At 43.4% G+C, this 72,089-nt stretch overlaps 3 protein-coding genes across 5 annotated transcripts; 1 reads left to right on the top strand and 2 right to left on the bottom strand.

Annotated features, from left to right (window-relative positions):
* The first annotated feature begins 5,706 nt into the window (after positions 1–5,706).
* Positions 5,707–34,944, top strand: rab4b (RAB4B, member RAS oncogene family). 3 transcript variants are annotated; one of them, XR_014569777.1, is made up of 9 exons: positions 5,707–5,940; positions 17,368–17,448; positions 22,142–22,256; positions 24,394–24,456; positions 27,207–27,361; positions 28,414–28,509; positions 29,948–30,133; positions 31,580–31,717; positions 31,838–31,854. XR_014569777.1 is itself a non-coding variant. In XM_083773787.1 (8 exons), exons 1-7 carry the CDS (start codon positions 5,925–5,927, stop codon positions 30,061–30,063), a joined length of 642 nt encoding a protein of 213 aa, XP_083629913.1. In that variant the 5' UTR covers positions 5,707–5,924; the 3' UTR covers positions 30,064–30,093; positions 30,583–30,614. The 3 variants fall into 3 exon arrangements, 1 of the variants encoding a protein (XP_083629913.1); XR_014569776.1 differs by having other exon boundaries at positions 31,580–34,944; XM_083773787.1 differs by lacking the exons at positions 31,580–31,717; positions 31,838–31,854 and adding an exon at positions 30,583–30,614 and having other exon boundaries at positions 29,948–30,093.
* A 7,523-nt stretch (positions 34,945–42,467) lies between these two features.
* LOC310863948 (uncharacterized protein) lies at positions 42,468–48,946 on the bottom strand (the record flags this gene model as incomplete). Its single annotated transcript, XM_083772483.1, has 5 exons — positions 48,739–48,946; positions 48,063–48,143; positions 45,535–45,717; positions 43,440–43,685; positions 42,468–42,508 (listed from the first exon to the last, which is right to left on the bottom strand). Exons 1-5 carry the CDS (start codon positions 48,923–48,925, stop codon positions 42,468–42,470), a joined length of 738 nt encoding a protein of 245 aa, XP_083628609.1. The 5' UTR covers positions 48,926–48,946.
* Positions 48,947–50,854: 1,908 nt separating this feature from the next.
* On the bottom strand, positions 50,855–63,313 carry ap2s1 (adaptor related protein complex 2 subunit sigma 1). Its single transcript, XM_083773393.1, has 5 exons — positions 63,146–63,313; positions 60,821–60,970; positions 59,847–59,960; positions 58,200–58,259; positions 50,855–52,357 (listed from the first exon to the last, which is right to left on the bottom strand). The coding sequence occupies exons 1-5, from the start codon at positions 63,146–63,148 to the stop codon at positions 52,256–52,258; spliced, it is 429 nt and encodes a 142-aa protein (XP_083629519.1). The 5' UTR covers positions 63,149–63,313; the 3' UTR covers positions 50,855–52,255.
* Positions 63,314–72,089: the final 8,776 nt, after the last annotated feature.

Raw genomic sequence — 72,089 nt, forward strand, 5'->3', positions numbered from 1 at the left:
ACATTGGGCCAACTATAATTGGCTCAAGTTCGGTTGTGAGCTTGTATAGATCGGTCATTTGGATGCACAGGTTTTAAGGGGTTAAATGCAGTGGTTCTATGGCTGCGTATACGTTTCCATCCAGTCAGTGCAGTCGTTGGCAGGATAGCACCACCTCCAAGGAACAGCTTTCAACGTTTTCTCAAATTCATTAGTGCAAACCCTTTGATAGCATTTGCTGCACTCTCATATTGGACAGGAGGAGGGCCTGGCCTAGTGCATATACATAACATATATAATATGTATATAAAACAGCGGGGAAGCACTCAGGAATCCCTTTGTTTAGCGGTCCCAGTGACTCATGATGAAACGAACACCTTCGTGTTTATGGTATAGTGTCTGTTTGGCGGTCCAGTGACTCATGATGAAACGAACACCTCCGTGTTTATGGTATAGTGTCTGCCAAACACAGAGGATCACCTGCACTGAATGAAGCAGGGGTGATGATTCACCCCTATAATTGGTCCCATGGAAAATGACTCATTGTTTTGTTATAAACAGCACGGTCGGACACTGTGATTGTCAAAGGGGTGCTGACGGGGGGTCTTTCCCACCCGTGTGTTCATACTACATGAATAAGTGTGGTTAAAGAAACTGTCTGGTGGTGTGGCACATGAAAGAGGCTGATATATGTGTCTAACTATGTGAGCAACCACCCGTCCCCGTCCCCTCCCCAGCAGTGGTTCTCAAACATTTTCATGTTACGGTTACAACCGTAACCGTTACGGTTAGGATGCCTCTCGGGCGCCTCCCTAGGGAGGTCCTCGACGCACGTCCCACTGGGAGGAGACCCCAAAGCAGACCAAGGCGCAGTTGGAGGAAACACATCGACTCACTGGCCTTGGAACTGGTCTCGGAATCCCCCAGGAGGAAGTCACTATTAATGTTGCTCTGGAGAGGGAAGTCTGGAGCTCTCTGGTGGAGCTGTTGCCCCCGCGACCCGACTACGGATAAGCGGTTGAAGATGGGTGGATGGATGGTTACAGCCCCCCCTGGGCGGCGGTAGTTCAGGGGTAGAGTGCCCGGATGTTTAACTTTGAACCCTGTGGGCTCCCCCAGAGTTAGTGTCGAAGTGTCCTTGTGCGAAAGACTCTGAACCCCTAATTGCGCCTCCTGGTGTGCTGGTTGGTGCCTTGCAGGGTTTCCGCCGCCATTGGTGTGTGAATGTAATGCACAATCTATATGTAAAGTTCCTTCATGGATAAAGGTGCTATATAAGCATAAAATAGGGTCAAAGTGGTTTAACTGTTCCTCATTTTGATGGGGACCCTCTGGAAGGCCCCTCTAGGACCCCTGGGGGTCCTCGGACACGTGAGTCAAGTACACGTGAGTCCAAAAGAACACAGGGCCCTTATTTTGAACCGGTTTGTGTTTGACAAGCTATAAGAGTCCAAGGTTAAAATCGCCAACCCCCTTAAACACACACACACGCACACATGCACACGCACACACACACACACACACACACACACACACACACGTGTCACACACACGCACGCACACACACACACACACACACACACACACACACACACACACACAGACACACACGCACACCCACACACATGCACCAGCATGAAAGAGTGAAACATGAAACACATGTGGACTAACACACAAACGTATTTAGTTGGTAAAACCTAAATAAACATGGCGTTTCCTGTCAGGTATATTATATATGGCTGGCTGGGTTTGCGGTGTGTCTGCATTCTTCTATATCCTTAACATGTGCTGCTACAGTCCAAACAAAAAAAAACCTGCTCTGATGACGACAACTATACAATGGATGGATGGGACAGGACAGCATCGAGGCAGGCTCGAGTGCAACAAAACGCCCCAACAAAAGGTAAAACGGAAACCGTGAGCCAGGAAGAAAAAAAACCCACACACACACCCTTCTTTCTTTTTTTGTTCCACCTTCCATGACATGAGGCACCTTTCATTTCAGACGAGCCTTTCTTGTAGCCCACCTTAAGAAAACATCCGTGTGTGTGTGTGTGTGTGTGTGTGTGTGTGTGTGTGTGTGTGTGTGTGTGTGTGTGTGCCCCCCCACGCAGCCGGCGATGATTCCTTCTGTCTTTAATCTCAGTGAAAAGAGCTTTTTAACGTAGGCTGAGGAGGATGAAGGGATCTGCCAGGAGCAGAACAAAGGTTGGGAGGAACTGGGTGAGATAGCATAGCAGAGTGGAAAGGCTCTGTAATTTATCACCTGTTTGCCCTTGGGGGGGGGGGGGGGGGGGGGGGGGGCAGCACACTCCTCCACACCGGGGGCTTTCTCTGTGCGTGTGCGTGTGTGTGTGCGCGCGTGTGCGTGTTGAGGGCCAAATGTCCCCACGACACAAGTACTGTATAGAATTCGAGAGATATATTATTATATAGACATTACATGAAGACAACTTATTTCCTTGTCCTCGGTCGATTGGTTGGTTGAGGTATTGTTAAAAACAATAGAGTTAGAAAAGAAAAGATTGCGGTTGGGATTAGGATTTGGATTAAAAGCTTTAGGGGTTATAGCGTTGGAGTCATGTCTATACTGTATAGGCTACTTATTGTTGCAACTGTAAAATAGCAGATCTACAACACTATATCTGTAACACTATCCAACGTAGTAGGTACATCGTTCTCATCCACTGTTATCACCAACACAGGAGCCCCTCAAGGTTGTGTCCTCTGTCCTTTCCTCTACACACTATACACAAATGACTGTATTAGCCCTTCACCCACTAACATCCATCCATCCATCCATCCATCGTCAACCGCTTATCCGTAGACGGGTCGCGGGGGCAACAGCTCCACTAAGAGAGCTCCAGACTTCCCTCTCCAGAGCAACTTTAGTGACTTCCTCCTGGGGGGATCCCGAGACGTTCCAAGGCCAGTGAGTCGATGTAATCCCTCCATCTGCGCCTTGATCTGCCCCGGGGTCTCCTCCCAGTGGGACGTGCGTCGAGGACCTCCCTATAGGGAGACGCAGCTAACATCACATACTTTAAATACTCTGATGACACTGCAATTCTCTGACTGCTCCATGACTATAACTCTATTACGGTCTATCAGAACACCATTTATCATTTTACACAGTGGTGCACGGACAACTATCTAGAGCTGAATGTGGACAAAACAAAAGAACTGGCCATTGAAACAACCCACATACTGGACTTAACCCACTCCTCATTAATGGTGAAACAGTTGACAGTTTCACATATCTTGGACTCACACTGGACAATAAACAGTTATAAACTTAGGTATGATCAACACATTACATCTATCCCAGTCACGTTTTCAGCAAAGATTCCATGTAATTCGTAAGTTAAGATCATTATCTGTTGCTCCTCATCTTCTGTTATTAACTGTAGGCTACAAAAGCATTATCCAACCTGTTCTGTTGTACTGTTCGGCATGTTTCTACCAGGGGGGCAGTCAGCCAGATATTTCGTGAAGCCTCATTTGAAATCGGTAGTTCATATAATGGCCTGTTGTGGCGCTGGACTGGACCCAAATAGCCCCATAGAGGCCCATGTATTTTGGCCCAACTTCACCTAGACTGTATTACCTTAATAAACATGGTCATGAATACTTTCTTCTTCCAGTCACTAGTTTAAAGTCTCATTTCTAATGTCATAATATTCTTTTTGGAAAATTATGGTCCCATTAATTAAAATAATGACCATAAAGTCGCGTATGTTCTGAGGGGCGTGGCTACCGTTACCGTCTATGATCGGGATTCCCCTCCCACTCAAGAGTCTTCTCCTCCCACTCGAGTCAAAATAAAAACCAACGGAGAAGAAGGGGGGAAGTCCCGCCTCGTTGTCTGGGCAGCCAATGGCCAGCTGGACCCAAACGGAGCCAGCCAATGGCCAGCTGGTCCAAAACGGATCTAGAAAGATGGCGATTTACAGTGCATGGATTTCAGGCTTCATTTTACGTTCATGTTAGACCCGGGGAACGCTTTGTCCATATTTTTTACAGTCTATGGTTTCTACACTATACTGCCCATGCCTGTGTGTGTGTGTGTGTGTGTGTGTGTGTGTGTGTGTGTGTGTGTGTGTGTGTGTGTGTGTGTGTGTGTGGGTGTGTGTGTGTGTGTGTGTGTGTGTGTTTCATCAAGGAGGCATACATTACCTCACGCAAACATCAAAACACAAAGCTATGTGCAATTCCTTAAAAAAATGAAATTGCATACATCCCCTTGTGGTTCTTTCCTAATATCCCTTTTCTATTTGGGTATTTGGCAAGTAACCTGACTCATATAATTGGATTTAAGATTATTTTAGGCGTAGTTCTAGACAGCAGAATAAACTATGGGGCAACAAAGAAAGAGCATAGATAAACAAGTCAAGTTCATGTTTTGAAGTAAGGGAAGGTCCCTGAAGTTTAGTATGGTAGAAAGAGTAGGATTTGCTTTATCAGTGCCTGCCATCTTGTGGCTAACTGTTGCAACTACGTTTTTTTTTATGTTCATGATTTAATCTCGCCAACGAGCACCTGTATTCAGTTCAACAAACAAAGGACCACGGCAGCGCTACCTTCCTCTATTCTAAGTTTTTTTGTGTTCGGGGGTGAGCTGTCTTCACTTTCGGGGTAAGCTGTCTTCACTTTCGGGGTAAGCTGTCTTCACTTTCGGGGTGAGCTGTCTTCACTTTCGGGGGTGAGCTGTCTTCACTTTCGGGGTAAGCTGTCTTCACTTTCGGGGTGAGCTGTCTTCACTTTCGGGATGAGTTGTCTCTGGGTGAGAGTTAAGTGTTTGGCTGTTTGCACAAAGAGTGTCTGAGCTCTTTTTTTAATAGTTGACTGAATATGTACCCTTTGAGTTATACACAAGAGTCAAATTGTTTACTCAGGTGGCAGAGTGGTTATTTACGGTCACTTGTAATTTCTCACATGCTAATGTATAACTATGATGAAAGGGGGGGTCAATATTGGTCAATATTGCTTTGCTATTCAGATGTAATTCAGTAAGTAGGCCTATTAGAACTGTGATTGATTGATCATAAATGTTATTTATGTTGAGAATACGAGTGACAATAAATAACACATTTGACAATAACAAAATAAAGCCTATCTGACTGAGGAGCACTAGATCTGCCACACACACACACACACACACACACACACACACACACACACACACACACACACACACACACACACACACACACACACACACACACACACACACACACACACTTATATCATTGGCCTATATTTGCTGTATATGTGCGAGTGTAGAGTACAATTCAAACTGTAAGGTTGGTTATTGTCACGGACAGAAGTGATTCTTTACTTTTCCATGTCACGGACACTGCATGATTCGTTCCGTTGGGAGTGCAGTCTTAATTAGCAACTTTGTACAGCCGTGAGACTCTGCCTTTGAAGCGCAAACATTATCCCCAAACGATCCCCCCACCCCCCACATCCCCCTCAATGCTGCATAGAGAGAGAGAGTGAGAGATACGCTCTACTCCTTACTTTACAACAGTGTTTCACCGGATTTTGCTGTTGAATTAACTTCACTTTCTGAAATTCCGGGGCGACCGTCCTTCACTTTTCGCGGGGGCGAGATGCGAGATGGGAGATGGAAAAGGGGCGACCGTACCTGTTTGACCCCACACGATCATCCATTACGTGTTTGACTGACGTCACGTCGTGGTGACGTCATGGTTTGCACAGAGAGCAGGAAACCAGCAGTGAGTCAGTCAGACAGACAGAGTGCGGAGGGAGGCAACACACATCCATCTGTCTGTCAGCCAGCCAAACCTCACAGACAGACAGCAGAACAAAAACATCAACTATTATATCAAGGGAAATATTACAGTAACAACAACAACAACAACAAAGCCTGTCGTGTCGGGTCGAGTGAGTCCTCCTTCGATACCTCGAGACGAGCCGACATGTCTGAGACATACGGTATGTGTAGTCTGTCTGTCAACATTCATATTTTTATGTATTTATATACGCTCCAGCATATCGCTCGAGGCGGGTGTGTGTCGCTTGGCCATGAAAACAACAACAACGCACAGATCTACAAGCTGACAGCTGGTGGCGGCGCGACACATTGTTAAGCTTGTAGATCTGTGCTTTTGGTTTGGCAACCGACACACTATAGGCTGTCTCTTTAGCAGTTACTGCTAACTAGCTCTCTCTCTCTCTCTCTCTCTCTCTCTCTCTCTCCAGCTAGCTGTTTGTTGCTAATGTTAGCTTCAACTTGCTAAATGACGTTGTAACGTTGTAGCGGCAATGAACCTTCTTAGTTCTCCATCTGCCACATTGTTATCAGAGTGTCGTGTTTCCCCCACTACAGTGTGTGGTATAAACGTGATACCTTCATCTTATCTTCTATCAACAACAGGGACTGTAAATATAACAGATGGTGGTGTGGTGACATGTTTGTTGTCGCCAACTAAAAAGTTAGATCGACTGTTTTACATCAGATATCGCGTTATTATTATATGTAGTTTGCTGCTTTATCATAATTAAATCATGTCATGCATGTCTGTTTTTTTTTAAATATATATATAGAAGTGTATATTTGTTCGTCTCTAAATGTTCTGATGAATTGAAAAAGGTGGACCCTGTTGTAAACAAGTGTAATGCTTTAGGGGAGGCATAGCCCTAGAACGGCTCTTGTTGTTACATACAGTATGTACAGTATTTCACATACAAGAGCCATAGAACACAGCCATATATTTGTGGTAGACCGTTACCATGTGCGGCATGAATGTGATAAATGCTCCGTTTGTACTCACCCATTAAATTATTCCAAAGACGTGGAGTGAAAAATGGTCCTCTAGTTTTATATCCATGTGAAAGTTCTGGCACAAAACGCGTATTTAGTGAATTATCTCCACTTTTTCAAGAGATGCACACGGACGCCTTTCTCTCCAGCGAGGGGACGATTTTAGATACTTCCTGTTGTCATCACAAATTGACCGGAGAAACACAAAAGTTTGCGGTCACACAATTGGCAGGTGGTGTGATTAATTACCCAGCACCTATCGCAAAGCACCTGCCAATTGTGTGACCCAAACTTTTGTGTTTCTCCGGTGAATTTGTGATGACAACAGGAAGTATCTAAAATCGGTTCATCGATATTCCAGTGCCCCCCCTCGCGCGGAGAGAAAGATGTCCGTGTGCATCTCTTGAAAAAGTGGAGATAATTCACTAAATACGCGTTTTGTGCCAGAACTTTCACATGGATATAAAACTAGAGGACCATTTTTCACTCCACGTCTTTGGAATAATTTAATGGGTGAGTACAAACGGAGCATTTATCACATTTATGCCGCACATGCAACGGTCTACCACAAATATATGGCTGTGTTCTATGGCTCTTGTATGTGAAATACTGTACATACTGTATGTAACAACAAGAGCCGTTCTAGGGCTAGGGGAGGCATACTATCATCCGACAGAGCATTGCTCCGACGTGCTTTCATGTGAAATGTACCCATTCTGCAAACTGTTATATACTTCAATCAATCAATCAGGGATGTAGAAGTAGCTATAGCTACTGCAGATTATGGTGTGAATTGAACCGACACTCCTGTCATCAATGCATGCGTGGCGTGGCGTGTGTGTACACTGCAAGCATACGGTATATGCACCATGATGCTTTTTTCAGTGAAAACATTTTGGGTTTCTTTTACAAATTATACCCTTTTCGTTTCGTAGATGATTAACGTGACCTGTTTTGGGTCTGTATCAGTAAAGTCACTCACTGGTTGTTATACTGGGAGGGAGCAACACCTGCTTCCAGCCAGTATTGAGTTTCTCATTAACTTCTCAGTGGAGGTCACTCAGCAGTCAGCAGTGCATTGCATCCACTGTTGCACCAATAGCCATTCATTCATAGGGATATAATATGCATGCTCTGGCTTCTTACATTATACAATTTACTGTTGGTATGACTTATGCATGATAACTCAGTCAGACATTGCAGAGAGACCGACAGCTATGGTGGTGCCTAAATCAAGGCTGAAGCTCAGAGGGAACCGGGCTTTTGCAGTCGCAGCTCCCAAGCTCTGGAATGAGCTGCCTCTTGCACATAAGACAGGCCCCCACTCTTCAGGTGTTTAAATCACGCCTCAAGACATATTTTTATTCTTTGGCTTTTCCTAGCATAGTATGAGCTTTTTGATGTTGAAAGTGACACTGTGTACTGTATGTTGTTTGTTTTTTAAATGAAGCTGTGATTTTTATTATTTTATTGTAAAGCACTTTGGTACAACTTGTTGTTATTTAAATGTGCTATAGAAATAAAGATGGTATGGTATGGTATGGTCAGTCCCGAGTGGAATAGTAAGAGAGTGGCGGCGACACGCTTTGATCTCGCCTGCAAAGCGGGTGCCTTTTATGGGCTATATAGTTCCAAACATTGGAACTATCCCATTGAGGTAGAATGAGCACTTCCGCATTATATTGTTACAGTGGGAGTCAACGCTAGTGTTGCTAGTGTCCCTACGCTCATGAGCGTAGGGACTGAGGGAACTATCGGGGCCTATGGTCAGACAGACTTGGCCCCCTTCAGAACCCTGTTCCCTCAGTCCCTACGCTCATGAGCGTAGGGACTGAGGCGACGTATCGGGCCTATGGTCAGACAGACTTGGCCCCTTTCAGAACCCTGTGCAATGTGCATACCCTTTTAGAGGGATGCTAGTAGGGCTGACCCAAAAAAATCGATTAATCGATGTTCAATCGATACGCACGGGAATCGATTTTTAAATTTTGAATCGAATAGTCATTAAAAAAAAAGCGGACGCTTTTGGTCCGCGAGACGGCCCCATTTGGTCCGCGAGCCATGCTCGCGCCTCGCAGCACCGCAACGCCTCCTCCCCTCTCCCCCTCACTACTCGTGGTAACAACAAGGAAGTCAACACACACACACACACACACACACACACACAGCAGCCTGCACTCATGCTGCCACAAAATAAATCTAAAGTGTGGTTGCATTTTAGAATATGCAAGGAGAACAAAGAACAAGTGGTGTACAGTGTCAAATGTCACGCATGGGACAGGGGGAAAAGCCCCTGACCTCCTGGGCTCCAGGCGCGCTAATTTGAGCTGCGGTCATCCACACTTTTCTACCCCAAGAAAGAGCCTCGTCGGAAGGGTCTGAGAGTGGCGTAGACCGCGGCGCAAATTAGCGCGCCTGGAGCTCCAGGACTGGTGCTTTTTTTTAGTTGAGTTTCAATCGGAAGAGAAGCTTTGATTATAGGCTATATATTTTTTTTTTTGAGAGGTAATGCCTGCGTCAGGCAGTTGACTTGTTACGGTCAGATGTTTTATTAAGCCTAATTATTTGTGCGTCACTGCTTTCATGAAGGCTGCAACAGTTGTTGCTTCAATGCTTATCGTTTTAAATAAATGAGACCAATCCAAGCATGCCTTTCTCTCCGCTATTGTTTAAGGTGCGCGCCTCGCATCGCGCACCTCGTATCAACCTCTTTGCCTTTGTGCCCCCTCAAAAATCTCAATTGCCCTCTCAGTCATTTCATCCTGGCGCCGGGCCTGCTCTCAGACTCAAGCCCAGCCCCATACGCGTAATCTGCTTCACGGACTGTCCATGAGAATACGTAGACATACAAATCACCAATGCACCGCTCATGGCGTGTCGACAGTTTACATACATATCTGTTCTTTTGGATTTAGACACATGACGATGGGCTACAACAGAGCATGTGAGCGCGAGCGGAGCGTGTGGATTTTGAAGTGAGCGCGGAGCGAGCGTAGAGCGGCGTGGGGGGAGATGAACGTGAGCGCGGAGCGAGCGTAACAAAAGCCGTCGAGAGCGAAATTATCGGCCGCTCCGCTCACATGCTCTGCTTTAAACACAAACATTAGACGAAGGTAAGGACGCAAATTGTGATTGGCCAGAATAAGATGATGTATAGAGCGCCCCTCACTTCACACAGGTGTGATTTTATTTGTATTTGGGATGGACGTCAAACCAAAATACAAAATTTGATATACCGGAATGCTCGCGCCTCGCCCTCATTTTTGAGAGAGTTATACAAACGACAAGTTTCTGCAAACATAAACTATAAGTAAATTGAAAAGCACCACCAACGTTACAGTACAGTGCTGCCGAGTACAGTAGTGCGTCCATGGGACCCCCAGAAAGGTCCACGGATGGGTCCATTATCAATAATCTGTGTTTTGGGATGCAAAATGCACCCTATTAGCATCACTGACTGGGTATACATACATAAAGGGGGAGTATTAACCCATTCTGACCTGAGATCAGATTCATACGAGGTTTCCGCTGGACACACACTGGTCTGATGAACCCATTCTGACCTGAGATCAGATTCTAAAAATGTCAGTCGTTCTCCGATTTTTCAAAAAATAGCAGACCTACAAGCTCGTATCGCGCCACTCGGTGGCGCGATATGAGCTTGTAGATCTGCTATTTTTCAATAGCTAAAGCATAACATGATGCTGACACCAAAATGGGTTCCCGTTCAGAATGGTTTAATCAATCATACTACCCCTCTACCTGTACGCTGTACCTAGCCTGTGTGTTTTAGTTTCACACTTACAACTTACTGTCGCTGCAACGACACCTGAATTCCCCCACATGGTTTAATAACAAAGGTCTGTCCATCTATGCATCGCACACTGTCAGACTTGATGGAAGCAACAAAACAAGCTGCAGCCTTGTCTGTGTGGACTTGTCACTCGTCTATAATTATGTGTAGGCCGCTGTACTATTAGGATCAATTGGTTGTTTAACTACATAATGTGTTCATATAATACGTCTTCACCCTCTGCAACGATATCCGTGAACGACGTAGGACAATGGAGCGGATATTCAAAACCCTGCTGTTTTGAAATGTCACACCTTCACCCTCTTTTCATTGCTCTCTCTCTTTCTCTCTCTCTCTCTCTCTCTCTCTCATACTGTATATAGTACACACACTATTCATGTCTTCCATCCTGAAACCCTAGGAGACATACTACGCTAGCGTGCCGGATTTATGCGGTTAAGTGCCGCGGCACTAATGCTACTGTGATATCCCTATTGATCTGGACTGGGTTCTCTCTTCAGAGGAGCCAGCAGGAGTATAAGATTATGAGGAAGCACGAGGGTGGTTCAACTTGTTCTAACAGAAGCCGCTCATTCTTTCATTTTCAGTGCAGTGTTTTTAGTATAGTCATTGTGAAACCATTTCCGTGTATTACACACGCAATGGACCGTAATTGATGGAGACACACAGGCAGTTCTCATTTATGTTCATCCCATTTAGGCCTGACGTTGAAATAAAAGAAAATCTTCTAAATGCTGACAGTTTTCTGACATGTTTCTGTATTAGTGGTGCTCAATTTTTCAAAAATAGCAGACCTGCTATGAGCTTGTAGATCTGATATTTTTCAATAGCTACATTATAGCATGATGTTTAAAACACAAAAAGGGGTTCCCGCCCAAAATGGGTTGTACTAAATGGAGTCTGACTGGAAGAGAAGGTGATGTTGAGTGACTCATGTTTGGATTAGGGCTGTCACGATCACGAGACGATTAAATGTCTATACAAATAATTGAGATTAACGGTTAGTTTTTGGCGTGGAAGAACATTTCCATCGTCTTCCAGGGAATCTAGAAGCTCACAACGCGATGCACTGAGAGCTTGTGGATCTGCTATTTCCACTATTTTATTAAACATTTATGGAGACGTCTCGACGTTATGCAAATATTATAGCCATTATGCAAAGTTATTGCGATTATTTTCTCAACTAATTGCGATTTATATAATTTTAGGTTACAACGTTTAGGACTACCGGTAAACTACTAAACTAAAACTATACTTAAAGAGAAGAACTACGTAGACGAGCTTTAGCCTTGAGTGACTGACTGTCTGGACTCAAATGATTATTTATAAGGTTGGTATAACCTGTTCTGCTTCATTATGTCATGGTTGACATCATTCTGTGTGTCACAAGGCTGAAGGCTGACAGATCCACAGCACGTGACACATTTAACTGTATGTGTAGTTTGCTATAATAGTAGTCCTAGGGAAATCAGGCTATATCTCCTCTCTCTCTCACTCACACACACACACACGCATGCACGCACGCACGCACACACTCGCACACATACACACACACACTTTGTATAATTGTGTGAATATCTGACCCCAGACTTGGAATCTGAAAGACAGGCAAGGCAACCCAGTATAATTTAACCCATTTGGGGGGCGGGAACCCCTTTTGGTGTTTTAAACATTTCTGTTATAATTTAGCTATTGAAAAATAGCAGATCTACAAGCTCGGTGGCGCGCTACGACGAGCTTGTAGGTCTGCTATTTTTGAAAAATCGTGAATGTGGCGCAAATGTTTGAATATATATTCTTTCAGTCTCAGAGCCAACGTTTTTGACTCAAATCTTTGCTCAGGCCTAAATGGGTTAAGGTTACCTGCATTGAAAGGGAGAACAAAGGAGTTTAGACTAGAGACTGGATACTATGTTTCTTTCAATGTTTTCTATTGATACATTTATGCTTGTAATAACTGTGCATAATAATAATAATAGAGTGCAAAAGAGCACGTTTCAGTCCATGTTGGAGGACTTTCCTCATTGCAAAAGTACGGCATAATATTTCAATACCAGGGAAATGAAGCTCTATCATGTCACAACTCCATTATCTGTATCTATTCAATCTCTCTGACGGCAGTATATCTGTGCATCGCCGATCTGAAGGACCAGCAACCCAGTAGGAAAATAAATGAGTTTGTTTCTTGTTGATTGTGTTAGTTAGCCTCCACGCTATCCTGCAGTCTCCATGGGGACTGCACTAGTCTGTGACTATGTATCTTCCCAAGCGTACCAACCAAGAGGTCACTGTGTACTGGAACAGTAGTGATGTGTTTGTAGTAAAAGCTCAGATGGTATTTGAGATTTATTTTTGCTCAGACCTGAGCACAGAAAGTTCAAGAAGAAGGTTGTCGACAGCATTGTGGTGTAACAAGTGTGTACTTGTGTGGCAAGCAGCAACTGGTCCCTTACATATAATTGGTCCTCACTATGATGATAATTACGGTACCATTTTATTTTTTTTGTAATTTATCATTTTTATTGATTTCTTTTAGGGATGCACCGAAAGGGAAATTCTTGGCCAAAACCGAATATAGGAAACAGTTAGTTGGCCGAAAACAGAATACCAAATATCTGAATATGATTCATATTATATATATTTTTTTCCTACCATTAAAGCTACCTGATTTATGGCAAAATAAATGGTTATGGCAAAACTTAACTTAACATAATAATCACTATTATGGGTCCATAAAACATTTATTTATTTATAATTTATGATATATTTTCTGCCTATTCGGGCCGAAAGCGAATAGGCCGAAAATGCTTTTTTTTTTGCCATTTTCTGCCGAATATTGTCTGTGGCCGAATATTCGGTGCATCACTAATTTCTTTACATTTTGACAGCATAGTGTACTACGTTGTGCATAAACCAAGTGTCTTCTGTCCCAACATAACGGCAGCATTTCTATCTACTTGGTCTGTGTCTCAGAGGAGGGCTGTGGACAGTTCAGTACCACTGTCTGCTACCAGTGACATCATCCCAAGTTTATAGAAACTGCAGCCTTTCTATTTTGATTGTTTATTTATTTCCGTGTCCTGCACACAATGTGCCCAAACCCTCATGGGTTTATAAGACAGCATGTTTACATTACATAATTCATGCATTTACAGCATGTTTACATTACATAATTAATTATATTACAACTCAGATTTATACAAAGTACTCTGTCTTCTTTCCCAAGCCTGACAAATATAAAATCTGCCACAACAAAAGACCCTTTGGCAAAACATATCTCCATTTTTACATAGTCATTTGAATCTAGGAAATTCCCTCGGATAGAATACATCTTATTAACCCAAATATCCCTCAAGTCGTCATATTTAGAGCATTAAAACAAAAAGTGAGCTTCGTTTTCAATTTCATCAAGATCACAGAACAGGCAAATTATACTTCGCATATTCCTATTCTATTCCTATCCTATTCCTGGAGAATTAGCATGCTATATTGGAGGCCATTGTTCCCAGTTTCCAAAAATAAAGCCACATTTGTCCAGTATAAACACTGATTCAAAAGGTGAAAAAACAATACCAGCCCACACTGTGTGCCGAGGCTGGTAACACTAACGTTAGTCTAAACACAGGCTGGCATGGCATGGCGGGTGGATGGCAGCGCTGCTGTCCTGTCTCCTCCACTGTCTTCATACCATTGGTTAACCCATTCTGACCTGAGATCAGATTCTAAAAATGTCTTCTACATCCTGACAGTTTTCTGAAAAAGCTATGTTTCTATGTCAGTCGTTCTTCAATTTAAAAAAAATAGCAGACCTACAAGCTCAAGTGGCGCGCTATGAGCTTGTAGATCTGCTATTTTTCAATAGCTAAAGCATAGCATAATGCTAACACCAAAAAAGGTTCCCGCCCAAAATGGATTAACCCATTCTGAACGGGCACCCATTTTGGTGTTAGCATCATGTCATGCTTTAGCTATTGAAAAATAGCTAAAGCGAGTGGCGCGATACGAGCTTGTAGGTCTGCTATTTTTGAAAAATCGAAGAACGACTGACATAGTAACATAGCTTTATCAGAAAACTGTCAGGATGTAGAAGACATTTATAGAATCTGATCTCAGGTCAGAATGGGTTAACTTGTGCTTGGGTGATGTCTGGGATTAATCTCAACTGAACTGAACTGAGGCAAGCTTTGTAAACGGAGTGTGTGTGTTAGTTGTGTTGCCGTCACGTTCTGTTGAAAGCCAGTGTGGGTGACGTACTGTTAACTTGTACTACAAAAGCACTTCCTGTGCTTATTGTGGCAGTTCTGTTGGAGCATGAATTTGATCTCAAGGTTATGTTACTTGAGAAAACAGCCATGTTTACACACTCACACACACGCACGCGCACACACAATTTGTTTGCGTCAAGGAAGGGAATGTGGCTCAAGAGCACCTCCTGCATAATGACGTGTTTAAATGTCACAGAGGAACAAAAGATCAATTTTCATCCCCTGTCCTGTCCTCTGGGGACTCTTTGACTCTCAGTGCTGTGTTGACCTTGTGTGAAGCTGAATATTCATGGCCATGATGGGGCGTTTACCTGGTTTGTAATCTCACCAGAGTAATCCTGGTATAATCATTTACCAGGCGGGCAGTTCTGGATATGCTACTTAAACCGTGGCATGTCATTATAGCTGAAGCATTGTCAAAGTAGGGCTGAATTGGGGCTCCCGCTAGAAGTCTTGAGAGTATTGTAGTTTTGTTAACAAACGAGGAAATTCTGCACAGAAATCTGACAACGTTTGTTGTCAAGAATACAGCCAAGATATGTAATGTCTTTGCTGGAGATTACTATCGTCAACTCTGACGTTGAAATCATTTCCATTTACTTTACTGAGAGCATGTTTGGACCCAAAAATAATGGATTCTGTTTTTTCCGAGATGTAGTGAGAGTTTGTTATCGGTAAGCCAAGTTTGTATTTTGGTGAGTTCCGAACTGAGAGCCTCCTCAACCTGCATTTTGTCGCTCAGACCTGTCACAAAACGGGAACAATTAGCTTCCTTGGTGAAACCCACAGTTCACTGGGAGGGGAGAGAACATGGTTCCTTTGATGTCAACCAATCGTTCTCCTCCCTCCTGGGTAGGATTTCATCCAGTTTAATGATGCACAACATCAAAAACACCTTTTGGAGGTCCAGCATGACCATGCCACAGTATTAGCCCCGAGTCTACCTCACGTTTAATAGTCGTTCAAATACAGTAGGCATGTGTCAGTGGAGTGGGATGTTCTGAAGCATGTGTCAGTGGAGTGGGATGTTCTGAAGCATGTGTCAGTGGAGTGGGATGTTCTGAAGCATGTGTCAGTGGAGTGGGATGTTCTGAAGCATGTGTCAGTGGAGTGGGATGTTCTGAAGCATGTGTCAGTGGATGTGGGATGTTGGAGGAGGCCAGGGGGAGGCAGTATAGAGACCAGTTCCTTTCCCCTCCATCAGGCGCCCCGGGCTGGCCAGGGGGAGGCAGTATAGAGACCAGTTCCTTTCCCCTCCATCAGGCGCCCCAGGCTGGCCAGGGGGAGGCAGTATAGAGACCAGTTCCTTTCCCCTCCATCAGGCGCCCCAGGCTGGCCAGGGGGAGGCAGTTCAGAGACCAGGATTAGTTTGTTTCCTTTTATGTATAGAGGGATTACTGACGCCTCAGGCTCTGTTTTCTATTGACCTCTAGGTTTAAATCCTAAGCACTAGTTGTCTGTCTGTTATTGTTTTTCACGCCCTTACCCCACGCACACACACACAGTACACACACACTATACCGTACCTCTCAGTCCTCAATCCCCATATTGTTTTATTTGTTCATTATCATACAGTATATCTCATGGATGTACAGTATGGCCCTGCCTACGCATGCAGATGTCCCTTGTCCTCTCTGGTCACTGCACACAAAGCCAGCCTTTGGACGGAAACCGTAGTGCCGCTTGCTTGTGGAGAGGACTCCATGTCTCTTTGACCTCGGGGGGGGTCGTGTGGGTTGTGGGCGGTGGGTTGTATTCTCCTAAAGACTCAAAGAAGAAGCCACTCTCTTCTCCTCACACGCGACATCTGTAAGAAGCAGCTGGAGAATTCCTGTGAGTTCCCAAGATAGCCGCGATGTACATGACACTCCTCTGAAAGCTGCAGCAATGGACTCATTCTGACGCTCCTCCTTTCTCTGTTCCCACTGAGTCTCCCCCACTGCCCCAAAGTCCATAGACTTTGGCTGCTGTCTCCCCACTGCCCCAAAGTCCATAGACGTGGCTGCCGATCTGTTTGTTAAACCCATTCTGGACGGGAAGGAACCCCTTTTGGGACGGGAACCCGTTTTGGCGTTTTAACTAAGCATCATGTTATACTTTAGCTATTGAAAAATAGCAGATCTACAAGCTCATAGCGCGCCACTGAGTGGCGCGCTATGAGCTTGTAGGTCTGCTATTTTTTGAAAAACCGTGAAAATGTTGCACAAATCTTTGAATATAATATTCTTTCAGAAGACTTTTTTTATTTATTTCGACGTCAGGCCTAAATGGATTAAGCATTATGTTATACTGTACTTTATTAGCCTTTGAAACATAGCAGATGTACAAGTTTGTAGCGCGGCACTCGGTGCCACGCTATGAGCTTGTAGATCTTCTATTTTTCAACAGCTAAAGCATAACATAATGATGCTTTAATAAAGCACCAAAAGGGAAATGTAAGGCGTGGCCCCTGAGGATGCCAGACGGGACCATGGCATGGTTTATATTATTCTGAAACTCTTCTTTGCTTTTTTTTCCAGACTTCCTGTTCAAGTTCCTTGTGATCGGCAGTGCTGGGGCCGGGAAGTCCTGCCTCCTCCACCAGTTCATTGAGAGCAAGTGTAAGTTTACAGTTTTACACACATCAATAGAATTATGAATGCTAATAACACTCTATTAAAACCCTCTTATGGCCACCCTAATTATCCCATTCTGACCCGAGATCAGATTCTAAAAATGTCTTCTACATCCTGACAGTTTTCAGAAAAAGCCATGTTTCTATGTCAGTCGCTCTTTGATATTTCAAATTTCAAGCTCGTAGCTTGAGCTTGTAGATCTGCTATTTTTAAATGGCTATCTGTATGAATTCATCTTTTGAGAAATGGCAACAAAAGAAATGCCGATCTACAAGCATAGCGCCTCGTTATGAACTTTATAATATTTTTCAAAAACAAAAAATATATTAACGTAAAAATACACACATCGTATCCACACATACTGTGTTTAGACCACTGGTTCCCAAAGTGGGGTCTGGGGACCCCCCCCAGGGGTCATTGAGGGAGTTACAGGGGGTCCCCAGCTAAATGATAGTTAGGAACCAAATGGACCCTTATTATGGGTCTGAGTACAAGCACCCCCAGTTCATGTTAAAGGAGAATGCCATGCTAGAAGGCTTTCTTACCTTTCTTTGTAGTCGTTACGTTCCCACCAAAGAGGTCCAGGTGTTATTTTGTGCAAAAACTCCTTATTGGCTATTTCCCCTACCATAAGCCCTAAATGAATTGCATTGAATTGAATGGGGCTATGGGGTGTTGTGCTAATTCGCTTATTTCCATCTAAATAAGTAGTAAATTGTGCCGCTTGGGATATTATTTACATTATGAAGGAAAACAAAATTGAGCGATGGAAATAAGCGAATTAGCACAACACCCCATAGCCCCATTCAATTCCCATTCAATTCAATTCAATGCAATTAATTTAGGGCTTATGGTAGGGGAAATAGCCAATAAGGAGTTTTTGCACAAAATAACGCTTGAAATGAAAATGGTTGAGAATCACTGCTGGAACCGTAATACAAATCTTCTCTTATGGGGGTCCCTCGCACATCATTTCAAATGGGGGTCCGCAGGCTAATTGGTGTCAATTCGGGGGTCCTTGACATGAAAAAGTTTGGGAACCGCTGCTGTAGAGAAACCTAACTTGACTTACTTTGATAATTTATTGTAACAGCCGTTATTACACTTATTAGTTTCATTATTATTTATGTCATATCTGCCCTGTACAACTTTTGTTTACAAAGGCTTTAACAATGTTCAATGCCAAAAGCATCATTAAATTCTCAAGTGCAATTATTTATTTGTACGATAATTAATCATGAACTAAAATGTCAGCCCTAACTATTAAACGCACACACACACAGCTGTCAGGGATGTTTTAAATGAGATTTTATAGCCGTGAGATTTCCAAATAATGTAACACACACACACACACACACACACACACACACACACACACACACACACACACACACACACACACACAGTGTATACGTGAGAGGTTTTCACATAATAAAACCCTTGCCAGTAAGGGTGGCAATTTGTCATAACATCTGTCGAGCTGGCATTAAAATGTTGACATGTTATTGCTTATACTTATAGCAGCTTTAATGATGATAATGATGTTTAGAATGCTGTCCAAAGGGAAGCATGGTAAAAATGACAGGCGCTGGTGGACAACAATACATATGTACAGTACACTGGGAGAAGAAAAACAAGTCTGCAAACTATGTGTCACCACCCAGGAGAATACGTTATTAAAACGACAACGTTTGGACCTTTTATCAGGTCTGACTTGATGAGGTCGTGGTGGACACATTGTCACAGGCTTTAATTAATAATAATAAGGCATTATTCTCCTGGGAGCTGACAACACTTATTTTAGTCTTCTGTGTCAATCATGCTAGAACAGTGGGTTCCCAAAGTGGGGGTCCGGGGACCCCCAGGGGGGTCCTTGAGGGAGTTCCAGGGGGTCCCCAGCTAAATGATGGCTAGGAACCAAATGGACCCTTATGGGACTGTAACTCTGAGAGTGTACAAATGGAACCAAATGTCCATTTGTACACTCTCAGATATACAATATAAATTGGGGGTCCGTGGGAGTAATTTTGGGGGTCCTTGACATGAAAAAGTTTGGGAACCATTAACCAACCACTATGCTAATAAGATGAGCCATAAAACTGTCACTTCCTCTAATGTGGACGTGCTTTACAGCAGGTTCCTCTTGCAGACGGACTGTGTTCATAAGACTGTATTCATAAGCACAGTACAGACTGTATTCATAACAACATTATGAGAAGACCGGTCAGTCACAGAAACCTGACCGTGTTGTAGACTGCTGACATAAACCCATTTCGACCTGAGGACGGTTCTACAAATGTCTTCTAAAGTTTTCTGAAAAACCCCATGTTTCTGTGTCAGTGGTTCTCAAACATTTTCATGTCAAGGACCCCCAAATATATATGTAATCGGCCGCTGACCACCATATGAAAATGTTGATCCCCCCCCCGTTAAAAACGTTCGCTCTGGCCCAGGCCGTAGCGTAACGGTCTGGGCACCGGACTGGTGATCCAGTCGCGGTGTGCCGCGGGTTCGACTCCCGGACCCGACACAGCCTTTACCGCATGTCATCCCCCCATCTCTCTCCCGTTTCCTGTCAGCCTACTTTCTATCCCTTAAAAAATCAATAAAGGCGTAAGCCGCAAAAAAATATCTTAATAAAAAAAAAAAAAAAAAAACGTTCGCTCTGAAAGAATAGATATTCAAAGATTTGCGCCACTTTTTCGTGATTTTTCAAAAATAGCAGATCTACAATCTCGTAGCGCGGCACTCGGTGCCACGCTATGAGCTTGTAGATCTGCTATTTTTCAATAGATAAAGCATAACATAATGCTTAGTTAAAACACCAAACAGGGGTTTCCACCCAGAATGGGTGAACAGTTGGCCAGCATTGTGTAAGCAGTGCAGTGCTGTGCTGTTCAAAGTTGTCGGGGCATGAAATCTGACGGAGACTTGAAGTTGAAACGCCACCTGGATGGATTGAAGGTTGTTGTACTGTCTGCAGCGCAGCACCGTTTGGAAACGCTACATCGGAGACGACACGTGCTAATGTGAGAGAGAGAGACCCGCTAAAGCACACAGAGATTAAACACTGTGTGCTTTAGTAGTTTAGTTTTAAGCTCTCGGGTGCCACTACTTTTGGCCAAGGCCACAGTTCTGCACGTGAACACTGACTGACCTGGTGATTTGTGTACTGTAAAGAGTGTACATTATGTACATTATTAATATTCTGAATAAGTGCTTGGGCTAAACATGACATTGTAAACACATGTCAAAATCGTACATTGCGCTATTAACACAATATCCCATATTATAACTAGTCTAGTAAACTCAGAATGGATTCAAAGTACAATTGTCTTTCTGCTGCAGTGGAGAATCTCAGGCCTAGCACAAAGAAGTCTTTCATTTCATTGAAATTGCGCAGATACTATTAAACCACACGAGCATTAAAGGGATAACTCATGGATATTTTAGTTTTTTGTCGCATTCCTAAGACGATAATTTGATGGCCAGCCAAAGTGTCCTTATCTGTGTCTCCATAGGGAACCACTGCTGGTCATCACATCAAATTACTCTAATAGATTCGATACATTTCGCTTTGGTGAATAATATTTTAACCCATGTTGGTGTTTTAAACATTATGTTATAATTTAGCTATTGAAAAATAGCAGATCTACAAGCTCATAGCGCGCCACCGAGTGGCGCGCTACGAGCTTGTAGGTCTGCTATTTTTGAAAAATCGTGAAAATGTGGATTTATTTTCTATTTTTATTTTGACGTCAGGTCTAAATGGGTTAAATCTAATAATGCCAACGCAATCACATATAGATGCATGTCCTCCAGTCTTAGTGAAAAGACTTGTGGAGTTCCAGTACTGTCAGTGGATAGAGGGAGGGAGGGAGAGACAGAGGGAGAGAGACAGAGGGAGGGAGAGAGAGGGAGGGAGGGAGGGAGGGAGGGAGAGAGAGGGAGAGGGAGGGAGGGAGAGACAGAGGGAGAGAGACAGAGGGAGGGAGAGGGAGGGAGAGGGAGGGAGGGAGAGACAGAGGGAGAGAGACAGAGGGAGGGAGAGGGAGGGAGGGAGGGAGGGAGGGAGAGAGAGGGAGAGGGAGGGAGGGAGAGACAGAGGGAGAGAGACAGAGGGAGGGAGAGGGAGGGAGAGGGAGGGAGGGAGAGACAGAGGGAGAGAGACAGAGGGAGGGAGAGACAGAGGGAGGGAGGGAGAGGGAGGGAGGGAGGGAGAGAGAGGGGTGGTGGTGGTGTTGGTTGGTGTTAATCTCTCAGGGACTCCCTCCAGCCCTCTGATATGGATATGAGCTGTTTGAAGAGAAGCGCTCATGTCTTTAAAATAAGCACCAACACATTATAGATCACAGCTCCGTCTCTGGGAGCCAGAACTTGAAAGCGATGGACTGTGGCTTTTTCTCTGGGCTTTTTTTACTGTATGACTTTACGTCGAACTCCCACAGCTCACAAGTCTGTTTGTTCTGAGTCTCCCCACAAACGACCCCCATATCATTTTTTTTTTCGATTTCCGCAACAAAAAAAAAAGAGGATCAGATCTCTCGCTAAGACGAGTCGATCGAGTCTCGGAAGGTCATAAGAGTTTTGTTGAGGCCGAGGCGCAAGTAAGTAACTTTGACAATGCTCTCTCTCTCTCCCTCTCTGTCCTTCCTTCCTTCCTTCCGGCCTGCTGCAGTCAAGCAGGACTCCAACCACACCATAGGAGTAGAGTTTGGTTCCAGGGTGGTCAACGTCGGAGGCAAGACGGTCAAACTGCAGATCTGGGACACAGCGGGACAAGAGCGATTTAGGTAAAAGTTCCCCGCAGTGGGAAGCCATGCACCTGGGGGTTGGAAAGCCATGCACCTGGGGGTTGGAAAGCCATGCACCTGGGGGTTGGAAAGCCATGCACCTGGGGGTTGGAAAGCCATGCACCTGGGGGTTGGAAAGCCATGCACCTGGGGGTTGGAAAGCCATGCACCTGGGGGTTGGAAAGCCATGCACCTGGGGGTTGGTTACAGGAGGACTTCACCCAAGAAATTACTTTATTTATTTATCTTTTCCTTTAAACCCATTCTGAACGGGAACCCATTTTGGTGTCGGCATCATGTTATGCTTTAGCTATTGAAAAATAGCAGATCTACAAGCTCATAGCGCGCCACCGAGTGGCGCGCTACGAGCTTGTAGGTCTGCTATTTTTGAAAAATCGAAAGAACGACTGACATTTTTAGAATCTGATCTCAGGTCAGAATGGGTTCATCAGACCAGTGTGTGTCCAGTGGAAACCTCGTATGGATCTGATCTCAGGTCAGAATGGATTATTTGTAGGTATAGTAAGCTATAGTAAACTATAGTAAAATACGCACATCACTTCGTGGAGGTTCTGGGTTCAAAAAGTGACATAGGAATGTTTCATGATAAATGCATTTTATATTATGTGATGTATTCCCATGCCTTTTTGTTCTTGCTTAATGTAAGTCGCTCTGGATTAAGAGCGTCTGATAAATGCCTACACACTCATATGCTCCAAAAGGTATATTTACTGACTGAGTGAGAGAGAGATGGGGAGTGACACGTAGCACAGAAATTACTTTTGTTTACCTACTGTACCTACTGCAGAATTGTGGCTTGTATTGTAAAACATTCCTTAACAGTGAATGAAGAATAAAAAAATGAACAATAAACTTGATGAATGGAATTAATCAGAGACCTGATTTAACAACAACGGCATACGTCCATAAAGTGCTGTGGGGGTTCAACCGGAGGCTCCCAGAGGCGTGCGTGTTTGGTGCACGAGCTCCCAGAGGCGTGTGTGTTTGGTGCACGAGCTCCCAGAGGCGTGTGTGTTTGGTGCACGAGCTCCCAGAGGCGTGTGTGTTTGGTGCACGAGCCGGTTTAGACTGAAAGTGTTTAAAAGAGGTTTATTTACTTTTGCGGCTTTCGCCTTATTTTATATATTTTTTTAGAGGGACAGACAGTAGGCTGACAGGAAATGGGGGAAAGAGATGTGGGAGTGACATGCAGTAAAGGCCGTCGGGGATCGGGAGTCGAACCCGCGGCACACTGCCAGGCTCGGCCTACCGGCCAAGGTGCCTGGACCGCTAAGCAACTGCCCAGGCCTTATTTACCTCTTCTAATGACAAAACACTTTCCCCTACTTGAGCTGTGATTTGGATTTTATGGAAGGACTTTTGACATAGTTTTGCTGCTGTTAAATTTTCTCTGATTTATAATTCCATTTATCAGGTTGCATTTTCATTTTTTTGATTCGTCATTCATGTTTTCTCAAAGACACCACCGGGTAGGTAAATGATACAAATAAAGTAATTTCTTGGGTGAAGTACTCCATTTTTGGGGGGAAATGTTTGTACATAGTGGCCATTTTCACCTACTGTACTGTACTGTATGTATATGTAACATGCCCAAAATAGGTCCACCAGGTTTAAAGTTGTTAATCTGTTTCTCCATCGCTTTCCGAAAAGAGCAGATCTCTAAGCCAACTGCGACTGGTCTGTTAGCTCGTAGACCAGATCTCTAAGCCAACTGCGACTGGTCTGTTAGCTCGTAGACCAGATCTCTAAGCCAACTGCGACTGGTCTGTTAGCTCGTAGACCAGATCTCTAAGCCAACTGCGACTGGTCTGTTAGCTCGTAGACCAGATCTCTAAGCCAACTGCGACTGGTCTGTTAGCTCGTAGACCAGATCTCTAAGCCAACTGCGACTGGTCTGTTAGCTCGTAGACCAGATCTCTAAGCCAACTGCGACTGGTCTGTTAGCTCGTAGACCAGATCTCTAAGCCAACTGCGACTGGTCTGTTAGCTCGTAGACCAGATCTCTAAGCCAACTGCGACTGGTCTGTTAGCTCGACTGGTTTGTTAGCTCGTAGCTCGTCTTTGTACTGTGGCGTATAAATTGGGCTTAACGAACTGGTCTGTTCTTCCTCCTCAGGTCTGTGACGCGCAGTTATTACCGAGGGGCCGCCGGGGCGCTGCTCGTCTACGACATCACGAGGTAAGGAACGGAAAGGTCAAAGGTCACACACACCAACGTCTTATTGTCCGTTACTGCTGTCCACGTCTCTCTGGCAGCAGAAGACAGTAAGACAGTGATGGCAGACAGACTGTACTGTATGTATATGAACAACGTATGTACTCCAATACTTGTTGAGTTGTGACCCAATCATACTCTGTAGTCATACTCTATAGGCCAGGGCATTGGTTCCCAAGGTGGGGTCCGGGGACCCCCAGGTGTCCTTGAGGGAGTTCCAGGGGGTCCCCAGCTAAATGATAGTCTGGAACCAAATGGACCCCTTATGGGACTGTAACTCTGAGAGTGTACAAATGGACCCTAACGGGTCCATTTGGTTCCATTTGTACACTCTCAGAGTTAAACTAACATTGATTTTACAATATAAATTGGACTTTTCTTTAATTCCACACAACTGCTATAATGACAGTTCAATGTTGAATGCAGTACGAGTGGTATTCCCCTCTAAACGGTTAAACGATTCTTCATTTTGCTGGGGACCCCTTGGAACTGCCTCGAGGACCCCTGGGGTGGTCCCCGGGCCCCCCCCCCAGACCCCACTTATTTAATTAAGAACCAATAGGTTTCTCTGACTCATACTCGTCATTCACACTGCCCGTCAACGCCCCGTGCTAACGCCCTAACAGAGCTTTAGCGCGTCCCTGTCGCCTCCACACGTACCGTCTGTGTGCATCACTGTGCTGCTAGCACGATGTGACAAGAGTCAAAGCCACGACGTCTTTATTTGATATGGCTGCGTTTTCCATGGAGCGCTGCTGGCATAACCCATTCTGGGCGGGAACCCCCTTTTGGTGTTGGTGCTGGCATTATGTTAGCCTTTAGCTATTGAAAAATAGCAGATCTACAAGCTCGTACGAGCTTGTAGGTCTGCTATTTTTGAAGAATCGTGAAAATGTTAATATTCTTTCAGAGCGATTTTTTTTTACTCAAATCTTTGCTTCTGGGGGGGGGGGGGGGGGTTTGGGGTCCTTCATTGACATGAAATATTGAGCACCACTGACATAGAAACATGAGGTATTTCAGAACAACTGGCATGATGATTTTGTTTTAATTTCGACGTCGGGCCTAAATGGGATAATCAAGATGGAGTGAGTGCTCTGATGCAGAGTGACAGGTGTGTATTATGGTGTTGAGATGGAGGGGAGAATGTAGCTGTGTATGTCTGCACACGGCAGCAGTCTGGAAAGTGAAAGTCGATTTGAACAAAGTGTCAAATAAGAGAGGAGGAGGAGGAGGAGGGGGGGGCCGGGGGGAAGGAAAATAGAGATACAGATGAGGAAACGAGATAGACAAACCATGAGAGAGCAGAAAGGGAGGAGAGACAATTCATCACAAGCTGAATAACTGAGAGGTAGTGATTTGTGAGAGTTGGACGAGAAGAAACATGCTGACCTCGTCCATTTTAGCGTGGTGATTTTTCTCAGACGTTTTCGTGTTTGCGCGTCTCCAAATAATGTATTTATTCAGCCGCAGACCTGCAATTTAAAAGGTTTGGTCTCGACGGGCACTTGTGGTGTTTGTTTTCGAGATTATTCACAATCTCACAATCTTTTTTTCGAAAATAGCTGAACCCACTTTGAGAAGCATTGAAGTAGACAAATGGGGACGAGAGAGAGAGAGAGAGAGGAAAAGGGGACGAGAGACATTTCACCAAAGCTAAATAAGTGAGAGGTACATGGAGAGAGTTGGAGGGAATGATGTTGTCTGAGTGCAGACTCACACATAGATAAAAGGCTAGGTGGCTCAAGGCTGAGTCTCTTGACGTAGTTCACCCGGCGGCCATCTTGTTGTGTACACGCTGTCTGTTGTGTACTGTACACGCTGTCTGTTGTGTACACGCTGTCTGTTGTGTACACGCTTGACCTAGTTCTGTGGAATCTGAATTCTGGATGAAAAATGAAGAAGAAAAAGGACGAGAAATAGTGATTTTGTTTTTTTATTTGATTCCGTGATAGCCTGAAGTACATTGCTGTAGATTTAATATCAGTCTTTAACCCATTCTGAACGGGAACCCCTTTTGGTGTTTTAAGCATTGTGTTCCACTTTAGCAGCACATTATGTTATATTTTAGCAAATCTACAAGCTCATAGCGCGGGTACCGAGTGCCGTGCTACAAAAGGGTGGCACAAATCTTTGAATATATATATTCTTTCAGAGCGAACGTTTTTAACTCGTATCTTTACGTCTGGGGAGGTCCCTGGAACAACATATTTTGAGATTGGGGTCCGGGGCCAATATTACATATAATTCTTGGGGGTCCTTGGCATGAAAATGTTTGAGAACGACTGACGGAGAAACACGGGTTTTTCTGAAAACGGCCAGGATTTAGAAGACATTTGTAGAATCGTCTAAATGGGTTAACCCATTCTGACCGGGCACCCATTTTGGTGTTGGCATCATGTTATGCTTTAGCTATTTAAAAATAGCAGATCTACAAGCTCATATCGCGCCACCGAGTGGCGCGATACGAGCTTGTAGGTCTGCTATTTTTGAAAAATCGGAGAACGACTGATTTTTTTTTTAAATCTGATCTCGGGTCAGAATGGGTTCATCAGACCAGTGTGTGTCCGGCGGAAACCCTCGTATGAATCTGATCTCAGGTCAGAATGGGTTAAGCAAACGATACATTCCATTATAATGTTGCATAAAGTTGGACTTTTCTTCTGTCTTTGTCCCACTATGTGTCCTCCTGTCCCATCTTGTGGTCCCCATAGCCGGGAGACGTACAACGCCCTGACCAACTGGCTGACAGACGCGCGGACGCTGGCCAGCCCCAACATCGTCATCATCCTCTGTGGCAACAAGAAGGACCTGGACGCCGACAGAGAGGTGACGTTCCTGGAGGCGTCGCGCTTCGCTCAGGAGAACGGTAACTACGTTTTAAAATAGAATATTCTAAAATATAGTCGATATACTACAAGCTCACGGTGTTGTAATGTATGTATTGTGAGCTTGTAGCTGTTTTTGAAAAATGTTCTACATATTTTAGCCTATAAGGACATGCCCAAAATAGGGACTGAGGTTCAAACTTCAAAGTGGTTAAAAAAATCAGGACACGTCAGCTGCATAAATAATTGCTGCTGATACCGAAGTAAAATAATGGGTGATATATTGTACCAATTGTCGCCAAATGTCCTAATATGTAATCTCTGTTTATAAGAGTAAAATGCTCTGCTGAATATGGTCAGTATAAATAAAGCTGATTATTATATGCAAACACTATCTCCGCCCTGAGATTGCAAGGTCAGGGTTCCTTCAGTCCCTGCTTGGCACTCAGCATCAAGGGTTGGATTGGGGGGTCAGTCCCTGCTTGGCACTCAGCATCAAGGGTTGGATTGGGGGGGTCAGTCCCTGCTTGGCACTCAGCATCAAGGGTGGGATTGGGGGGGTCAGTCCCTGCTTAGCACTCAGCATCAAGGGTGGGATTGGGGGGGTCAGTCCCTGCTTGGCACTCAGCATCAAGGGTGGGATTGGGGGGGTCAGTCCCTGCTTGGCACTCAGCATCAAGGGTGGGATTGGGGGGGTCAGTCCCTGCTTGGCACTCAGCATCAAGGGTGGGATTGGGGGGGGGGGTACATTATGGCTTAGTGAAAATAGCCAATCTACAAGCTCACAACGTGTCACTTTGCACTGCATTGTGAGCCTGTAGATCGGCTATTTTCACAAATTCTTAAACATTTGTCTTCTAATTTATGGAATTTCTTAGATCTTTCTTTTATTTCTTCGTGAAATTACTGGGATTTTTTTTTTTTTTTTTTTTTTCATGAAGAAAAAAAAAGGGACCCACATGGGTGTCACGACCCACGGTTTGGGGAAACGGTGATGTGTTGTAGTACAACACACGCTATAGGAACAGGAAAGGTCTGACCTATGGGGCCTCAGGGCTATTTATCATGTCGCTCCCCCCTCCCTCTACCGCAGAGCTGATGTTCCTGGAGACCAGCGCTCTGACAGGAGAGAACGTGGAGGAGGGCTTCCTAAAGTGCGCCCGCACCATCCTCAATAAGATCGAGTCAGGTACAGGTTTTCCCATCGCTCTGTTTGTTCACGAGGACCGTCACCGTGTCGGCTGGGTGTTCCTGTACCACTGCTCTCCCTGGCCTAGTTTAACACAGTCTGACCTGAGATCAGATTCATACCAGGTTTCCACTGGACAACACACTGGTCTGATGAACCCATTCTGACCTGAGATCAGATTCTAAAAAATGTCAGTCGTTCTTCGATTTTTCGAAAAATAGCAGACCTACAAGCTCGTATCGCGCCACTCGGTGGCGCAATATGAGCTTGTAGATCTGCTATTTTTCAATAGCTAAAGCATAACATGATGCCGACACCAAAATGGGTGCCCGGTCACAATGGGTTAACACAGTCTGGGCGGCAACCCTTGTTGGTGTTTTTTGGAAAAATAGCAGATCAAAGTGCCGCGCTATGAGCTTGTAGGTTTTTTAATCGTGAAATGTGGTGCAAATTGAATATATATATATATATATATATTCTTTCAGAGACAAAGTTTTCAACTCAAATCTTTGCTTTGGAACGACATATTTTCAGATGGGGTGTCGGCGGCCAAATACAGATAATTCTGGTGTCCCCGATATGAACATTTTTGAGAACGACCGACATAGAAACATAGGGTTTTTCAGAAAACTGTCAGGATTTAGAGTCGTGCAGAGATGCAGAGTCGTTCCCAGGTCTAAATGGGTTAAGTAGGTCCTTCAGGAGTCTAAACTAGTGACTTTTCAGTCTTGGCTCTGCGTTGAATATCGTTGCTGAAAATAGACGATCCAAAGCTCAAGCTCAAAATGTGTCGGATGCTGGGGTTTAATATGTTAACCAAAAAGCCAGTCCACACCAATGATTCGCCTCCTTGCAACCATTGTTGCAAGGAGTTTGCAAGTTGCCTTGTGGTGTGGACTGGTCTTAAAACGGTTGAGTTGCGTTGGTGTGGAAATGAAAAATAACTGAAACGGTATTTTCTGCTTGCAATATACAAAAACAACTCTGTCATACATAGGCCTAGTAGTTACATTTGCCAGTTTTAAAGGAGAATGCCGGAATAGCCATTTTTCTTACAGTAATCTGACGTTAATATATCCAACTAGAAAAAGTGCCCCTCGGGGGCGACAGGTCTCCACCAGGAGACCTACACGTGTCTTTCACAATTACCAAACGTGCAAACGTGCAGACGTGCAGGTGTTTTGACCCAACGGGGCTTCTGTAATAAGGCGAGAGAGCGTAAGACCCAGCGTGCCCGTCCATAAACTGTGTATGTCTGTGTGTGTGTGTGTGTGTGTGTGCGAGCGAGCGCATGCGTGTGTGCGAGCGCATGCGTGTGTTTGTGTGTCAACACCCAGGCTGGCGGCCTTACCGTCAACGAGTCTGTTTATATACTGTCCTGTCTGTATTCCTAATGGCTCCTCTCTGACTGACATTATCACCCTGCCGGGGGTCAAAGGTGAACTAGACCCGGAGAGGATGGGGTCAGGCATCCAGTACGGAGACGCGTCCTTGCGGCAGCTGAGACAGCCGAGAGGAACGACCACGGCCAATAAACAGCAGTGTAACTGCTAGGGGTCGGGGCGCTGCCCCCTCCCCTCAGCCCCCCTCAACCAGGCCCACGCTCACAGGACACCCCCTACAGGTCAGTGTCTGTAAGTCGCCATCTTTGTAGATCCGTTTGGGCCCAGCTGGCCCATTGGCCCCCTTCTTCTTCTTCGTTGGTTTTTATTTTGACTCAAACGGGGGGTGGCTCCGGATCATAGACTGTAACGGTAGCCACGCCCCTCAGAACATACGTGACTTTATGGTAATTTCTTTAAATAAATGGGACCATACTTTTCCAAAAAGAATATTATGACATGAGAAAGGAGACTTTAAACTAGTGACTGAGAGCAGAAAGTATTCATGACCATGTTTATTAAGGTAATACAGTCTAGGTGAAGTTGGGCCCAAATACATGGACCTCTATGGGGATATGGGTTTTTTTGGGCCCAATGACAGCGCCACAACAGGCCATTATATTAACTTTCAGGAAGTCCCGATTTCCTTAGTGGCTTCACGAAATATCTGTCTGACTGCCCCCCTGGTCTACCCTCACCCAGGCCCACTCTCACAGGACACCCCCTAAAGGGTCAGTGTCGTCTCTGACGTCGGCCAGCAACGTTTACGTCATATCAGGATATGTGCTCACATACTCCGTCCTAAAGCCTGTACTAGCAGGATTTGGGATTAGCTAAAGATAACTCTACCAGTTTAACTGAAACACTAGTGCCCTTTGTTGTAACTGTAAGACGTGAAAGTAAGCCTTGCCTCTTAGGCCTTTGAATTGTATTATATTATATTTACACTGCCTCTGGGGGTTACAGCTGAAGGAATAAGGTTAGAATTGTGATTAAAAATTACATTTAAGACAAATTCACCAGCCAGCTACAACTCTGTTGCCTGGATTATGTGTTTGAATTGTTCATATCCATTATATTTGTCAAATATTACAGCTTGCTCTTCGTCTGTGAAATATGCTGCTCTGCTGCCAGTAGTTTTGTCAAACTGTAGCCCCTTCGTGTGAGCGTTTTAAGAGTGTGATTGCAGTTGTTAGGGTTGGAGAAGACTTAATGGTGAAAGGATATCCTGGGTAGGTGGCTGGCTTCATAGTACAGGCTTTTGGCACGATGAGGATGATTTTTATCATCATTATTTCTGTTATGAAAGGCATATTTCACTTGAAAACATTTCTGGGGTCATTTTCACATCTACTCTGGCTTCAGTGTGCACCCCAGACAGTTGCTCGATTAATTATGTCGATTTTTAGATATTCCTTTTTCAGACACGTCACCCTCCTATATGATAATTTAACTTCAAACTCCATTTTAATCACGTTAGACTCGTTTAAAACAACACGTCCCTGGTTTTAGTGACTGAAATTGTCCCAATGTGTGGAGGAGCAGTGGTGTTTTGGTCGCTACACGGGAAACCATGGCGTTCCAGTTGTCTTTTTTCACACGCAAGGTATGCTGTATTCTTGTCATTGCAGACAGTGTTTTACTCATCTGCTCTCTCTCTCTCTCTCTCTCTCTCCTCCCCATGTCAGCTCCAGGTGGTGTGTTTGGTGCGTTTCTCTTCAGCCTCACACACACACACACACCGCAGCCCAGATTACCTGGACCAGAGGTCGCCACCCCTGACCTCTGGTAAGAGTCAACATTTCCTGCCTGGGCCCTGGGGGGAGGTCCGCTCTGCCCCTGGGCCCTGGGGGGAGGTCAGCTCTGCCCCTGGGCCCTGGGGGGAGGTCAGCTCTGCCCCTGAGCCCTGGGGGGAGGTCAGCTCTGCCCCTGGGCCCTGGGGGGAGGTCAGCTCTGCCCCTGGGCTCCTGGGGGGAGGTCAGCTCTGCCCCTGGGCCCTGGGGGGAGGTCAGCTCTGCCCCTGGGCCCTGGGGGGAGGTCAGCTCTGCCCCTGAGCCCTGGGGGGAGGTCAGCTCTGCCCCTGGGCTCCTGGGGGGAGGTCAGCTCTGCCCCTGGGCCCTGGGGGGAGGTCAGAAAGCCCCTCGGACGCGCTGGAAGACAGAAATGTTGCTCCATTATTTCTCACCCAGAGACCAGGAAGTGTTGAGGGTTTTAACTGTATGTATGGGCTGCCCTATTCTTCTTCTTCTGGTTTTAATAACACATGCTCATCATAGATGGTTTCACACAAACACACTGAATATCACGATTCTTTTTTGTTTTGTTTGTTTTATTTTATTTTTGTTGCATCTATTGATCGTGTGAAAGTAGCCTGGTAGGGTTTAAAGATTTGGATTGGCCAGCAGCACTCAGACAATTAACATTCACTGAGGGGATTCTGCATTTATAATAATTATTATTGACTGATCTTATTCTGGACCCTTATTTGCACTGAACGTCGGTACTCCTTTTCATTAATAATGTGATACACAGATGAAGACCAAAATGCATCTTCCGTCTAACCATCTCAATAGATTGTTATTTTCTTGTGCTAATCTGTTGAGGACTTTGGTTTGACACTGTTGTAGGTGTACTAAAAAAAACGGTTGTTAATTATTTTCGTCAGGCCTGATATATAAATGGGTGTGTTTTTACGGCGTAGATCAGGTCTGTTCAATCATATATAAGCCCAAATATTGACCACGGGCCTTCATTCAATCTGGCTGTATGAGAAGCGCCGGCATCATGTTAGAATGTGGGCCTTAGTAATATATTTGACGTCGTGGATGTATTCTGTTCCCAGTTACCATGTCTGAACTGTTGATGTCTCCAAAAGGGGACTGGTCCAGCCAACACTCCACACACGCACGCGCGCGCACGCACACACACACACACACACACACACACACACACACACACACACACACACACACACACAGGTCTGCGGGTCATGTTGAAAGCACAAAGACGAACGAAACGTCACACCTGACTTACACTTGTCTGCGCACCGAACATAGCAGATCTACAAGCTCACAGTTGGCACTTTTGATGAACGTCGTAGATCTGGCGTTTTTCAGCGTGCGACACCGTGGCGTGCAACTTGGCATAGCTCAGGCTTTTGCCCTTTTTGTTTTACTCCAAAGGCCACAACGGGGGCGGCGCTTTTCATTTATCTGATTTCCTCGCCTGCTCTGGCCCATGTTAATGTTCTTGCGTTATCTGGCACAGCCACAGAAGAAGGTTAGCGGGAGGGTTATCTTATCTTTGTAAAAGCCTCTCTCTCTCTCTCCCTTCTATTCCTCCTCTATAGCGGCGGTTCTCTGTCAGGGACCCCCAAATGAATGTGCATTTGGCCAGGTCTATATTGATATATTTTGTATAGTATATTTTTCATAATTTCGCAAAGAAATAGCAAACTGCTCTACAAGCTCACAACGCACCGCGATGCGCACTTGTGAACTTATAGATCAGCTAAAGATATATCTTTTAGTATAAAAGACGCCATGTTAAGTAAGTTTGGACCTGTGGGGGGGTCCCCACTCTGAGAACCACTGCTCTGCTACACCTCCCTTCCCCATTTCTCCCCCCCCTCCCCCCCAAACGTCACTCTGCGACACGTGCATTAATCAGAAAGGTCACAGGAAACCACAGTTTAGTTTCGCTACAGTCTCCTCGCCGGTGAATGGTTTCATAAGCCCTCGCCCGAGGTTTCTGCTCTCAGAGGGTTCGGTTACACTTCCAGATTTTTGTTTTTTTAATGTGACATTTTGGTCTCAATGAAGCGGGCCACAGAACCGGAACCGTCGCTCTGTGTGGTTGAGGTTGTTTCGGGTCAACAGAATCGACAGTAAAATGGTCTCCTCCTCCCATGTGTCACTATCGCACCGATGTGGTGGGGGTTTGTTGAAGGAGAACGAGGCTGCGAGGTAAAGACACGCTGGTTCTAAACACCAGGTCTGCAGAACGGCCCGTACGGGTTTGTAACTGGAGAGTTGTACAAATTGTGTTCATTTTGTACATTCCCGAGACTTAAATCTAACATTTTGACGGTGCCTATTGAGGTGTCGGAGATAGAAATGTGTAGCAAATAGGGGTTTGTGGCCTAATGCATAACAAACCGGGGGTCCTTGAATTTAAAAGAAAAAGGTTTTGAACCACTGACCTAAAATATGTCTCCATCCTCCAGCCCTCTTTAAGCCTAAATGTAGACGCTGTAGTATGATAGGTGTCGCTTAACGGCAGAAAGCTGATTTTCACGGTGTGAGCTTGAAGATCAGCTCTTGTCGGTAAAAGGCAACACCGCCGTGTGATGAAATATGAATTAGTCTTAAGCCATATAAGGTGCTGCTTTATAGTCACCGTTATAGGCTGCTGAGAGATCTTCTCACAGCGGCTTGGGACTTCCACACAAGGCTGCTCCTCCTCTTCCTCTGACGTGCACTCTCACCGACACTCCTCCGGCACTGGCATGCATGTGCACTTAACACCACCAGCTCACTATTGAACAGCTCACTATGTCCACTCACACCGACAGCTCACTATGTCCACTCACCGACGGCTCACTTGCGAGCCTTAAACCGACTTTCAGCCCACGTTCCTGTTTTGGACGAGTAATTTTCGAGCAAATATTTTCAACAGTAGCATATCCACAAGTCATGCAACGTGTCGCGAGCTTGTAGATTTGCTGTTTTCACATGTTTCTCCAAATAACCAGTATCCTGTACACAGGGCGCAAGCTGTTACACGAGACGGTGCACTTAGGAGAAAGACGGAGAATTGGACGAGCAGGAGGGGGAGGGGGGGGTGCGGTGTTTGACGGATGGTTCAGAAAGGCTTGGTTTCATTTATTTTAGTTTTTTTTCTTTTCGTTTTGCTTAATCGTGTGACATTTGGTCGACTGCAAGTGCACTTTTACTTTCGAGAGAAGAAGATTGTTGTTTATATGCTGTAACTACAGAACTGTACATTTTATTTTAATTGAAACGCAAACTGTAATAAAACCATTTTAATTATATATATATATATACACAGTATGTCATTTCTTACTGAAGAACAACTGAGTTTGTTGGTTCTCTGGATGGGACGTTTCAGCCGTCGCTGCTAGTCTAGTGATGTCATCATGCCTAGTGATGTCATCACGCCTGTTAGTTGGAATAGATTTGATCACTCGCTGCTGATGTGAGGTCATCATGACACAATTACGACAACTCCTCCAACTTCCTGAGCTGTGAGCCTGGCAACCACACGTCTGAACCTGGCAACCACACGTCTGAACCTGGCAACCACACGTCTGATCAGAAACACTTTAAAACCTGGCAACCACACGTCTGAACCTGGCAACCACACGTCTGAACCTGGCAACCACACGTCTGAACCTGGCAACCACACGTCTGATCAGAAACACTTTAAAACCTGGCAACCACACGTCAGAAACACTTAAAACCGTTCTGGACGGGAACCCCCTTTTTGGTGTTTTAAGCATTAGGTTATACTTTAGCTGTTGAAAAATAGCAGATCTACAAGCTCGTAGTGTAGATCTGCTATTTTTGAGAAATCGTGAAAATGTGTCGCAAATTTTTGTATATATATTCTTTGAGAGCGAACGTTTTAACTCAAATCTTTGCTTATGGAACAACATATTTTCAGATGGGGGTCGGCGGCCAATTTCATATATTTCTGGGGGTCCTTGACATGAAAATGTCAAGGACGACTGGGTGTTTTGCAGAAAACAGAGAGTTTGAGTTAGGTCTGTATATGTGTTCTACCTGTATGGTGCTTAATAAGCACCCACCAATAGCCATATGTTGAGCCGGAGCATTCTATTCTAACTTCATCCAGTCTGCCATTGGCATTCTGGCTGAATTCTACACCAATGATGAATACACTCAAACTCAGTTGTTGCCTTTAGTAACATGTTATTTAATCCTCCTTTAAAACTACTGTAGATCTGGAGTAATCTATGCTGTAAATAAGATTAAAGTTGTCTATTGTCTATCGAGGGTGGATATTTGCTCATTTGATTGTAATGATTATGGAATTCTGAGTAAAAAAAAGCTTTGTTTTTTAAGTTAATATCTGTTGAGATGTCTTTCTTTTCGTTTTATAAATGTTAGGTTTAGGGGTCTAACTTCATGGATGGTTCAGTTCATCAACTTAACTTCATATTGGTAAATCTTGTGCTCTGAACATTGTTATAGGGCAGTGGTTCCCAAAGTGGGGTCCGGGGACCCCCAGGGGTACTTGAGGGAGGTCGAGGGGGTCCCCAGCTAAATGCTAGTTATGAACCAAATGGACCCTGAGTCTGTAACTCAGAGAGAATACAAATGGAACCAAACGGACCCTAACGGGTCCATTTAGTTCCATTTGGCTATACAGTTTAGGCCGTGCTACAGTAAGAAAGAAAGTTACTATGTTTACCCAGGGTAACTGGACTAAGCTCAATAACTTGTTTACAGCCAGGCCCTGCTCATAGAACATTTCATGGTCGGGGGTTCAATGCCTTGTCCAAGGGCACTTCAGCGGTGGTAATTTTAACGTGCCGGTCCGGGGATACGAACTATAGCGACCTTCCGATATCAAGACCGCTCCGCAAACCGTTCGGCCACCGCTGCCCCACAACATCACAGTTTGAACAACAGACGTATAGAAAAGAGACGAGATCTGACTGCTGGCACCAAACCATCTAAGTCGGCGTAGGGAGTACATACTGTACGCTGCTGTACCCTCTTACAGATAATAGTCAAATATGAGATGACCATGATAAGGTGGCGTCTATCATCACCCCCAAATATTTGGTGTGCACAGATAGACACTAGGGGGTGCTAGAGCACCCCCTGCCCTTTTGGCAATGCAATGTTTTAGTTTTTAATTTGTAGTGTGTGGACCATGGTGACATTGATCAAATCTTGTTAAAAAAACGTTTCTATATTATTTAGGTCCCCACAATCTAAAGCTATGTTTCTATGTCAGTGGTTCTTCGATAAACAAATAAATAGCAGACCTACAAGCTCGTAGCGCGCCACTCGGTGGCTATTTTCACTTGAGCACCTGCCCCTCTAAATGTCTGTGCACGCCACTGACTGACTTGTTCCATAGCTGATCCATGGATTGTCACCGGTGGTGTCTTATCACCGGGAGCAGGACCAAAGATAATTTCCTCAATTTTCTTAGTGTTGATAATTAGATACTTTTTGTCACATAATACATAAATGGGGGACCCAGAGATAGAAATGCCATTAAACAGGGCACTGTAGCCTAATGCATGTCAAACCACGGGGGCCCTTGAAATGAAAAGATCACTGCTAGAGCCATAAACATCTTCTCTCATGGGGGTCCTTGGCATATATTTTCAAATGGGGGTCCGCAGGGCTAATGAGTATCATTTTGGGGGTCCTTGACATGACATTGATTGTGAACCACTGTTATAGGGTACGTACAAATAGATTTTATTGAACAGTATATTTGTATCAACGCCTGTCATTGTTCTGTAGTCATTCTGATGTCTTTGAGTGGAATGAATATTGTACAGTGCACAGACTAAAGCAGGGGTGGGAAACTTTAACGATGGAGAGGGCCATTATATTTCCATACTCACTCCAGAGGGGCCACATTGCATGCATGTCGTAGCAAAAATAGCCGATCTACAAGATCTACAAGATCTACTTGTAGATCAGCTATTTTTTGCTATATTTGAATTGAAAACATGAATAATGTTTTGCTATTTTTTTATTGGAATCCTGAAAAGTAACGTTTTTATTGAATTTCAAATGCATTTAGTTATAGTTATGTTAACTTTATGAACTGTTACTACATAACTACATTGGACACAAAAAGACAATAACATTTTAATACTAGTCATTAAGTAGGCTACTAGTCATGAATTAATTCAAGCGGGTTTGGAATTGTAACCGCTGAAATCAATACTATATCAGTAGGCTATTATTATATTAACATGGGCCGCATGTGGCCCAGCCCTGGACTAAAGGCTAAAAGACCACCAAGTGCAATTGTCTGGATTTATGTTCCAGGGTCGATGCGGTAACGGCCACAGTGGGTTCACGTTAGGTGAAATAAGATATATTGACTGATTTATTGATCTTAGACCACCTGTGACCATTGCATCAACCCAGCTGCATTTATTTTGACAGGCAGGAAACAATAGCTCCCGTTGGCCACTAGATGGTGCTAACATGTTAAACTCAAACCACTGCTCCACAGCCCTTCCCCACGGCTCGGTTCTTCTTCCTCCCTAGCCGTCATCTTGTTGTCATCCATTTGCACTGCAGTGTTTTAGGAGTGAGGCGATTAGAATAACATGGTTTAGAGCAGTGGTTCCAGGACCCCAGATAAATGACAGTTTGTGACCAAATGGACCCTTATGGGTCTGTAACTCTGAGAGTGTGTAGCCTACAAATGGAACATGTGCATGTACACTCTCAAGAGTAAAATTAACATTGATTTTACAATATAATTTGGGGGTCCCAGAGATAGAAATGCCATTAAATGGGGGTTCGTAGACTAATGCATGTCAAACTTTGGGGTCCTTGAAAGTAAAATTGTTGAATCACTGCTAGAACCGTAAAAGTCTTATGGGGGGTCCCTTGGCATATCTTTTCAAATGGGGGCCCACAGGCTAATTAATGTCAATAGAGGGTATGCGCGTGACATCATCATCAAACCAGGAAGTTATGCAGGAACGCCTACTGAGTGGCAAAACAATACCTTCTGGCCTCGACACATCGATACATCCTCGATACATCCACACAGAAAAGTCCTATCTGATTGCATTAAACAACGTTGAATGTTAAACTCACTTTGCCACTCGATGTGCCATTCACTTTAAGCATGCGCATACCCTCTATTTGGGGGTCCTTGACATTAAAAGGTTTGGGAACCCCTGGTTTAAAGTAAGGTGAATAATCATGGATGGTGCATTAAAAGGCACCATGATTTTTATTCATTTCAGCCACTGCAAAGACTTCTTTAAAGCAATGTCCTTGGAATACGAGTCAATCAATGAATAGTGAATAAATACATAAGCTTAAGCAACAAAATATAGTTTATTGTTTTATCAAGGTGGTACTGAACAGATCGGTGCAATTTTGTAGCAACAATTATAGGAATATATTCAGGATAGGTAGCCTATAAAGGACCTTCTGTATAAAAAAACAAGACTTACAAACTGCACAATACTTCAGAACAGTGGAATGTACATTGTGGTGCGCGATTAAAATGTGTACATTTGCATTATTTTTTTCTATAATTAATGAATTCGAAATGAATCAGTAAAAATCCCTGCCCTAAATAAAGAGATATTTTTTGGAGGTGAACTATCCCTTTAAGATCTTTCAACCTGCTCTGTTTATCTTGGCCATGCCGTTCTGGCTGAACATCTGAACAACAGTATTCGTGAATATTCATACATTTTAAACATATTCATGAATATTCATACTCATAAACACATTACTCCAGAAATATAAAAATGTTCAAAAAGATAAAAAAATTGCATAATTATTGTACAAACTCAAAACACACTCTCTGAGCTTAGAGCGGCTATTTTATAGGGACTCAAGTAGTTAAAGTTGTCCAACCTGTGGGTCAGGATCCCCTGGGTCCTACCGTCCACAGATGACAGCAAATTGAAAAATACCAATAAAATAATTACAAAAAAAGCACTTACTGCATCAAAATTAATGCAACAAACTATACTATAGATGGGAGCCAACAGGAAGCACGCACATCTGCAGAAATTCTACAGGTGCTGAACAAGAAATATACGTACAATGAAAAGGAAGGGTTGTCCGTACAGTTGTGCGGACAACCCTTCCTTTTCAACAAAGTATACTATAACATAAGAAAGAGGCAACACTTGTGAAAATCACTGAAGTACAAGCTCACTTGTATAGCAGATGTACAAGCTCGCGTAGCATCAGCGTGCATGGCACCAAGCTGTGACAGCTCTATTTTTGAACGCTTGAATCTAAAATGACACATGATTTCCTGGTGTTAATGCGTTAAAGTGGTTATGGCTACAACAGTTTGTACTCAGTGGTCTAAAGTAATTGAGACTTTCACTTAAGTACAATTTTGCTGTATTTGTACTTTACTGAGTATTTCCAATTCAAATACTATAATTATTTCTACTCCACTACATCTCAGATCCTAATATTGTACTTTTACTCCACTAATTTATTTTGAAAACTTTAGTTACTAGTTACTTTGTACATTAGTATTATTATTACAGTAACTTCAGCCCAATGTACATTTGATCTACTAGCTAACATTGTTGTGACTCTGACGCATTGAGAGCTTGTAGATCTGCTATTTTCAAAAGATTTTTAGACATTTGAAAACTTGAAATGATAGACATTCTACATAATGAGTACTTTTACTTTTGGTACTTTAAGTAAATCTTAATGCCAGAACTTTTGTAGGCCTACTTTTGAATTCCGGTCTTTTACTTGCAACAGAGTATTTGAATTCTGCAGTATTGATACTTTTACTTAAGTAGAAAGTACTTTTTCCACCACTGTCTGTACTTAAATGTTTGGGTTTATATGATCTTCACTACTAATTACTACTGTAGCAGAACACGGAGCTGCAGTTTGATCAATGAAGTGAAAACCATCACTTCTCGCAGATTGAGGCCCTTTGAGTTGAACATGACTCATTATAACATGTTCCAGTGTACCTGGGATCGTACGCTGCACAGTCTCCATAGACATTGGGATATCCACTGGTCCAGTACCTGCACAATAAACAACAATGTATTGAACCAATTGCTCTCAGTCACTCACATACAGTGACTTTGATAGAATTACAATATAAAAACATGTTAAATGTCTCACTGTGTTGTCAGTGGTGTTCCATCCACCCACGTCCATCTGCCCCAAGTCCTTTTCAGACCAATCCATGAATAACGACCACCACTCAATCCATTGATGAATACCTGATTATTTGTACATGATTGAATCATCATTAATTGTGTATCCAATACGTTCACTTCTTCACTATAATCATGGAATTAGGTCACATGCAGCTATGTGGATAATCTGAGAACCCATTGTCATAAAATAAAGGAAAAATAACACCCTATTTCCTTGAGTCCTATCTGGATGATGGACACCTGGACACACTCACGCTCACACACTCACGCTCTCACACACACACACACACACACACACACACACACACACACACGGACACAACTAACCTGTTCTTCTCCACTGTTAATGACCACCAGATCAGCTCCTTGACTCTTACAGTAATCTCTAGCTCTCTGCCAGGTTTTCCACTCAGTAGTTATGTAGTAACAGCTGCGTCCAAACTTCTCCCATCCACTGGGACAGCAGTCTAAAAACATCAAACAGGAGATTTACTGATGGATTTTCAATGTACCGATAATGAATTCTAACACATAGTTGTAATAATAATAGTAGTCAGAGATGTAATGGAGTGGATACTATTATATCAATGGTGTTTTCTAGTCCACACATTTACTCGAGTAAACCTTTCTGGTATTTGTACTTATTTAATTAAATATTTCAATTTTGTGGTAGGCCTATGTAGCATTACGCGGAAGCGTGGATTGAACCCGGGGGCCGGGGCTCCCACTCACCAGACCGACGCGCAGCCTACCGTGCCAACAGGGCTGAGCCCGATTAGCAGGACTGTTGCAGGCTGGGTCTCGGCTGCATGGAGGCTACACCTACTTCCTACTACTACAAATATTGTAGTTTTTACTCCACTACATTTATTTGACAGATTTAGTTATACTTTATATATTTAGAATATTGTCTCCACCAGGCCGAAGGCATGTGGGGAGAGTATGTTTTGCACTCCGTCCGTCCGTGTGTCCGTGTGTCCGTCCGTCCGTGTGTCCGTGAGCAGCTAATCTCGGCCACCGTTAACCCGCTCGATGCCACATTTTGCACACACACTCCCTGGATGCCAACGATGAACCTCTGCCCCAAACTTTCCAGAACGGCCTGTTATAGCGCCACCAGGAGGCCGCTTTGTGCAAAACAAGTTTTTGCACAGTACACCTACAGATTTTGTCCAAACATCACGCAAATTGCTACACAGTCTCTCTAAAGCCATTCAACGAAACCCGTCTTTCAGATTTCTCACACTCCATCCTGATTGGTTAAGATTGGCTTCCAAAGTTCACAGGAGTGCTCAGTTTCAAACAAAATGCTGCAAATCATGAACACATCGCGTGATTTCCGTGAAATTGTGCACCCACATTCCCACTAGGCCGAGGACGAAATGCCACATGAACAATTTCAACTCAGACTCAAGGTGGCGCTATAACTGGCCGAAAAGTGTTTTTACCTCTAACTGCACGGATCTGTGGATAACTTTGTATGCCAACTCCCTAGAGGCCAAGGAAAAACCTTTGCCTGGAATTTTTCACATCTGCTCTTTATAGCGCCACCAGGAGGCCGACATATGTAAAACACATTTTCTATTATTACTCCTTCAGATTTTATCCAAATTTCACGCAAATCGGTATACACTATCTCCATAGTCATGTGATCAACACGGAGCGCCATTTCCCCATTTTCCCATCTTCCATCCTGAAATCACAAACACAGTGTGCAATTTCCGTTAAATTATACACGCACATTTTCACTAGGCCGAGGACGACATGCCACAATGTTTTCCTCAAAATCAGCCTCACGGTGGCGCTATAACAGGCCAATTCCTGTTTTTAGCTATAACTGCATCGATCTGTATACAACTTATGTATGCACACATGGAAAAACATTGTACCTGCATCCCTCCAACACGAACCTCCGGCCCAAATCTTCCTCAACAGCCTGTTATAGCGCCACCATGAGGCCACAACCTGACCTGCCCTGGTGGAGACCTGTGCCGATTGGCACTTTGTCTATTTTATAATATTCTTCTTCACGTATTAACCATTCTTTAGGGTGTGTTTTTTTATGACAGAGAGAGTGAAGGAGAGAGAGAGATAGAGGTGTGTGGGGGGGGGTTGACATGTGTGATACAAGAGAAAAGAATCGAGGGGCGAGATGGTTTAGGGGCGACCGTACCTGATACCATACAGGACATAGTAGTAACTTACACTATTAGACTACGTTTTTTTCCACAATAGAAATATCCTTTAAAAAAACAGGGTTGTATTATAATCGGGGACTAGATTATTTGACATTCACTGTTCTTTTTCCACAAATGAGTCTTGAATAATGGGGGTTGTCTTATAATCAGTCATCCTAAAACAGATAATCCCAGACACAGGCCGGTTCGGTCTGTGTCTGCGTACGCACACACTGACCTGCTTAGACACTTTCAACCAGTGGCAGCCCCCGAAAATAGCAGATCTGCAGGCTCACAATGCGCCACAAAGCAACACGTTGTGAGCTTGCGGATCTGCTATTATCACTTAGCGACACCATCGCACGAGGTAGTATAAAACAAGGCATTAGTAGTCACATCCTTCCCCACCAGGATGGAGGACTAGAGAAGATAAGATCAAGATCTGACCTGGGATGGCATCCTGGTCCTGGTTATCTCCATTATCTTCATCTGCTGGCGGGTCAGCGCCTTCAGCCACCTCCTCTGTCCCCTCGTCAGGTGGAGCCTCTGCATCTACGTCTGCAGCTACGTCTGCATCTACGTCTCCTGCTACATCTTCTGCTACGTCTTCAGTTCCGTCTTCTGCTACGTCTGCAGGTGTTTCTTCAGGTGTTTCTTCCCCGTCTCCATCCAGATCTTCATCCTGGGACACCACTGAAAGTCAGGACTCAGCATTACATTTACATACAGACTGCAGTGGAACCTATAACTTTAAGTACATTTACTCCAATAATGCACTTAAGTTGGCAGAAACCTCTTTTCTCCATATTCTAACTTTTTGTGTTTTTGTTTTTTTTCTTCAAAAATGAATGCCCCACTTGATCATACTACAGCGTCACACAAAAGCCCCAAAAGTAGCAGATCTGCAAGCTCACCACATGGCACGAAGCAACACGTTTCGAGCTTCTAGATCTGCTCATTTCGCTATTTTTGTCTCCACCAGGCCAAAGGCATGTGGGGAGAGTATGTTTTGCACTCCGTCCGTCCATGTGTCCGTCCGTCCGTGTGTCCGTGTGTCCGTCCGTCCGTGTGTCCGTGAGCAGCTAATCTCGGCCACCGTTAACCCGCTCGATGCCACATTTTGCACACACACTCCCTGGATGCCAACGATGAACCTCTGCCCCAAACTTTCCAGAACGGCCTGTTATAGCGCCACCAGGAGGCCGCTTTGTGCAAAACAAGTTTTTGCACAGTACACCTACAGATTTTGTCCAAACATCGCGCAAATTGGTACACAGTCTCTCTAGAGCCATTCAACGAAACGGCTCTTTCAGATTTCTCAGACTCCATCCTGATTGGTTAACATTGGCTTCCAAAGTTCACAGGAGTGCTCAGTTTCAAACAAAATGCTGCAAATCATGAACACATCGCGTGATTTCCGTGAAATTGTGCACCCACATTCCCACTAGGCCGAGGACGAAATGACACATGAACAATTTCAACTCAGCCTCAAGGTGGCGCTATAACTGGCCCAAAAGTGTTTTTACCTCTAACTGCACGGATCTGTGGATAACTTTGTATGCCAACTCCCTAGAGCCCAAGGAAAAACCTTTGCCTGGAATTTTTCACATCTGCTCTTTATAGCGCCACCAGGAGGCCGACATATGTAAAACACATTTTCTATTATTACTCCTTCAGATTTTATCCAAATTTCACGCAAATCGGTACACATGATCTCCATAGTCATGTGATCAAGACAGGTTTTTTTTATTTCTCATATTCCATCCTGATTGGCCACGATTGGCTTCTACACTTTTCAGGAGTAGCCCGCTTTGTACAAATCGCCACAACTCCTCAACGCAGCGTCCGATTGCGATGAAACTGTGCACGCATATTCCCACTAGGCTGAGGAAGAAATGCCACTTGACAGTTTTCAACAGCCTGATGGTGGCGCTACAACAAGCCAAGTCGCGTCATGCACTCGCACACACACACACACACACACACACACACAACCGGTCGATGCCAAATTTTGCACACACACTCCCTGGATGCCAACGATGAACCTCTGCCCCAAACTTTCCAGAACGGCCTGTTATAGCGCCACCAGGAGGCCGCTTTGTGCAAAACAAAAACATTGTACCTGCATCCCTCCAACACCAACCTCCGGCCCAAATCTTCCTCAACAGCCTGTTATAGCGCCACCATGAGGCCACAACCTGACCTGCCCTGGTGGAGACCTGTGCCGATTGGCCACTTTATCTAGTTAATATTAAATCTATTTCAGCAGCCATCCCCATTGATGATGTCATTGGTAGGCAGGTTTCTGAACTGTCCACATAGACAAATTATGCCATGTTATAATGAGCATTAGTGACGCCGATATATTATATAAAGATGAGCTTGAAAACAGGTGACGTGCATCTTAAGAATAATGATTGTTCTATGATAGTTGTCATATACACCAGCAGTGATGAGCTTACTCAGAATCTCTACCTCTATATCCCAGATAATAATTAAAATATCATTGATATTATTTAAGTTATTTTGTATCTTCTTTCACCTGCTGTCTGTGTCTTCAGCTGGTTTACTTCACTTTGAAGCCGGTTCTTCTCCTGCGTCAGGTCGGTGTTGACGGACTTTAGCTCTTCCTTCTCCAAGATCAGAGTTTGGTAGTTGGACTTCAGCGTGTTATGATCATGTACCAGGGTGTCGTTGGCCATGATGTTACTGCTGGGTGAACGATCTGCAAAGGACAGAAATGGATGATAAAGACAGTTATCACTACTGTTCATGATGAGGTCAAGCATCTGCGGTGGAACACTTTATTTGAGAAGAAAATCTCAACGTTGTTAATTATCCTTTTTTCATGTGCATTGTCACTTGTCAACACTACTTTATTCATCATACTTTTCAGATGCATATCATGCAATGCAATAATACAAAAAGAAACGATGAATTTGATTACAAAAATATGAGAAAGCATTTCCTGTGTTGCACAAGTTGTATGTGACAGCCCTTGTAATTGGTGTGTCTTCAGCTTCATGTGAGAGTTCCTTCTCCACGCTGGCACGTGTCCTAACCCCCTACCGTCGCACCATGTTGCGCGAAAGAAAAAATAACTTGAACAACAACAACAAACCAACCCCAGTACTTGAGTCAAAGTACGACTCAAGTGGAATATTATCTGTCAAATGTGTACGTGAGTTGAAGTACTGGAGTGCTTTCTTTTACAATAATGTAAGTGCGCAGGCCTTTAAAACTCTGTCTATATTAAAATGTAGACGTTAAAAAAGAAACTGCGAGTTTGTTGATCTGCTAGTTTCACTATTTGAAATATAAGGCTTAGGAAGGTAGTGGAGTCAAAAGTAAATAGTATCATATCATATCATAACTTTGCATGCTCTTACTGGAACTGGAACAGACTACGCAACTCTGAAAAGGGAACTCATTGTTGCAAAGCCAATGTTGGCCAACTTATGTTGTCCAAACGAAACAGACCTGGCCACTGTGTCTAAACACATGAAGACATACGAGAATTAAAAGCATTTCCTGTGTTGCACAAGTTGTCCCAAGCCTGGGTAAATGCAGAGGGTAGTGTCAGGAAGGGCAATTGGGTTAGCATACTGTTGGTCAAAGAAGGAGAAGATGGATGAACTGATATGATGATAGCATAGTTTTCTATGCATTTCGGGGGTTTGACACCCCAAATTCTGTCTGCCCACCTTAGTGGGGCTGGCTAAATCCGGCCCTGGGTGGAAATCCCCTCCCAATGACTTACGCATGATCGCAAGGGTGACTTGACATTGTAATTGGCTGGCAAAATTACTGGGAGGGGCCTATAGACCGATTCCGTAGCGGTCTCATGGTCGCAGCCTACGTATTTCCTGTAGGCGGACTCGATGTAGCTGCGGGGATAAAACCCTCACCAGGCGCACCTCTTCGACTTCCACTACAGTGAACGGCAGAGTGACTGATGTTAGTTTGCCTCAAACTTTACTCTTTTACCTGCTTTTTTACTAACACTAACATTACAAAGATGTCCAGAACATCGAGATGAACCTGGGTAGTTTATGGCTGCTCCAACAGTAGTGGCAACATAAAAAATAAATAAATACGGAATGTAAAAATATCCACCGCGGTGGCTGAGACCAGAGCCATTGAGTAATGGTTGAGACAAAGCAGTGAAAGGTCCTGAAAGATACATAATGTCAGTCTTACCCAATACCCAATCTTTTTGTTTTATGAACACAAGGCTGCTGTATTTTATACCTCATACTAAGCATTTAAAGTATGAGGTATAAAGTACTGCAGCCTTGTGTTAATAAAACAGAAAGATTTGGTATTGGGTAAGACTGGCGTTATGTATCTTTCACTGCTTCGTCTCAACCAATGGCTTTGGTCTCAGCCACCGCGGTGGATATATATATTTTTTTTAATGTTGCCACTACTGTTGGAGCAGCCATAAACTACACAGGTTCATCTCGTTGTTCTGGGCATCTTTGTAATGTTAGTGTTAGTAAAAAAGCAGGTAAAAGAGTAAAGTTTGAGGCAGACTAAACATCAGTCACTCTGCCGTTCACTGTAGTGGAAGAGGTGCGCCTGGTGAGGGTTTAAACCCCGCAGCTACGTCGAGTCCGCCTACAGGAAATACCATGAGACCCGCTACGGAATCGGTCTATATCAGCCAGTGAGGCAACCACACGGGGAGAACATGCAAACTCCACACAGAAAGGCCCTTTGGCCAACCCCGCCCCCAACCCCGCCTCGGGTATGGGCACTGATGACGCGGAGGAGGGAACAAGACCCCAGCACCCACAGCGTCCCCAGCGGGAATCGAACCCAAGGCCTTCTATCTGTGAGAGGCAACAGCACTACCAACTGTGCCAGCGTGCCCCTAACACCACTTTATTCATCATACTTTGCAGATGCATGCAGTAATACACACAAAAGAAGCAATGCTAATTTAAAAAAAAGGTCACCTGAAGTATTTGGTTAATATTGTGGCAATCTGGATGCCCATCGTCACAAATAGGGGGGGGGGGAAATCTGAATTTGTCTTCAAAATGTTTAGTGACATGTAATACTCACAGTACACAGCCTGGGCTATGTTGCCACCCATCAGCGTAAGACACAGCATCACCACAGCGACAACTCTGAAAGGCCTTCTCCCTGTTAAGACAAAAACAAGATAAGAGTAAATGCCGTTAGCTAAACCCAACCGGACCAAAGTACTTTGAAATGACCTCTAAAATACTTTTACACATAAAGTGAATCACTTCTATAACTGTCCTCAGCCTCAACTCTCCTCTGTCTCACATTCTTTGTCAAGACTGTAAAAGCATAAATATATGTAGACAGCTTTCAAGGATGAGAGGCTTGAACTATTGACAAGTTAACAAATGGTAACTATCTTGATTATTACTCTTAGAGTCCTTGATTGGTTTAATGAAAATGGCACTTATCATGATTTTTAGTAAATTATGTACTTAGTTAATTCAGTCAGAGAACTCACAAATATACATAAGATGTAATGCGAGCATGAATGCTCTTTTATCTTGGCATTCGGGGCTTTGCTACAGTTTTTCTCTCTCTCTCTCTCTCTCTCTCTCTCTCTCTCTCTCGCACACACACAACACACATGCACACACAAACATATACATACTGTGGGAGAAGGAGGGAGATCATTTAAAGTCGCTGAACCTATGGTTTAAAAGGTTTAAACGTGTTTGTATTGGTGATTTTTAGTCTTAGTAATATCTCTTACCAGACTTCTTCTTCTTGGTCCGTAGATCTCCATAGACGGCATCGTCAATCTTGTGCAGATCAAGACTCTCATAATGTCCTTCTTCAGACATTTCTACATTAGTTCTTCTTGTAGTGACGATGGTTTCATTCTCGTAGTCTGCATCGTCTTGGACCTCAATGTTTTCAGAATGCCTCGCTACAGCCATCTGTACCTTTATGACTTCAATTCTTCCTCAACACACTGAGTATATATACTATCTTCACTACCCTAAACGACGTTATTTTGACAGCTCACACTGTGTGCACACACACCCACCCACAAACGCTCTCACACACACACACACACACACACACACACACACACACACGCTTATGCAGTTTCCCTATCATGTCGTGATCTCTCTAAAGTTACACAATACACAACTGTCCAGTTTTAAGAACACCAACACCAACGATGTTAAATAAAAGTTCAATGACAAATAAGGACACATTTTATTGAGTTGACAGGTTTTAGTCAAAATGATGTAGCAGGTATATATATAAGATATACAAGTGAATGAATGCATTCCACCAAAGATCCCTCACATATTATTTATTCCCACTTTTATTTTGTAATGTTTTGTGAAATAGATCGTTTTGGGAGCATATGTGTTATTATATTTTGAAGTCCTCACTCCTTCCTGCTGTTCATACCGAACAGCAGGAAAAAACATGATCATGTTTAAGTGTGGGACCAAATCACGGCACTCCATCTTTAAGGAAATGGCGTCCTTGGAATACGACCAGCTGAGACCCCAACTTTGAGAACCAATGGTGTAGTGACGGGCGGGAACCCCTTTTGGTGTTTTATGTTATACTTTAGCTATTGAAAAATAGCAGATCTACAAGCTCATAGCGCGGCACTGAGTGCCACACTACGAGCTTGTAGGTCTGCTATTTTGGAAAAATCGTGAAAATGTGGTGCACATCTTTGAATATATATTCTGTCAGAGCGATCGTTTTTAACTCAATCTTTGCTTCATGGGGGGTCCCTGGAACAACATATTTTCAGATGGGGGTCGGCGGCCAATTACATATATTTTTGGGGTCCTTCACATGAAAAACTTTAAGAATGACTGAATGACTTTAATGTCAGGATTTAGAAGACATTTGCAGAAATGTCTTCAGGTCTAAATGGGTTAAATAGACCCATTTGAATAGAAATCATCTTAACCACAGAAAAGCAAGACAAGAGGCCAAGCTGTTCTTTTTCAACAGTCGTTTATATATCACTTCATTTGTTTTCATTATATACACTGAAAGGCATAAAATTAATTCAACAGGAGAGGAGGAACACCTACAAACATACATCTTCAACAAGCTCACAGGGGGGGGGGGGGGGGGGGGTACATCTACACTAATGCCAAATCATAATAAAAAAAAAGAAAACATACAAAAATTCAACAATAGTAACATGTAACCCATTATAACTTCTCAACCTCCAGAACTGGATGTAATCAAAAGATTTAGGATTATGGAAGGTATATCAACACAGAAATCCTCAATTCTTCTAAGTGTTGTAATTCATGAGGCTTCCGCTGGGGGGGGATTTTAATTTCTGTACAAAGCCAAATTTCATATAATGTGCATTTAGGGTGAGAACCATATAATGATCCTGACAGAAACAGACCATGTAGTGGGGCAGGGTTGGAAAGGCTCTATGAAAAGTATGGAATGAACGCGTTTTAAAGTTTCGTACAATTACACATAATGCATGTAAACACCATACCACGCAAACCTCACAGTACTGCATTACATAAAACACATACTATTATTTCCATTGACTAGATTGACCCGTCAGCAGTCCTTCCTGAGTCTCTATTGGGCATTTAGAGGCGATAGTGTAGTGTTCACATCAAACTGTTGAGTGGCATAGAATAGAATGACAGTATAACTCATCTATAAAAAGGTAATACTATAGCTTGTAGTTCTGTAAGTAAATAATTAACCCATTTTGGGCGGGAACCCCTTTTAGTGTTAGCATTATGCTATGCTTTAGCTATTGAAAAATAGCAGATCTACAAGCTCGTAGCGCGCCACCGAGTGGCGCGCTACGAGCTTGTAGGTCTGCTATTTTTGAAAAATCGAAGAACGACTGACATGGAAACATAGATTTTTTTTTTACCCATTCTGACCGGGCACCCATTTTGGTGTTGGCATCATGTTATGCTTTAGCTATTGAAAAATAGCAGATCTCCAAGCTCATATCGCGCCACCGAGTGGCGCGATACGAGCTTGTAGGTCTGCTATTTTTGAAAATTCGAAGAACGACTGACATTTTTAGAATCTGATCTCAGGTCAGAATGGGTTCATCAGACCAGTGTGTGTCCAGTGGAAACCTCGTATGAATCTGATCTCAGGTCAGAATGGGTTAATCTAATCTCAGGTCAAAATGGGTTAAGCTTTACTCTAGCATCCTGGGAGCTTTTTCTAGCAGTGCTTTAGTTGTACTGTGAAGCCTCTACATCGGTACTGGAACCAGAACCAGAACACAGTGACATCGGTACTGGTACTGGAACCAGAACCAGAACACAGGGTTGTTGTCACACAGCTGGTCCAGGCAAAAAAAAATAGTCTGACGCACATGGATGGAAGACGATACGACACACACGTACGCACGCACATTCTACAGTAACCAACCAAAGAACAGCACTGCTGCTGCTGGCCAACAAAATACCTAGCAAAATGCTAAAGGACTGGCTCCCCCTCTCGTGAGCGCTGAGCGGGGTCTTGATGGAAGAGGCTCTGTGCTCCAAACGTCACGCCTGCATCATATCCTTCAAAGAATCAAATGGGAGCTAGCTCATGTGCAAATATCTTATTTAGATTATTATTTTTTAAACACATGGATCATCACAGGCAATATCTCATACTCCATGGTGTTAGTTTTAGTTACATTTAGTGCTATTGAATGAAGGCTGGGGTTCGTGATTAGGAAGATGAGAGGGGGGGGGGGGGGGGATCAATCTGTCAAAGATCCCATCAAGCTACATAGTAATTGAATACAAAGACTTAACTGGCATGATATATATATGGCTTAATATGAAATTAAGTCAAGCTGAATAAAACATTGATTGTAATTACTGTACTGTAGCTCATCATGAAATGAAATGTTAAGTGCCGTAAACCTTCAACATATCGAAATATGCAACCTCTACACCGAGGGGTTCAGGGCCGTGCACCACGGTCCTACGCTCGCTGAATGACACCATATATAGACTAATATATCGTGTCACTATAACTCGATATGATATATATATATATATACATACATACACATAATTCTACAGCTGAACATCCTAGAATGGTGCACTTTTCTGAACAACCCAACCCTCCCCCAGAAGTTCTGTAAGGGGCGGAGCCAGCTCCATGGCAGCTGTACACACTGACGAATGAGGAGTCCTTTCCAGAATGATGTTGAAGAGGGGGGCGAGGTGAGGTTAGGTGAGGTGAATTGGGGGGGGGGGGGGGCAGGGGGGGGGGGACATCTGGACCCCTTATTCGAGTGATTGCAGCATGAGGAGCTGCTTCAGGACCTTGGTCTGACTGGTCTCTCGGATCTCTCCAGCTAGGAACATCTCGTCCACAACGGTGTACACCTGAGGGCAGAGGGCAGGAGGTCAGATGGTCAGATGAGGAGGACGCTGCCGGGTGGAACGTTACGCTTACACTATTTGTAATACTTTGTTCCATGTCGAGAATAGACCATCTACAAGCTATTGGTGCACCGCAGTGCGACACGTTGTGAGCACTGCTATTCAATCCGGGAATTAAAGCTGCTATAAGCAATAATGTCAACATTTTAATGACTTTTGTCTGAATACCAATAAAAAAAAAAGTAACTCAGTGTACACTCTCAGAGTTAAATTAACATTGATTTTACAATATAAATTAGGGGTTATAGAGATCAAAAATAAAGGTCCGTAGACTAATGCATGCAACACTGGCGGTTCTTGAAATTAAACGGGTTGAGAATCACTGCTAGAGCCGTAAGAATCTTCTCTTATTAGGCGGGTAAATATATGAAGAAAAAGCACCTTACCCTAAAAAAAATTGTAACAAAAGGTTTCTCAACTGATTTATGTAGTATTAGGTGTCCTTAATAACATACTAAAAGTTTACCAAAGTTTGACCACCCGAAAGGTGTTATCTTCAAGATGGCGTCCAAGATGGCCTAAAAACCATTCAAATAGCCTAACTCCTTCATTATTCATCCTAGACAAGTACTTTTTGTGTCTAACCCTATGTTTTTGGGGTCTAGGAGTCCATTGAACTTGTCCAAATTGCAGAGATACAATTAGATAATTGTGAAATCCAATAATGTGTTTGTGACTGTTAAAACCCTCTGAAATAGTCACCAATTTCAAGTTAACTAAACTAAATATTTAATAAATATCTAAATATTTATATATATTTTTGGAATAAGGTTTCAAGATATCCTCAAAACACAACAAAACTAATAGTCACAATTTGCAGTAATTCAGAAGGTTGTGGCAGAGAATCAGTTGATAGACAATAGCCTACTGATTGCAATATTGAAATATTATATCATATATATATATTTGGATCTGTGGATAAAATTAGGCTCAAACTAAATAATTCATCTTTGACTATACACCCACCCAAAACTAATTTATTGCATTATTTACTCTTAGTGCAGAGTAGTCAGAACCTAAGTCTCTACCGGGTGCAGAGGGGAGTATGATAGGTGGGGTTGGGTGAGGAGGTGAAGGGCGGTCCGGACTAGGGTTGGGATTTGTTAGGACTTTAACGGTTCCGGTTCCTAATATTATTTTTTTCCCTTTTTACTGACATATATTATGCTTATATTATAACTAACCTAACCAAGTACTTAATAAACACAAATTAAATTATTGTATTTGCACTTTACAATTATGAGTTGGCACTATTATTTAAACTTCACCACCACCAGCTAGCCACCACGACAATATCATTGTTGCAATTTGTACTGTATATTAAATATACAGTACACATTGCAATAATGATATTGTTGTGGTGACAAATGTCTTTAATGTTCAGATTAATTTAATATAATTTTTTATTGTACTGTAGGCTATGATCCTGTGCTTTTTTCTGCAAACCGTTTATAAAGTAATCAATCTATGGAGGTATATGTATATGCACCTAAAGGCTGGGCTCTCAACAGTTGCGCGATTAATTTAGAGCCAAATAAAAAGCAATTGAGTTGCTTATAAGTTGTAAAAATAAGTGCAGACGAATTGATTTTTATTTAATTCATGGCTCTATAGTTAAAGGAGAATTCCATACTAAAAGGCTTTCTTACCTTTCTTTGTAGTTGTTACGTCCCCACCAAAGAGGTCCAGGTGTTATTTTGTGCAAAAGCTCCTTATTGGCTATTTCCCCTACCATAAGCCCTAAATGAATTGCATTGAATTGAATGGGAATTGAATGGGGCTATGGGGTGTTGTGCTAATTTGCTTATTTCCATCGCTCAAAATTATAATTTCTTTGTATATATCCTCTCTTCATAATGTAAATAATATCCCAAGCGGCACACTTTACTACTTCTTTCGATGGAAATAAGTGAATTAGCATAACACCCCATAGCCCCATTCAATTCCCATTCAATGCAATGCAATTCATTGAGGGCTTATGGTAGGGAAAATAGCCAATAAGGAGTTTTTGCACAAAAGAACACCTGGACCTCTTTGGTGGGGACGTAACAACTACAAAGAAAGGTAAGAAAGATAAGAAAGCATTCTAGCATGGAATTCTCCTTTAACGTGATTCAGACAGAAAGACGTCGAGTCATAATAAAAAGCTCTGTAGAAGTTAGTACCGGTAGTTTTTTTTATTTACTAACGTTATTCGTGTAGGCATATTGATTTTGAGATGTTTCCTGGTGCAAGTTGCAACATCCTTTGCAGGAAACTATGGCATCACATTTATTGCACTTTGCGAGTGTGGTTAACAGAGAGGGAAATGACTCTGAGGCTGAGCACGCAAAGTGCAATAAATGCAATGCCATAGTTTCCTGCAAAGGTTGTTGCAACTTGCACCAGTTGCACGTCCACATTGAGGAAACATCTCAAAATAAATACGAGTCACAAGATTAATCTACTCTACTCACTCATGTAGGTGGGGTGACATCACCGCAGTAACTTGGCTCTGCATGCATGCACGCACAGACACAGCGGAGCTAAATGACGATTGATGAGAACCGTTTGTGGAACCGTTAATAAAACAACTATGGAACCCGGATCCGCAATGTTGGAACTGGGTCTGAAATGGACCCGGTTCTGAATCCCAACCCTAGTCCGGACTAGAGTTTAGTGGGCCTAGAGTTCCCCTCAAGTGGGTACAGGGGAGTATGGGGAGTGGGGGTCACTGGATTTCTCCCTGGGGACTTGGAGCACAGAAGAGCAAAGTTAAGAAGACCCTCATGGTCTTCTCCTCTCTGAATGTCCGAGGTGGCTCATACATGTCCCAGTAAAGCTATGGGGCACTTGAGAGCCCAGGACGAGTGCTCATTAGGCAGTTAAAGAGATTGGGGCTTGTCTGTCCCTGTGGTGGTAGTTCTAAGACCTCCATGTTGTGCATTTCAATAGCCACGTTCCAATATTATACATTCTTCATGTCCTCCACTCCCGCTTTAGCCCTGGCGTCGAGCGAGGAGGGGGGAATATACCTGCATAATTTTGAAGTGACAGCAATCATGACGTGTCACACAGTTGGATTGTTGGACCATTCCGGAGCTCAGAGGATTGTCATGTAGAGGAGGAGAAATGATACGCCACACATTTCAACAAAGACAGTTATGCAAACGATACATGAAAGATCTTTGCCAGATCTCACTCCAAGTGGCTTAGGGAGCCTGCACTCTCCTCGTTCTCAACTCCTCAAATGCAAACAATTTCTAAGTCACGGCATGCTGGGGAACGGAGTGTGGAGGAGGTAGAAACTAAGGAATTGGGGTTTAGCTTAGGCTGGGAGGAGTGTTCCTATATGTCGCCTGGCTTATAGTCCCACTGGTCCCATGTGGACCATGCTGGCTCTTGCTCCCGAGATAGGACCTCTTGAGTCTTGAGTTAGCATAGGTAGTGAGGACAGTCTCCACTGATGGTGGTTATAAGACCTCCACATGTTGCAAGACTGTCAGGCAGTCGTGTTCTTAAATGTATGTATGCTGGTCCCAAATGGACCTCCTGCTGGCTCCTAGGCCTGAGCTATAGGTGCTTAGAGTGGGCATAGGTATACAGAAGGGTCAGACCCATATAGTGGTGGTTATAAGACCTCCACGTGGTGCAAGATTGTTTGTCAGGCAGACAGGGGTGTCCCTATGTCGGACTGGCTCACAGGAGAGTCGGTGTCTGGTTGGTGGCTGACCATTATTAATGGGGCCCCCAGTGACTGATCATTATGGCGCAGAATATCCTCTCCCCTCTCCTCTAGAACAGCTACTGTAGTACGAAAATGCAAAAAGTGCAAAAAACACGAAATTAGGGGCGCCCACTGTATTTATATTGGCCACATGGCATCCTACATTTAGTGTGCCCTAAACAAACATTAAAGTCCATAGTCTTGGCTGCCACATGACTTAAAAAGCCATGCATTGGAAGGCAGCAATGCTTGTTTGTTGGATAGCAGCAGGGCTACAGCGTGGAGGGAGGTTAGATTGGGATTCTATGGGGAGACCGAGACTGGAGCCCAGGGCTCAAGGTTATTGCCAGCAGTACCAAACACAAAGTAAATGTGAAATTAATTTTACACACACAACTACTACAGTCTCGGGAATAAGAAGATGTCTGTGACAAGCATAACTGAACCCTATCCATGCCACACTCCACCACCTGCCTATGTACCAAGATACATGTGTGATAGCTCTGGACTGACTTGCACACCCTCTAGTCTCTAGGCCCATGAGGGGCCATTTCTCTCCACTGTATCCCCACTGAGGAGTCCATCTTCCCCATAGACCAGACAAGTGGCCATTTGGTCATACTGAGTGTGTTTGGTGCAAAGACACTCAGCATTGTGAGCTTTTATAGATCGCCTATTTTCACAATGTTTGTCCCGGCCCACAGTTTGGGAACCACTACCCTATAGGGGACTTATTTTTATTATTATTATTGCCAGACACCTTTACAAAGAAAATAGTGCAGACATTTCTCTGTACATTTCTTCCATGATTTGTGTAATATTCCCAGTCTAACACTATCACTTGGCAGCCATGCTTTTACAAATGTCACATCATATGACAGTACTGCCCAGTAATAATGAATGTATTCCTTATTGTTATTGTATCAAAATAAATCTCCTGAAAGCTTCAACAGAATGTGAATTTTGTATAGGTGATGAATTCACCAATCCTGGGCAGTACGGCATTATAGAAAAGGGTAATGTCCTATTACACTGTTATAACCAATTGCTGTAATATATCATTGTACTTGTAATTGCTTGACTAAAATGTATATATGCTAATTGGATTCCTAGATAACCAAAACATAGTGTTAGACACCAAAATTACTTTTCTAGGATAAATAATGGAGGAGTAATGGTATTTTACGAACTGGCGGTGGCCATCTTGAAAAAAACACATTTCGGGTGGTCAAACTTTGGTAAACCTTTAGTATGTTATTTAGGACACCTAATACTACAAAAATCAGTTGAGAAACCTATTTCTTTTTTGGGTCAAACCATATTTTTACCCGCCTATATGGGGGTCCCTGGCATATCCTTTCAAATGGGGGTCCGCAGGATGATATGTCCCAAACTGTTACTTTTCAGGACTCAAATTCAAAACTAGCAAGCTACAAGCTCAAGTGCATCCGCTACTTCTGATGCTTTTGTTTGACGCTGTGGAATGATCACGTAAGGCATTCATTTATGGAAAGAAAAAAAACCTGCAAAACGTTATAGAATATGGAGACAGGTTTCTGCCCGACAACAGTACGAGATCAGTTGGTGCTTTTCATCCGTCAACTCCGACGTGGTCTAAGAGATCATGCTCAAAGCGTGGGTGTATCCCAGATGACGGGGAGCAGAGTAAACCTGGCAAGACGTCTATATGCCTTTTACTGTATCCAACAAAATGTCTTTATGCAAAGGTAACTTGCAAACATGGGCGCCTTGGGCGGTATGGCGTTAATGTTCAGTGCGTGGGCAGACGTTCACACACACCGTCGAACAACGGCAGTGAGTTGTTAAAGGGCTCAGGGTTTCATTCACAGGTCAGAAACACAGCCCTGCCTGCCATGATGAGCATCATAATGGAAGGACTGGTGTAATTATAAGCTACATACCATTGCCATAAATAATCACGATGCACTAAAACAAAACACCAAATGTAGTTTATTTTACCCACCCCCCTTTGTCTTAACAGCACATTGTATAGTATATACTATACAACACACACGTATGACTGAGAATTGTCACCACTCTGAAAGAGCTTGGTCTTACCTTGTAGAAGTTAAACACGAGGTCCAACTCGCACACGTTGTGGAAATACTCGTTTAGCACCTGGTGAAGGAAAAGCACCACAGTTATCCATTACACAGTGGACGACAGAACTGCTTTGTTTTAGAGTGGACGCAGCGAGGAATTATTATTATATATATATATATGTTTTAATTATATACATTTAAAAACTGTGTACAATGGTGACTATAATCTAGCATTCTAGCTGATCTTGAGGCCTACAAAAACGGGAGGAGAAATAAATAAGTTTTCTATATTATTTATTTTTCTTCAACTAGTCAGCTAGTACCAGCAAGGTCGACTAGTGGATTTACTAGTCGAATAGTCGACTAGTAAGTAAGATTGCACATGCATGCCCATTTTCATATTTTGTGTAAGTTTTGGTTTAGAGTTTCAATTCATTTCAGTGTTTTTCAATATTGTTTTCGACCAATCAATACGCTCATCATGCCCCCAGGCAACACATTTCCAGATCATAAAAAGAGGAGGAGGAGGGAGACACTGCCACCTGCTGGTTCAAGAGGCTTTGTATTTCATGTCAAAGTGCAACTTTTGGGTCTTTCGCCCCTTCCTCAGGCGTCAGATTAGTGATAAAAAACAAATTTTTAAATGGTATGAAATGTGGACGCATAAGCTTTGACCGACACGGTCCAGTTGGTATGCAGTAGCATTCTAGGTCATGGAGCTCTCTTGAACAGAGTGTCAGGAATGGACTGTTTCTCTTCATGGCCACATTCCGCCTGTCCCTTGAACACTGTGTGTGCACTGAGAGAGCTGTTCTGCTTTCCCCCCCTCGACCCAAACACAAACCTTGAACACTGGGTGTGCACTGAGAGAGCTGTTCTGCTTTCCCCCCCTCGACCCAAACACAAACCTTGAACACTGGGTGTGCACTGAGAGAGCTGTTCTGCTTTCCCCCCGCGACCCAAACACAAACCTTGAACACTGTGTGTGCACTGAGAGAGCTGTTCTGCTTTCCCCCCCTCGACCCAAACACAAACCTTGAACACTGGGTGTGCACTGAGAGAGCTGTTCTGCTTTCCCCCCCTCGACCCAAACACAAACCTTGGTGTAAAGGTTCTGAAAGAACCCTTTTGAAAACTTCCCCCGAAAACACCGAATCCGAAGCCTTCAATCACCCACAAAAGGTTTCAGTTTCACATTCAAACATGATTCTTTTTTAGATTTCATATTACCGGTAGTTTATATATTTTTCCATATGCATTAAAACATTACCAAACTTACATGGTTATCCACATGAAACCCAGTGTCCCTTTTCTGGGCGTGTAATAATTAGGCAAACATTTGGCGAAATACGTATGTCCTAAATACACTCCCGGCACATCATGATAATATGATGCCGCCTCATATCTAGTGAATTATGTTACACTGGGCTATACGATGCAGCCTCATATTTATTTTTATTTTATTTATTATGGCAAATAAAGGTATCTGAATATCTAGGCTATACGATGCTAGATGCTATGGAAATGTGTCCTGTACGGTCTTCATTTAAGTCCATAGTTATCGAAATGACTCGGTCAATCATTCCTCATAATCGGGCTGTTGAATACAACATAGAATATGTCAAACTGTGTGTGTGTGTGTGTGTGTGTGCGTGCGTATTACCTCTACAAAGTTGTGGATCCCCTCCAGGTATGCCAGGTTATTGTCCGTCACATCCACGCAGATACAGAAGTACAGGCCAGCGTAACGCCTGTAAATGATCTTGAAGTTCCTGAACTGCAGAAGAAAAGACAATGAAAGCATCTCAAACAGCAGTCCGTCTTAACCCATTCTGACCTGAGATCAGATTCATACGAGGTTTCCACTGGACACACACTGGTCTGATTAACCCATTCTGACCTGAGATCAGATTCTAAAAAATGTCAGTCGTTCTTCGATTTTTCAAAAATAGCAGACCTACAAGCTCGTATCGCGCCACTCGGTGGCGCGATATGAGCTTGTAGATCTGCTATTTTTCAATAGCTAAAGCATAACATGATGCCAACACCAAAATGGGTGCCCGGTCAGAATGGGTTAAAACAACAATAACAGTCGCTACACTTGAGGCCGAGGCAATTCCGCTCCAGGTAATATCTTTCTTACTTCTCCACAAACTTAAGTGAGAATGAACCAGCTTGGGAAATAAGCAATTTCATTATTTATGTACGCCAGTGGTTCTCATCCAATTCAGGTGGTGACCCCCCAAAATAATCATATTGATGGGGGGGGGGGGGGGGGGAAGCTGGGGACCGGAGATGCTTCCCAGCTCCGAGAATAGACTTTTACCTTTAAGGTCTAGCAGGCTTTGTGTCGGTGAGTAGTTACGTTGTTTTGTTTATTTGCTTGGAATTGTAAACACTCGGGAGTGAGAACATCGCTATAGGGCTGCGGAAGGGACTTCCACAGGGCGTCAGAGAGAGACTCGCTGTAAGCACTGGACCAGGGCTAGACCCTCTTGTAAACAAGTGTAGTGCTTTATTGGGTCGTCCACTCACAGTTAACAGTTTCTTTTTTTTGTATTGAGTTGTGCTGGAAAGTTACTGTAATTCTGCAAACTAGTAATTACATACTTCAAGTGGACAAGTACAGTACTTTACCTCCACAAAGTTGGTGTGTTTGGCATCACGGACAGTTACCACCGCGTGGACTTCTTCAATCAGCTTCTGTTTCTCATCGTCGTCAAACTGCATGTACCATTTGGCCAGCCGGGTCTTCCCGGCTCGGTTCTGGATCAGGATGAAGCGGATCTGCGGATCAGGACAACATGGAGAAATAAGTGATGTTTTCATGGATGAAGCTTGGGAGAGTTACCAAAACAAAACAAGGACCTGTCTTTTCCCCCCTCACTGTATACGTTTCTTTTCCCTTTTTTACCTCCTTTATGATGAATTCCTGTTCTGTTCTTTGACTATATAGAAGTGTCTATTTGTACGTCTCTAAATGTTTTGATGAATTGAACAAGGTGGATGTAGCCGTCCCAGCAAAGGGTATTTTGTAATATTCTATTTTATTGCTTATCTTTCTGAAAATGTATAATATGGCCCAGGCCGTAGCGTAACGGTAAGCCGCAAAAAAATATCTTAAAAAAAAAATATATATATATATAATATGTGAACATTATATGTATGTTTATTTGGGTACATATTGTATTTGCATGCTGTGTATGGTGCCTGGTCTTTTATTGCTGTTCATTATGACCTGGAAGGGCATGCAGGAGCAGAGCCCTGTGGTTAGAGTGAGGCAGCATTGGTTGCACCTGTGTGAGCTGAACTCAGTCAGAACAAGCTGTGTTTCAAACAGTGGTGCAAGGAGCTCTTCCCACGTCAAAAAAGAGTGTCCTTAAATAAAGAATATAAGAGAAGATAAAGTAGCTCTCCTAAAATAATCTGCAGAAGGCGCACACGGTATATGTTAGATGTTGTTGTTTTCTTTGTTTGTAAACAGTGTTGTAATTCTGTCGATCGTTTAATTGTTTGTGTACATCTCATACATTGTGTTTGTTAATACGGACATCATGATTGACTGACAACGAGGACATTCATGTTTCATTGTGTGTAAATAAATTGTTGGGGAAATAAACAACCTTGAGATATCAGTTGGAGCGTTTGTTATTTTGCTGGATAGGAGCGGTTAGCCCCTTTCGGGACCCTACATAAAGCTTTTCTGAAATTCTGATGAGTTTTATGTTGGGTCCCTGGTCATGACTATATTTTCGTATGGGAATTCCGGAATGCGGAAGTAAACATGCTCTCTAAGATCCTATCTGCGGCGTGTGACGGCCTTTTTTTGCTTGAGTTCTTCTGAGTTCGGGAACTTTAAGTACCTATACATCCCGCTGCGAATATCTCCTGTGGCGCGGAAGCCGTTAAGTATTTTTAATCTTTGTTTGACCGATTTGGTCGCTTTATTTCTTCTTGTTTGTTTACCGTTTATTGTACCGCCTCCCGGTGTGCGGTTGGCTTGTGCGGCTACGTCCCTGCCTCTGATCTGCTCTGTCATAGCTATAGCGCCACTAGCTAGCCAGATAGGCGGTACAATGAGGTGTTAATAAACAAGGAAGGAAGAGAAGAATCAAAGCGACCAAATCGGTCAAACAAATATTAAAAATACTTAACGGCTTCCGCGCCACAGGAGATATTCGCAGCGGCATGTATGGGTACTTATACTTCACATATTCAGAAACGCTCACACGAAAAAAATTCGTCAAAGAGCGCAGACAGGCGCTAAACATGTTGTTTATGTTTTATGAATGGCCGCGTACCAGGTGGCATGGTAGTGATGCAACAGGACCCAATGCACTGGGTCGAACAAATGTCAGAAACTTCAGTAGCATTTGGGTTCTGCTTGGAGGGCTAAGGAGCGGTTAAAGTGGACTCTCTTGTAAACAAGTGTAATGCTTAATTGGGTCGTTTGTATTGAGTTTGTGCTTGAAATGTAGTACTGTAATTCTGCAAACTGTTAAATATTTCAATCAATCTTATATGTAAAACTATAAAAACTGACACAACTGCCATGATGAAAGTATATGTTCCAATCTACAGTATGTTTATTAACTAGATATTACTACACTAACTATAGGTATAGTTCTTTAATCACGTTTGACTGTCCAGATAAATACATACATGATAATTATAGATATTAGATCTGGTATAGGTATCTTTTCGGAAATGGTAGCTACTGCCGAGGATACAATAAGGCTTTACAGTTGAACTTGAACCACACCCATTCATTTGGCAAAGATAACACATTTTCATCTGGAAAGGTGTCGACAAGAGTAGACTCTCTCTTGTACACTAGGACATGCGATTAATATTGTACGTAGTAGTGTGTTATATATAAAACTATGAATTAGCTTTAGCCTGCTATCGGTTATGTGCTAATGCTGGACTAATGGTTTAAATAAGATAAATAAACACCGTTACCATTGTCTTCTTCTACGTGTGGAGCTTTTTGAAGCTTCAAAATGAGCCGTTCTTCGACAAGTATGGAACACTTATGAAAATAAATACATCAGTAATGGTTTTAATTCTTTCGACCGCTGTCCGCTATCTTTCTCCGGAGCTATCAGGAAGCGCTGGTGTCCTGTCCGACGTGACGTCGAAACGAAATGCATGATGGGGCATGACGTTTTGATTTGGTTTTATTACAACCAACGGAGCACGTTGTAGGACTACGAGAACCGGCATGCATTGCGCTCCGTCTCTTAGGATGTCGTGCTTTGGGTCACATGAGTGAACCAAAACTAGGCTATTATTATTTTCTTCCCACAGACAATCTTAGGTGCCAATAACCTGAACCATAACAACTGAACTAAGCCTGGAGTTAACGGGTTTTAGAAATAGGATACTGGTGTTGATACAAACTAAATTAATTATAGTAGGCCTACTATAGGTAGGGATGATGTGTAATGATTGTCATCTAATGTTTGTGTCATTTTAGGTGACTCAATTTCACTATTAAATCTTGGAAAATTGTCCTTCAGTATTTTGTGGGACTGTGTGGCTGGTTAATTGGCTAGTTAATTAGATTTATCATTCCTTTGTAAAATATATATTCTATATATCTTAAAAAAAAAAAAAAAAAAGTCTGTTGTGCAAAACTTTGCAGTGGTGAAATTCTAACAATCTATGTGAGCAGAGGCCATCAGTGGATTTACTTTTTTTCCCCATAGCAAATAGCCGGGCACAAAGAAAATACACACCCATATTTGACTGCATGGAACCGAAAAGAAAAAAACAAAGATGGTCAACTTTTCGGAGGTGACATCACTTTGGCTGTTTTTTTCCGCACAGTCAGGACTCGGTCGGAGGTTGTTTACTGGTCTGCCTGCCTGGTAGAGTCGGTAGACGATGCGCCGCAGAACATTGTCCAGACAGCTTGGACAGCAACGCTGTTCTCGAATGGAATGGACGTTTGGGGAGATTGCACAACTCTTGAGTGGGAGGAATGTGCTCTGGCCCCTGGGGACCTAGAAATATTTCAGCTGCAGAGGGAGAGAGTTGGGGTGGGATAGAGAGAAAGGAAGAAAATAATAATAAAGGGAATTCAATCCACTAGGGCACTGATATGCATGCAGCAACATTCTCAGTGTTCATTTCAGGATTTTACTTGTTGGCACCTATATTTGCAGGCTATTTACCTACCAGTGCCACAGAGAGAGAAAAGAAAAAAAAAACACAGCTCTCTAGGTATAATAATTAATAAAACAGCAAGTTTGTTAAGCTTCACGTCACATGTCCTGCAGTCCTATTTTAATTTGTGTAACCACATGAACCCTGGGAAACCATTCGGAGTGAATAGCCCGATCTACAAGCTCACAGCGTGCTGTGTGATCTATACAGGCATGTGGGCCTGTAGTGTACATCCACTATTTTCGGCAAAATTGTTTACTTTTTACTCCCCCCTATACTCAGCTCTATGAAGTAATCATATATATTAGCTATATAAGGCAATGGTTCCTATAAAGTGGGGTCCGTCCGGGGTCCTCGAGGGAGTTCCAGGGGGTCCCCAGCTAAATGATGATATAGTTTGACTATTACGGCTCTGTAACTCTACACTCTCAGAGTTAAATTAACTTTGATTTTACAATATAAATGCCATAGAAATGCCTATAAATTGGGGACCGTAGCTTAATTAATTCAGGTCAAACCTGGGGGCCATTGAAATTAAAATGGTTACAGCTAGAGCTGTAAAAATCTTCTCTTATGGTGGTTCTTGGCATATGTTTTCAAATGGGGGGTCCGCGGGCTAATTAGTGTACATTTGGGGGTCCTTGATATGAAAAGGTTTGGGGATAATTAACTGATATAAGGTTTAAGTGGTTAATAATAAATAGTTGTTCCCTGATGAAGGCTTAACCGCCGAAACGTTATTGGATTCATTTTTGTCTTATACCTGCTGTCCTAATAAAATATTGTTACTCTGGCTATTGGCGTGTGCGGCCGCCGGCCACCTTCTTGTTTTCTCCTCTACAGTGTCGACAGCATGTCACAGGGAACTGCTAGCAGGCTCTAGTGGGAGAAAACTGACGTAAAACAGGCAGATTGTGAAACCGAAACTTTGACCCCTTGCTAATCTTGCTCTGTATGATTGGGGTCGTCGTGCAAATATTGCTGAGAGTGAGAACATACTGGCTGACGATGTGATTGGACAGGAGCTGTGGACTCATGCGAACTGAGGCCACTGCACGTTGAACCATGGCCGACTGTGTGTTTAATGGAGGGCCACGGACATAACCTTTTAAATAACTCTCCAAGTACACAGTCTTATAATTCTTTAATCCCAATTTAGAATGTTATAGCTATATATATTAAGTGACCTTTCAAAAGCCATCCACAGAGATGTGACTGATCAGGATAGAAACTTCCTCAGTATTTACAACCAGGTGTTTTCAGAGACCGTGCATGAGGAAACTGTTCACATTCCTTTGCAGAGGTTGTGTGGACATCATTTATTAAACAAAATAAATGACATTAAAATTTGCCAAAAAAAAGGCCTGTTAATGGTCATGAGATGCTATAGCATAGGGCTTGATTAAAAGTTTATTCGGAACCGACTTCATATTCGACACACGCGTTCCACACCCCCACAGGGAGTGCAGTGCCCGGACTCGCGTCGGTCGGACTCACAGTTCTCCAGAACCACCACAAAAGGCTCTGGTCAGGCTCTGCCAGTGGGCCTATTCAGCCTAAATCCCCTCAGCTGCACCTGACAATTTATTAGCCTACTTAACACAAAAAATGCTGGAAACGTATCCATACGCTTTATTAATATCGAACGCCGTACGCGCGAAGCGTATGTATACGTTTTATACGTTTTTTTATTGCTTACTGTACATCAACGTCCTATGCTCCAGGACACCGAGGAAAATAACAGCGATCGTCTCCAGGAAGCTCCAATATGTGATCCGGGAGTAAAAAGCCCCTCCCTCCTGAAAAGAGGTCTGTCTGTGGCGAAGACGCTCCCTCCTCCAATGCCTCCATTACACGTATGGGTCTGCACGGCAACGGCATAGACCAACGCAGATGTCAGGGCATCTAAAATGGAGTTACCCATACTCTAGTAGTAGTCTAGTGTCTGTGAATACACTCGATTCCCCCTCCCCTCCTGTTTCTACATGGTTTCTCCCGAGGAATCTTTGTGGGGGGAGTCTGAGTCTCTTCTGCCCGGATCGCATTGCAGTTTGAGTTCCCTGGCCCCAGGCCACACTGCGCCTTGTAATCGCCTTGCACCGCTCTCTCATTCTCGGAAAAAGATATAACGCAGTCGTGTCGATTTGCCCTCTGCCAGTATATAAACCAAGAATAATCTTCAACGATCGCCATTTCATAACGTTTTCAACACGCACACGGCACACGCCATGATCAACTAACTGCCTGGCTACGTCTTCAGTCTTCACCAGCCATCGCTATCCGTTGTGTGGATCGCCATCGCGTCTTCACTTTGTTTGTTTGGGCAAGAAGCACGATCAGCGATGGAAAAGAGCTTTATATCCACGGCAGATAAGTAATGACGTATTATCGAAGGACCGCCATGATCAACTTACTGCCTACGTCTTCGTCAGCCAATGCAGCCATCATCGCTATCCGTTGTGTGATTGTAGGCTATATCCACGGTATCGAGAGAGACGCCCGGCTGTGATATAGGTCTTATCACTGCAATTATAATGAATAAAAAGGCTACAATCACACAACGGATAGCGATGGCTGCATTGGCTGGTGACAACGTAGCCTCGGTCCCAGGCAGTTAGTTGATCATGGCGGTCCCTCGATAATACGTCATTACTTATCTGCCGTGGATAAAACTCTTTTCCATCGCTGATCTCTGCTTCTTTGCCCAAACAAAGTGAAGATAGCGTTGTCCAACAAAGCAGCCAGTTATTTGATCATCTCTCTCTCCTGTGCTTCTTTCCTCAAACATGTCCAGACATGTCAACCTCAACCACTAAACTCACCGATCCAGTAACGCATCTCACCGTTATACTATCGTTCTGAAGGCAGATATAAAAATAAACATAAATAAATTATTGTCATATACATACTACACACTGAATGAAAGCCCTAATTGTCTACTTTTAGGAGGAAAACAAATACATAATATTGATCCCATGTACAGTTTGTCAGTAGGATATTGAATGCAGTTGTTCAGGTCCAACTATTATTCACAAAATAAGGCCTATAGCGACATGTACATATTATATACCGTATGAAACAGAAGACCCTCTGCTTTCATAAGAAAAAAACTAATACTGTAATAATAATAAAAATCACACCCCTGTGAAGTGAGCATTTCCTCATGAAGTTATCATAGCGAGTTATAAAGGTTTAAAGTCACAGAGATTGACAGGCAGATATAAACATAAATAAATTATTATCATATACATACTACACACTGAATGAAAGCCCTGAATGTCTACTTTTAGGAGGAAAACAAATATACAAATATATACAAATATAGTTTGTCAGTAATTGGCTATTGAATGCAGCTTGCGCCCACCAGAGAGGATTTCAGAAAATGCATGGACCAGAAGAACTATTATTCACAAAATAAAGCAGTGCAATGTTGCGCAACATTGCACTGCTCACTTCACAGGGGTGTGATTTTCATTATTATTACAGTAGAAGTATTTTTCTTATGAAAGCAGAGAGTCTTCTGTTTCATACGGTATATAGTATGTACATTTCGCTATAGGCCTTATTTTGTGAATAATAGTTCTTCTGGTCCATGCATTTTCTGAAATCCTCTCTGGTGGGCGCAAGCTGCATTCAATAGCCAATTACTGACAAACTATACATGGGACCATGTGTATTTGTTTTCCTCCTAAAAGTAGACATTCAGGGCTTCCATTCAGTGTGTAGTATGTATATGATATTATTTGTGTTCATTTTTATATCTGTCTGTCAATGTCTGTCAACTTCAACCTTCCATATCTCTGCTGTTTTTTCAAAAGAGCAGCGTGCTGCGAAAAGCAGGTGTTAGAAAAAGGTCAATATCTCCAGAATGGAAGATGGTAGAATCATAATTTGAAGTGGACTAGTTTGGCTTCCTTTTGATTTATGCGGTGTGATTCTCGCTATAAGAGGCCCCTCGCTGTGGGCCCCGAAAAAGTTCAGAAGTCCCAATGTTAATCGCTCAGCACCACCAAGCCTGAGCAAATAGAAAACTCTAGCAATCAATGTGTTAACCAGTCCACTTTTCACAGTCAGTCAGATTGCCCTCTTCAGACACAGGCAGCTACAGAGATCTCCATGTGGGACACAGACAGACAGACAGACACAGAGATCTCCATGTGGGACACAGACAGACAGATACAGAGATCTCCATGTGGGACACAGACAGACAGACAGACACAGAGATCTCCATGTGGGACACAGACAGACAGACACAGAGATCTCCATGTGGGACACAGACAGACAGATACAGAGATCTCCATGTGGGACACAGACAGACAGACAGACAGACAGACACAGAGATCTCCATGTGGGACACAGACAGACAGATACAGAGATCTCCATGTGGGACACAGACAGACAGATACAGAGATCTCCATGTGGGACACAGACAGACAGATACAGAGATCTCCATGTGGGACACAGACAGACAGTTAAAACGGGTGCTATGACAAGTTGACAACAGGTATTATTAGGTTCCTAAGTTGCATCGTTCTCTTCTCAATATAGGCCGGTAGCTGACGGGCATGTACAGGTCTAGTGTCTATAATGCATTATGCACTTATAGTGTATTATGATCTTCTTATAACACTGTATAATTATATTCACTCATAACTCATACATTCTAATGATTTATAACAATAATCATAACACATTATAAAGCATTTTGTAATGACTTAAGATCTGTTGTGATCTCTAAACTGGACCCTCGTCTGGTTCTGACAGACTGTTAGTGTGTGCAGGCTGGGTGGTGTGTGATAATCCGGTTGAATTATTCCTTTGGTACGTGCGACTGAGGCGGCGGGCCCAGGCGAACAATAACGCGACACAAGAAAGTATCACGCTAAAGGTTCACAAAGTTTATTACACAAATAGGAACATAATATATAGTGTTGGATCATAATGACGTGACAATAAGATATGAGACAAAGTACCGTGACTAATGCAGCAAGGCTGACCTTGCTGCCGCTGAGATGTCTCTCGTAGCCTGATCTATAAAGTATGCTACAGTACAGGCACTACACAATACATATCAAGTACACTGTATCTCATGTACATGGGCAACACATAATATAACACGGTCAAGTATAATTGCAATGTATTTACCGTAATTACCGCGTGCACGCATCCGCCTGGTTGGCGGCAGACTGCTGGGAGAGTGCTGGCGCTTTGATCAACATATGGAATGAATTCTGTACTGGCCATATACTGTATGGAGCATGTCTTGAGTGTACAGGGTTTGATGAGGTCAGATCAACATAAGGAATGTCAGAACATGTCAGCTCCATATATGGAGATCTAAGGGTGGCAGTGGGGGCAGTGCCATTATAAAAAAAATGACTTATCATTTAATGATAAGTAAAATTTGAATTACCGTTAACACTTTCTGTGGCTGTGCGATACAAAAATACCTAAATGTTTATGCTAAATATGAATATGACTGTGGATACGGTGTTGAATATTGTTTGTGATATAGCTTAATTGAATTGCACTGTTTACAGCACTTTAAAGAAGACAATAGGACAATGACCATTCACACCTAGTGTCATCCCTAATCAGTGGGATTGGGCCCATGCTGTGAGTGCTTATAGGCAGGAAGTGATATGCCTTCAGATTGGATTCAGATTTGTTTGACCTTGAACTTGATGCCAACATTGTTACCACCTCCCCTTTCCCCTGTTTTTAGTATTGTTAAACCATATGGGAAATAAAATGAAATCTTAATTGCAAGCAAGAAGTTGTCCCGTCTGATGGTATTCGCACCGCTACATACAGTACCCACTTGTAGGCTAATTTGATATTTTTAAGTGTTATCAACAGCAAACGGCACATTCTAGGTGCTCAGTGCTCTTACTTTACATTCCACAGACCAGAAGACAGAGCACTCTGGCCACGTTGAGGTATATTTAAACAGATATCTGGGGTTGTGTTTATAGGCAGTTGCGTCCGCTTTCAAACGAGCACTTGCTCGGCCGGGCAACATGAAAGCAAACTCCACCTGCGGCCTGCCCGGAAGTTTTATTTACCTGCAGCCAGGGGCAGGTGGACAACCCTTAGACCCCTTTTCCACCGGTTGGTTCCCAATGGGAACTGGTCCTAGTCCATGAGCCAGAGCTCCAAAATTGGAGCGCTAATTATGAATTCAGTGGGCAAAACGATACCTAAATAATTTATAAATCATTATTAGTATTTAAATGTTTGTATTGCTTATAACTATAATTATGTGGCACCACCATGGGCTAGGTGGAGCCTGTGGAACCATTGCGGCTCGAGAATCCACCATTCCTGAATGAAGTGCCTGGTGCTGGGAGTCTGGTGCAACTCACAGGGGTTGGACCTGGTGCTGGGAGTCTGGTGCAACGCACAGGGGCTGTACCTGGTGAGAGCAGGAGTGGACCTGGTGAGACGTAGGAGGGGCCCGGACAGGAGTCAACCCACAGAGCCTGGCCTACTTGGAATGGTGCAAGTTGGAAATGCATGCTCCACCCAGTTATTATGTCTGTGTCTCTTCTATGCCCATATAGTTCTTTGTCAGGCATGCCCAAATATGGAGTCTATATGCAGATGTCAGAACCAACCAATGTTCAGGCCAGCTCCATATATGGAGATCTAGGGGTGATCAATTGGCTAATTTGGGCCCTGTCCAGAGCCTGGGCAGGGGCCCTGGACAGGGGCCCTGGACAGGGGCTTTTGTGCTGGTTCTGGACAACCGGCTGTCCGACGGACTCGACACCGGGCACTGCACTCCCTGCGGTGGTGTGGAACGCGTGTGTGGAATTTGAAGTCGGCCGGGCAAACGGTTTTCGAGTTAGGTGGATTTCAGACGTACATATACACACGCACAGAGAAGTGGTGCTTTTTTTAAGTTATATTATGTCTAATATAGATAGTTCTCAAAGGGGGATCCGGGGAAGAAAGAGAAAGGAGACATTTTTATATAGTATCAAAATCAATTTAAGCACTTTTAAGCCTATTTTATACTTTGGCTATTCTAAAATAGCCGTTGCGAACTTGTAGATCTGCGAAGAATTGTGAACATTTTTGAAAATGTTTAATAGTATAATAAATCTTCGCTTATTGGGATCCCTGTGATGATCAATAATAATAATAATAAGGGTAATAATAATAATAATCATAAAAACATTGGCATTTCTCTTTGGCATTATGTTTCAAGATCAGCAATATGTGTGTCTGTGTGTGTGTGTGTGTGTGTGTGTGTGTGTGTGTGTGTGTGTGTGTGTGTGTGTGTGTGTGTGTGTGTGTGTGTGCGTGCGTGCGTGCGTGTGTGTGCAGTGTGTGTAAAGTGTTGTAATTGTGTCCATGCGCCACTGGGCGAGACCACGCTGGCGTGCAGAGCTTTTCTCTCTATTCTCTTCGAATAGGAGGCGATGCTGGATTCAGGAGAAGGTCCGCCATTATTGGGGGAAAAACACACACACACACACACACACACACACACACACACACACACACACACACACACACTTCTCTACTATATAGTACACACCGTACACACGTTTAGACTGACTGTACAGTTATATATCAACAGTAGGGTTAAAAACAGAGGCCGTGCATTTCCACTGGTTTCTCGGCGTGTGCGTAAATACCAGGGCTGATCTCTCTGTGCGATCGCGTACAGCCTGTGGACTCTTGTTTTGGACACAACAAAGGAAATAATAATTGGTCAAAACAACGT

This window comes from Protomyctophum parallelum (assembly GCF_964188405.1).
Source record: "Protomyctophum parallelum genome assembly, chromosome: 9".
NCBI classification, from domain to species: domain Eukaryota; kingdom Metazoa; phylum Chordata; class Actinopteri; order Myctophiformes; family Myctophidae; genus Protomyctophum; species Protomyctophum parallelum.

Excerpts from the sequence above, each read along its gene's own strand:
- rab4b (XM_083773787.1), top strand. Across the intron at positions 17,449-22,141 it reads CCAGTTCATTGAGAGCAAGT|TCAAGCAGGACTCCAACCAC; the intron begins GTAAGTTTACAG and ends GGCCTGCTGCAG. Across the intron at positions 28,510-29,947 it reads CCTCAATAAGATCGAGTCAG|GTGAACTAGACCCGGAGAGG; the intron begins GTACAGGTTTTC and ends CGGGGGTCAAAG.
- ap2s1 (XM_083773393.1), bottom strand. Across the intron at positions 59,961-60,820 it reads AACACACCAACTTTGTGGAG|TTCAGGAACTTCAAGATCAT; the intron begins GTAAAGTACTGT and ends TTTCTTCTGCAG. Across the intron at positions 58,260-59,846 it reads GGATCCACAACTTTGTAGAG|GTGCTAAACGAGTATTTCCA; the intron begins GTAATACGCACG and ends TTCCTTCACCAG.